At 47.6% G+C, this 71,146-nt stretch overlaps 4 protein-coding genes across 5 annotated transcripts; 3 read left to right on the top strand and 1 right to left on the bottom strand.

Annotated features, from left to right (window-relative positions):
- Positions 1-11,773: 11,773 nt before the first annotated feature.
- rbfox1l (RNA binding fox-1 homolog 1, like) lies at positions 11,774-25,524 on the top strand. The gene is made up of 12 exons (XM_066712772.1): positions 11,774-12,279; positions 17,521-17,748; positions 21,558-21,734; positions 21,862-21,915; positions 22,171-22,263; positions 22,396-22,453; positions 22,550-22,609; positions 23,041-23,182; positions 23,288-23,327; positions 23,471-23,532; positions 23,612-23,693; positions 23,857-25,524. The coding sequence occupies exons 1-12, from the start codon at positions 12,193-12,195 to the stop codon at positions 23,899-23,901; spliced, it is 1,128 nt and encodes a 375-aa protein (XP_066568869.1). The 5' UTR covers positions 11,774-12,192; the 3' UTR covers positions 23,902-25,524.
- Positions 25,525-41,359: 15,835 nt separating this feature from the next.
- Positions 41,360-56,229, bottom strand: leng8 (leukocyte receptor cluster (LRC) member 8). The gene is made up of 16 exons (XM_066712735.1): positions 55,560-56,229; positions 54,178-54,301; positions 53,537-53,695; positions 53,382-53,447; positions 50,592-51,192; positions 50,291-50,414; positions 50,101-50,203; positions 49,771-49,838; positions 49,343-49,618; positions 49,089-49,253; positions 48,613-48,940; positions 48,418-48,519; positions 47,795-47,863; positions 47,278-47,407; positions 46,341-46,548; positions 41,360-46,241 (listed from the first exon to the last, which is right to left on the bottom strand). Exons 1-16 carry the CDS (start codon positions 55,598-55,600, stop codon positions 46,076-46,078), a joined length of 2,730 nt encoding a protein of 909 aa, XP_066568832.1. The 5' UTR covers positions 55,601-56,229; the 3' UTR covers positions 41,360-46,075.
- A 3,705-nt stretch (positions 56,230-59,934) lies between these two features.
- On the top strand, positions 59,935-62,481 carry cdc42ep5 (CDC42 effector protein (Rho GTPase binding) 5). Of its 2 annotated transcripts, none has more exons than XM_066712749.1 (2): positions 59,935-60,129; positions 60,583-62,481. In XM_066712749.1, coding segments are annotated over exons 1-2 (1,005 nt in total). In that variant the 5' UTR covers positions 59,935-60,128; the 3' UTR covers positions 61,587-62,481. The 2 variants fall into 2 exon arrangements, with proteins under 2 accessions (XP_066568846.1, XP_066568855.1); XM_066712758.1 differs by having other exon boundaries at positions 60,129-60,260.
- Positions 62,482-64,079: 1,598 nt separating this feature from the next.
- On the top strand, positions 64,080-67,035 carry ube2s (ubiquitin-conjugating enzyme E2S). Its single transcript, XM_066712721.1, has 4 exons — positions 64,080-64,594; positions 65,149-65,296; positions 65,401-65,591; positions 65,699-67,035. The coding sequence occupies exons 1-4, from the start codon at positions 64,592-64,594 to the stop codon at positions 66,083-66,085; spliced, it is 729 nt and encodes a 242-aa protein (XP_066568818.1). The 5' UTR covers positions 64,080-64,591; the 3' UTR covers positions 66,086-67,035.
- Positions 67,036-71,146: the final 4,111 nt, after the last annotated feature.

Below are 71,146 nucleotides of genomic sequence, written 5' to 3'. Positions count from 1 at the left end.
TGCTGTTGGTGTGGCTCTGGGCACAGAGTCTCAGGGCCAGCTGGCCGAGGGTGTCTGTGTCGGGGGTGCGTTCCTGCTGCCTCAGGGCGCTGTGCTGGTGGGTCTCTGGGCTGCTGTGTTTCAAGTGTAGCCAGTATTTCAGGGCTCTCTTCTGCACTGCACAGCCCAGAGGCAGGCGCTCCAGTTCGACTCGGCAGCCATTGTTGGGGCTGCTCCTGTGGAGCTTCCTGTGCAGGGCTTCTGTGGGGCTCCTCTCCCATTTGTCGAAGTCGGTGCTGATAACCGGGCCCCAGACCTCACTGCCGTACAGCAGGATGGTCAGGATCACGCTGTCAAAGAGCTTCGTCCACAGCGGCACTGAGGGGTTCAGGTAGCTGATCCTCTTCCTGATGGTGTAGTACGCCCTTCGTGCTTTGTCAGCGAGGGTCTTGACAGCGAGGGTGAAGTTGCCTCAGGAGTTTATTAGTAGGCCCAGGTAGGTGTAGCTGGCTGTGTGCTCTATTGTGGTGCTGTTGAGAGTGAAATTGTATTTTCTGCTTTGGATCCTGGCTTTCTTCTGGAAGATCATGATTTTAGTTTTGTCCATGTTGACCTCCAGGGCCCAGGCTCTGCAGTAGCGCTGCAGTGTATCCAGCTGCTGCTGGAGCCCTTGCTCTGTGGGTGACAGTAGCACCAGGTCATCTGCATACAGAAGGCACTTGTCTGGGTGTCGTCCAGCGTCAGGCCGGGGCCGGGGCCTTGCTGCAGCTCTGTGGCCAGCTGGGTGATGTATATGTTGAACAGGGTGGGGCTCAGACTGCAGCCCTGCCTCACCCCTCGGCCCTGGGGGAAGGCTTCAGTCCTCCTGGTGTCCACCTACACCTTTGTCATGTTTGTTGGCGTTCAGATTGTGCCAGAGATCCCAGAAAGTGTTCTTGTCAATGGATTCCTCAATCTGATCGAGTTTATTTGTCTCGTATTTTAGTTTTTTCTGGATCAGCGTGTGTTTGTACTGTCTCAGGGTTTGGCAGTATGTCTGCCGCAGTGCTGTTTTTGGTTTGAAAGAGTTTCTTGCGCATTTTGTTGCAGTCGTTGTCAAACAATTTTTCTGTCATGTTTTGTGTTTTGCTTTTGTGAGAGTGTCTTGGGCCTCAGATTTGATGATTCTGCCAGTTTTGAAGATGTGGTTAAGATCTTTCTCCAGTAAGAGCGAGGGGGGGGTTGCTGATGATGTTTTCTCCAGTAAGAGCTGGGGGGGAATATAATAATGCTGCCAGTTGCTGAACCCTGATGTGCTGTATTGGCACAATTGTATTATAAAGCCATATTATTAATATAATATTGCATTGCAATTCCAGTGGGTAATAATTCCTATAGATGCTTTCAATTTATTACATTTTTTTTTTTTACAAAACCTTTCACCGGACAATTTGTACACTGGTTCTAATTTTAATTATGTTTTTGTTACCTGTGGTGTCAATTTCACCAGTGTACACCAGAGCATTATTAATACATTACATTGTCAATGTCACAAACAAAAACATAACAATTTGATATGCAAAACAAAACGATTAGTGGTTATGAATCGAGTAGTCAAAAGTAACAAAAGTAGTCAATACCTTGTGATCTGGCACATTTTGTTGCCCTTAGTACGGTACTATCCATAGTTAATCCGTAGCAGGAGCAAGACTGAGTTAGTCCTGGACTTAGTCTCCTCTAGAGGCAGCAGCAGTGGTTTTGGGGTTCGTTGCAATGGAGATCTTTTTTAGTCTGCAGCTGGAGAAGAACTTCAGCCACTCTTCGCTGCAATGTGTTTAACTTGCATTAGTTTAGTACCGAACTGCGTACTAACCACAGGATCATCTCCAGTTAGTACGCAGCTTTCATTTAGTTGCAATTGACCCCTTGTGACATATGATATATGTCCTGACTGGTGTTCATTGTGTTTCAGTGCTCAGTGCTGCCAACAGCCCTGGACAGACTGAAGGTAAGAGAGCAGCCACACACACACACACACACAATGATACACACACTGAGATACACATTCTGATGCACACACTGATCCACACACACACACACACACACACACACACACACCGATACACATGCCAAGATACACATACTGACACACACACATGCACATACACACAATGCTACACACTCACAGATACACATACTGACACACACACTGATCCACACACTGAAATACACACACACATGCACATACAGTGAGGGAAAAAAGTATTTGATCCCCTGCTGATTTTGTACGTTTGCCCACTGACAAAGAAATGATCAGTCTATAATTTTAATGGTAGGTGTATTTTAACAGTGAGAGACAGAATAACAACAAAAAAATCCAGAAAAACGCATTTCAAAAAAGTTATAAATTGATTTGCATGTTAATGAGGGAAATAAGTATTTGACCCCTTCGACTTAGTACTTGGTGGCAAAACCCTTGTTGGCAATCACAGAGGTCAGACGTTTCTTGTAGTTGGCCACCAGGTTTGCACACATCTCAGGAGGGATTTTGTCCCACTGCTCTTTGCAGATCCTCTCCAAGTCATTAAGGTTTCGAGGCTGACGTTTGGCAACTCGAATCTTCAGCTCCCTCCACAGATTTTCTATGGGATTAAGGTCTGGAGACTGGCTAGGCCACTCCAGGACCTTAATGTGCTTCTTCTTGAGCCACTCCTTTGTTGCCTTGGCTGTGTGTTTTGGGTCATTGTCATGCTGGAATACCCATCCACGACCCATTTTCAATGCCCTGGCTGAGGGAAGGAGGTTCTCACCCAAGATTTGCCGGTACATGGCCCCGTCCATCGTCCCTTTGATGCGGTGCAGTTGTCCTGTCCCCTTAGCAGAAAAACACCCCCAAAGCATAATGTTTCCACCTCCATGTTTGACGGTGGGGATGGTGTTCTTGGGGTCATTCCTCCTCCTCCAAACACGGTGAGTTGAGTTGATGCCAAAGAGCTCGATTTTGGTCTCATCTGACCACAACACTTTCACCCATTTCTCCTCTAAATCATTCAGATGTTCATTAGCAAACTTCAGACGGGCCTGTACATGTGCTTTCTTGAGCAGGGGGACCTTGCGGGCGCTGCAGGATTTCAGTCCTTCACGGCGTAGTGTGTTACCAATTGTTTTCTTGGTGACTATGGTCCCAGCTGCCTTGAGATCATTAACAAGATCCTCCCGTGTAGTTCTGGGCTGATTCCTCACCGTTCTCATGATCATTGAAACTCCACGAGGTGAGATCTTGCATGGAGCCCCAGACCGAGGGAGACTGACAGTTATTTTGCGTTTCTTCCATTTGTGAATAATCGCACCAACTGTTGTCACCTTCTCACCAAGCTGCTTGGCGATGGTCTTGTAGCTCATTCCAGTCTTGTGTAGGTCTACAATCTACCTCAGGGAAGCACTGGATCTCAGCACCAGGTTGAGTATTTTGTGCAGCACCTCCTGCTGCTCAGGGCAGCTGTGTTTCTGCATCTCAGGGCTGGCGCTGTCGACCCGCTGGCTCTCCTGGTTCTGAGGACTGAAGCTTCTGTCTGAGTTCTAGGGGACTGACTGGGGAGTCCAGTGGGCTCTGATTATCTCTGATTGTTGTCTATAATGCTTTTAAATGCTCCAGTATTGAGATCTGGTTGGAATTTTGTTTGTTATTTTAATGTTTTGGTGAAGTTCTTTAAATTATTGGATTGTCAGATCAGATTGTCTCTTTCTGTCTCTGTGTCTGGTGAGTAGACTGTCTCAGTGTGTGTGTATCTGGTCAGCACACTATGTGTGTGTGTGTGTGTGTGTGTATCTGGTCAGTACACAGTGTGTGTGTGTCTGGTCAGCACACTGTCTCTCTCTCTGTGTCTGGTCAGTAGACTGTCTCAGTGTGTGTGTGTCTGGTCAGTACACTATGTGTGTGTGTGTGTGTGTGTGTATCTAGTCAATACACTGTCTCTCTCTCTGTCCACAGATCTGCCCGGCACTACCCTGACTGTAGAGCCTGCATGGAGTCCACTGTGCACTGGAGAGACAGTGTCTCTGAGGTGTGGGCTCTCAGGGAACTCTACAGGCTGGACATACTGCTGGTACAGAGACGGCTGTCCCACTGCAGTGTCCCAGACTGATAGACACACTATGACTGGGGACACACTCTCCATCACTGCAGTGTCTGTGTCTGACGGGGGACAGTATCAGTGTGAGGGACAGAGAGCAGGCAGCCTCCTGTCCTCACATCGCAGTGACCCAGTCTCTCTCTCTGTGTCAGGTGAGTGGAGGAGCCTGAGGGACAGGACACACACTCACCGACCACCACACACACACACTCACTGACTGACCATCTCACACACTGACTGACCGTGTACACACTAAGACACTGCACACACACTGGAGACAGGAGACAGCACACACACACACTGACTGACTGTACTGTGTCCACTCCCACAGGAAACAGGCCCAAGCCCAACCTCTCTCTGAGCCGGGCCAGTGTGTTCACAGGAGACTCAGTGACTCTGCGCTGCGAGGTGGAGGGAGGCAGTGCTGCAGGCTGGAGGTATTACTGCTACAGAGACAGTCAGAGTAAGACTACACTTGTATCCCCGACTGAGAGCAGCACTGGAGCCCTGAGGAGCAGCTACACCATCGACCCTGTGTCTCTGAGTCACTCTGGACTGTACTGGTGTGTAGCTGGGAGAGGAGACGCACCCTATTACACTCAGTACAGCGTGGCTGTGACTCTGACAGTGTCAGGTGAGTGATGCAGTGTGTTAATAGGACACACTCTGGACAGTGTTAACTTCTGCAATAAGGGGCTGCTGTGAGGGTCTGTGTCAGGTGGGCAGCTGTGAGGGGGACTGTGATTTGTGTTGTTGTTACTGTTCCCAGACACTATGAAATCATCCCTGCTTAAACAGAGCATGCACAGGGTCACAGACACTCAGCCCTTCTGTGACACAGTGTCAGTGACTGTAGGGAGCAGTGTGCAGGACTGACCAAGGAGGTTAATCTCTAACCTCGCCACTGGACTGTTTCTCTCACCCTCTTTCTTTCTCCACTGTTAGTAAAAGTGGTCGTAAATCCAGGCACATGCACAGCTAGACCCCGGGGGGGGGGGGGGGCTACCATTTTTCACTCGGACTCAACAAGTGCCCCCCCCCAACCCCCCCTTATTTTGCTTGAGCCACTGCCCCACAAAATGTGTGTGCACACTCCTGGTAGACTGTGGTAGTGTGTGTGTAGTGGTAAATAGTGTGCAGTAAAAGTTGCACTATTATCTCACTGAGTCTCTCTCTCTCACACACCACAGAGACAGGGAGACCTATTCCGCACCCCACTCCTGACACAGGAAGACCCATCAGAGAGGAGACAGTGTCTGTCCCCCAGCCGGAGACCGCCTGCCCCTGCGCCGGTGAGTAGCACTGTCCCTGTCCTGAGGACAGACCCCTCCCCTCCACACTGCCCTGAGATGCCAGCCTGTCTCTCCTCTTACTCCCCCTCTTTCTCCCTCCCTCTCTCCCCCATAACTCAAACCACTCTCTCTCTGTCAGTTTCTCGCTCTCTTTTTCACTTAAACCTAATCACTGTCTCTGTGTCTCAGTCAGCTATTGGCCTTTCAGGGCCTTGTGGTAGTAGGAATGTGGGTCTCTGTTTGTTAAATGTAGCCAGAATTGAACTGCTCTTTTTGAAATTGTAATTAATAGTGGATATTTGCCTAATTCTGCCCTGCAGGCTTTGTTCAGTATTTTTCTCTGAACCTGATATGATATACTTATGATATACTTAGATTTTCAGAAAGCTTTTGATAAGGTTCCACACCAAAGACTGATGCTCAAATTGGAAGCTGCAGGCATTCAGGGTAATGAAAGTAGATGGATTATGAACTGGTTGATGTCTAGGAAACAGAGGGTGTCGATTAGAGGAGTTGCTTCTAACTGGAGTGAGGTTGTTAGTGGAGTTCCACAGGGATCAGTACTAGGGCCTGTGCTTTTTCTAATCTATATTAATGATCTGGACTCTGGGATAGTTAGCAAACTTGTCACATTTGCAGATGATACTAAAATAGGCGGCTCAGCAGATACAATCTCGGCAGCACAGGCTATTCAGAGGGACTTAGATAATATTCAGTTGTGGGCCGACACCTGGCAAATGAAATTCAATGTGGACAAGTGCAAGGTAATACATGCAGGTAACAAAAATGTCCACTATAATTACACTATGGGAGGAACAGAACTAGATGAAGTAACGCATGAGAAAGACCTAGGAGTCTATGTGGACTCCTCACTTTCTCCATCCAAACAATGTGGGGATGCAATAAAACAGGCAAACAGGATGTTAGGGTATGTTGTCAAAAGTGTAGAATTGAGAACAAGGGCAGTGATGTTCAGACTGTACAATGCACTAGTTAGAGCTCATCTGGATACTGTGGACAGTTCTGGGCTCCACACTTCAAGAAAGATATCGCTGCTCTAGAGGCAGTTCAGAGGAGAGCAACCAGACTTATTCCAGGTCTGAAGGGAATGTCCTACTGAGAGACTGAGGACCTGAACCTTTTCACCTGGAACAGAGGAGACTACGTGGGGACTTGATCCAAGTCTTCAAAATCATGAAGGGCATCGACCACATCAAACCAGAGGAGCTTTTCCAGATCAGCAGGGACACACGCACCCGGGGACACAAATGGAAATTGGGCTTCAAGGCATTCAAGACAGAAAACAGGAGACACTTCTTCACACAGAGAGGCGTCACAATCTGAACAAACTCCCCAGCGATGTGGGGATTTGAGCAGTTTAATCCTCTATTTGAACCATTTCTCACTGCGCTCCACATCTCTGTACACACTGTTTACTCCAGTTCTCTCTCAGAGCTGAGCGTCTCCTTACTTGCTCTCCCGATCTGTGCCGTCTCTCCCTTTTTATCCTCACTCACCTTATTATCATGCCAATTGCACCAATTATCAATTATTAAGATCCAATTACTTTGGACATTACAAGCGTTTCCCACTTATTCCTTCATTACAAGGATGTTAATGAAGGCGATATATGGAATTAAAATGCTAGATTAATTTCTCCTTCATAATCACAGTAAAAAAATATACATAAAACATCTTAAATTTGAACACTATGTATCCTTCCTTTGTACATAGGAAATTGTCCACTTATTTTTTAAACACCGATTAGCTATTTCAGACACTTTTTCTGTATTGAATATGAAATACAAATTAACATACATTCATCCCCGTGCATAGTTTATTATGAATATGCTTTGTATGAGTGGACAATTTTTAATTCATTTTGCGGCTTATTTTTACTTTTATTTGTGTTTAATAGTCGGATATAGAATTGGTGTAATGTAGCATTGGTTATGAATGCAGCTTGTTTCGGGGATATTTGCCGCGCAGTGGTGGGGAAATCAATTACCTGTCCACGATCTGCTTATTGATGGCTGTGATGATGGTCCCAAGTCATCCCTGCTACATTGTTGCATTCCCCCTGTTGCCAGACACGCAACATTGTCACCACCTTTATCTCTGCTGGCATTTCTGACAGTGGTGCAAAACTGTATTTCTGACTAAAACAATATTACATTTCTGTCCAATCTATATCAGGCAATAACTGATACTGCAGAGTGTGTTCCCATTTTATTACTCTCATATTCTGGGACTGAAAATAGTTTAGCATGTATCTGGGCTGCTCACCTGTTTCTCTCCCCCTCTCTCTCTCTCCAGCTCCTGACTCCAGGCTGTGGGTGCTGCAGCTGGTCAGTGTGGTCCTGCTGCTGCTGACGCTGCCAGTGGTGCGTCTCTACACACTCTGTCGCCCCAGAGCCCAGCAGCCCTATGAGGAGGGAGAGACGGCGCTCCCTCTACAGGACATAGGCAGCACTGCACACACCTGACACACACATACACACACACTTTTGTTTTGCTATCCTTGTGGGGACTTTCCATAGACATAATGATTTTTATACTGTACAAACTATAGATTCTATTCCCTAACCTTAACCCTAACCGTCACAAAAAACTTTCTGCATTTTTACATTTTCAATAAAACTTCATTTAGTATGTTTTATAAGCGATTTGACTCATGGGGACTCTAGACAAAGTCCCCACATTTCACAGTTATAGCATAATAACCTAGAAATTACCAGTAATTACCAGTTTGTAACCTAATAAAAAGTCCCCATATATCACGAAAACCTGTACACTGTTCCCCTCACACTCTCTCTCTCTCTCACACACACACACACACACAGACATTCACAGACACTCAAGAGTACAAGAGTATTTTTTATATTTGCTTGTAGTTAATCTATCGTTTTTATTAATCTTGGCTGTAACTGTTCATAAAGTAAAGAAGACAACTTTCTCATCCCATGTGAATCAAGAATGCAGATTTGGTCTTTCATAATCAGACAAAAGTAACTCAATACAGACATTTTTTCCCTATCATTTATGAATTCATGTTTTCCAATTAATGTTTTTAAATTAAAGCTGACTAGTATTTTTATTTTTATTTTGCCCTTGACCAGACCTCTTTCCTGTGGGGCTCAGTGTGCTCAGCCTCTGCTATCACAGCCCTGCACTCACTATCACAGCCCTGCACTCACTATCACAGCCCCCTCACTATCACAGCCCTGCACTCACTATCACAGCCCCCTCACTATCACAGCCCTGCACTCACTATCACAGCCCTGCACTCACTATCACAGCCCTGCACTCACTATCACAGCCCCCTCACTATCACAGCCCTGCACTCACTCTCACAGCCCCCTCACTATCACAGCCCTGCACTCACTATCACAGCCCCCTCACTATCACAGCCCCCTCACTATCACAGCCCTGCACTCACTCTCACAGCCCCCTCACTATCACAGCCCTGCACTCACTATCACAGCCCTGCACTCACTATCACAGCCCCCTCACTATCACAGCCCTGCACTCACTCTCACAGCCCCCTCACTATCACAGCCCTGCACTCACTCTCACAGCCCCCTCACTATCACAGCCCTGCACTCACTCTCACAGCCCCCTCACTATCACAGCCCTGCACTCACTATCACAGCCCCCTCACTATCACAGCCCTGCACTCACTATCACAGCCCTGCACTCACTATCACAGCCCTGCACTCACTCTCACAGCCCCCTCACTATCACAGCCCCCTCACTATCACAGCCCTGCACTCACTATCACAGCCCCCTCACTATCACAGCCCTGCACTCACTATCACAGCCCCCTCACTATCACAGCCCCCTCACTATCACAGCCCTGCACTCACTATCACAGCCCTGCACTCACTATCACAGCCCCCTCACTATCACAGCCCCCTCACTATCACAGCCCTGCACTCACTATCACAGCCCCCTCACTATCACAGCCCCCTCACTATCACAGCCCTGCACTCACTATCACAGCCCCCTCACTATCAAAGCCCTGCACTCACTATCACATCCCCCCCCTCACTATCACAGCCCCCTCACTATCACAGCCCTGCACTCACTCTCACAGCCCCCTCACTATCACAGCCCCCTCACTATCACAGCCCCCTCACTATCACAGCCCTGCACTCACTATCACAGCCATGGTTTAGGGGGGGTGGCGAGGAGCTTGTATTGTCCCCCCAGTACTCTGTGCCTGGTTTCATATGCATAGTGGACATGTCCCCCCCCAATATTGATAGCGTCCCTGGTAGAAATCTTTGGACAGGATCCTGTTTAAGATCCTGTAGGATCTTGTAGGATCATGTGATGGTATCTTGTACAAGATTCTGTGCAGGATCCTGTAAGATCCTATCATGATCCTGCAAGGTCCTACAAGATCGTGTAAGAAGCTGTGCCAAATCCTACGAGATCCTGCGCAGGATCCTGACAGTATAAGGACTTTTAGAATCTTATAGGATTTTAATCTGGATGCAGCTAAGCACTAGTGTTGCGCAGGATCTTGTGCTATTAGTGTGGAAAATACATAAGGAACATGCTACACTAGTTATTCAAAGGAAAAATAATACTAGTACACACAATCATCCATCCATTTTTGAAACTGCTTATTCTGGTGAGGGTCATGGGGAAGCTAGAGCTGATACCAGCAGGCATAGGGCACAAGGCAGGAACACAACACACCCACAGGGCAATTTAGCATGGCCAAATTAACCTACGCTGCATGTCTTTGGACAGTGAGAGGAAACCCACATGGTCACAGGGAGAACATGCAAATTCCACCCTGAGCCAAAACTCTAACCCGGGACCCCTGGAGCTGTGAGGCAGCAGCACTAACCACTTTACCACCATGGTTTTATTTACAAAGTATATATTTCCAGTTTTAAATAAACATTGTGAATTCAATACAGCCGCCCAAATTACTTTTTAGATTACGATTACTCCTTAATACATTAAATATTTTTCTTTGGAGTGGTCATATTCAGAAAGTAAAAATGGCACACTTATAAATCAAAATGCTAACATATTGTATCTTTAGTAAATATCAGTACACACAAGCTTCAGTGTTCTTTTAATTTTTATTATTCATATTAAGTGAGTCAATGAGTGAGTACATCGAGTCTGCGTGTCACTCTGTGGTCTGTAATGCTGCATCTACACCACCAGAGGGAGACAGAGACATGACAGTAACTACCGAAAGAGAATCGATCTGCTCTTTTGTGACACACTGCTTATTTATTGCGCTCTTATCCAGAGTGACTGTCAATTCTTACAGGATATCACATGATTTTTACACACAATGATGCATTGATACAGCTGGGTTTTTACTGGAGTGATCCAGGTACAGCAACTCGCACCCTGACCTCCTCCACACCTGACCCCACCTGACTGAACACTACAGCACTCTAACACTGACTGACTTGCTGGACATTACAGTACATTAACACTGACTGACTGACTGGACACTACAGCACATTAACACTGACTGACTGGACACTACAGCACATTAACACTGACTGACTGACTGGACACTACAGCACATTAACACTGACTGACTGACTGGACACTACAGCACATTAACACTGACTGACTGGACACTACAGTACATTAACACTGACTGACTGACTGGACACTACAGCACATTAACACTGACTGACTGGACACTACAGCACATTAACACTGACTGACTGACTGGACACTACAGCACATTAACACTGACTGACTGACTGGACACTACAGCACATTAACACTGACTGACTGGACACTACAGCACATTAACACTGACTGACTGGACACTACAGCACATTAACACTGACTGACTGACTGGACACTACAGCACATTAACACTGACTGACTGGACACTACAGTACATTAACACTGACTGACTGGACACTACAGCACATTAACACTGACTGACTGGACACTACAGTACATTAACACTGACTGAATGGACACTACAGCACATTAACACTGACTGACTGGACACTACAGTACATTAACACTGACTGACTGACTGGACACTACAGTACATTAACACTGACTGACTGACTGGACACTACAGCACATTAACACTGACTGACTGACTGGACACTACAGCAGATTAACACTGACTGACTGGACACTACAGTACATTAACACTGACTGACTGACTGGACACTACAGCACATTAACACTGACTGACTGGACACTACAGCACAGCAACTCCAGGCAGAGCGGTGGATGGGTGTCAGAGAGGGGGAAGGGAGGACAGTGAACAGAGGGAGGGTGTCTATTAATACGGCGCAGTAACTGGACCCGTGCAGCTGTCTCACTCCGTCACACAGACAGACACACGGACAACCCCCCCCCCCTCCTTAGTCTTAAGATCTGCCCAGTTGATCTCTCAGTCCGTCTCTCTCTCCTGCACTCTACTCGGGTTTTTCTCTCTGTCTTCCTCTCTTATCTGCCCTGTCTTCTCTCACCCTCTCTCTCTCTCTCCTGGGAATCGTCACAGTTTTTCTCTTCCTGGGAAAACGCTGCAGAAGAAGAGAAGGAATTAGACTCTGATGTGATTTCCTGGGAAACTTTTTTCTTTCTGTCCCAAAGCTACAAGAACTTGTGTTCTACTTCAGCTTCTTAGTCTTTCTTTCCCTCTCTGCTCTTTTCCTGTCCTCCCCCCTCCCCACCCCAGTCTCCCTCTCCTTCTCTCTCCTCCTGTCCTCCCTCCTATTCTGACTGTTCCCTTCTTTCTTCCTGTCTCTTCCTATCCCTCTCCCCCTCTCTTTCTCTTTCTCTGGCTATGCACCATGCTCTCTTCTCCTGCAGTGGTTCTCCACCCGTACGGGCTGCCCGTCTATCCCCAGCCTGCATCCTGCTACCCCGGCCTGGTCCAGGTACGAGCGCCTCTCCCAAGTGTCTCTGTGTCTCTGTATGTCTCTGTGTGTCTCTGTGTGTGTCTGTATGTCTGTGTGTCTCCATGTGTCCCTGTGTGGTTGTTTGTGTGTGTCTGTGTGTCTCTGTATGTCTCTGTATGTCTGTGTGTGTCTCTGTGTGTCTCTGTATGTCTGTGTGTCTCCATGTGTCCCTGTCTGTGTGTGTCTGTGTGTCTCTGTATGTCTCTGTATGTTTGTATGTCTCTGTGTGTGTCTGTATGTGTGTGTGTCTCTGTGTGTCTGTGTGTCTCTGTGTGTTTGTGTGTGTTATGTGTCCCTGTGTGGTTGTCTGTGTGTGTCTCACTATGTCTTGCGTATGTCCCACTATGTCTTCTCTACACTATTCTCTCCAGTGCCTTTCTCTCTGGTCTCTACTGGCTGGTGTGTGTTTGTGTCTCTGTGTCTCTCTGTGTGCCTGTGTGTCCATGTGTCCCTGGGTGTCTCTGTGTGGTTGTCTTTGTCTCTCTCAATGTCCTGTTTATGTCCCACTCTCTCTCTCGCTCACTCTCACTCTCACTCTCTCTCTCTCTCTCTCTATCTTGTCGTTGCTACACCTCTCCCTCCTGTGTCTGTCTTCTCTCTGTTCTATACTGGTTGGTGTGTGTGCATGTCTCTCTCCCTGGGTCTGTCTGTGTCACAGAAACTCCCCCGATCTATCTGTCTGTCTGTTTGTCTGTCCGCCCATCTCATTGTCCTGCCTGTATCTCTGTTGCTGCAGTTACCTGATATCATCAGAAAATTCTGTAAACGGTCTCCATCAGCCTCCTGTACTCAACATACAGCCCAGCTCTGAGGCCCATGCAGCCGCTGCTACACTCCTCCTCTGCGAACCCCAGTTACACAGTTTATTATAGGAGTGGTGAGAGAGTGTGTAGGAAAAATACACAATTCGTAAAATAGATCTTTTAATCTGTTTTAAAAGAAATAGGTGTGTGTGTGTGTCAGGGAGGGAGAGAGAGAGAGAGAGAGAGAGAGAGAGCGTGTATGTGTGTGTGTGTGTGTGTACAGTACTGATCAAAGATTTGGGATGTTGTTGTGTGTGGTGTATTTTATAGTACAGTGTAGTGTTGTGTGTATTGTAACACAGTTTAGTGTTGTCTGTATTGTATTGTAGCGCAGTGTTGTGTAGTGTGTACTGTAGTGTAGTACAGTGTTGTGTAGAACTGCAGTGCAGTAATGTTTAGTGTAATGTTGTTTACCAGTCATGAATGTTTAAACACAACCCATCACAGATACAGACTACACTCGAGTATAACACACTACACAAAACTACACTGCAGCTCAACACACTGAACCACTGAACCACAATGCCCTACAGGATGCAGGTGCACTACACTACACAGTAGCCCATCACTACACAACACTGCACAACCCGAGGTGTCATACACTAGCTGCTGAGAGAGAGGGGGGAGAGGCGGGGGACAGCAGATACTGTGCAGGAATTTGACAGCAGGTTAAAATAGACCGACTGCAATCTTTCTCTCTCTCTCGCTCTCTCTGTCTCTCTCTGTCTCTCTCTGTCGTGTAAAATTAGCTCAGGCTAGTATCTTATCTCCTCTCTCTGCCCACCCCCCTCTGGACTGTCTCACTCACACCCCGGGACAGAGACACATGTAGAGAGAGACTTCAAACCTGTGTTACTGTCTTTCAGAATCAAAAGTAAAACTGAAGTGAAATAGAGAGAGGGAGGGACAGTGAGACAGAGAGACAGAGAGAGGGAGAGCGATTGTTTAAATTTACTAATTTGCTTTTATGTATATAAATAGGTGTGTGTATCTGTACTCGTATGTATGTGTGTTTATATGTATATATTTACATATATATTTATACAGTGACTTGCAAAAGTATTCAGACCCCCGACCACTTCTCATATTTCATTTTTTTATGTTTCTTAGAAATATTTCCAAACATAAAACCAATGTCACCTTTTCAGTGTTTTAAAATAAAATGAAATGTCAGTGTACCATTTGTAATTCAGTAATATAAGAGAATTGGTCAGGGGTCTGAATACTATTGCAAGGCACTGTATATAGATATATATATTGTTTGAAATTATTTGGCAATACTTAATACTGGTCATGACAATAAAGCACTGTGAGAGGAGAGAGAGAGAGAGAGAGAGAGAGAGAGAGAAAGGGCTGAGAGGACAGAGAGAGGGAAGTGGAGAATAGTTTGGGAACAGCTGAGGTCACCCATCCCCTCCCCCACACCTGTCCCATCATGCACCTGGCCCTTTGACCTCTGACTCTCATCCTGACAGCTGCTTAGAAGGGGGCAGGAGGAGAGAGAGAGTCTATGTGGATTCAAATAACTCAAATTCAGATCGCCAACTTGTTAACAGACAGGGAGAGAGAGAGATTTAAGAATGTGAGGAGATATGAGAGAAGTGGAGAGGAGATAGAGAGAGAGAATGGGTAGAGAGATAAAGACAGACATAGAAAGAGAGATGTATGTGGAAAGAAGTTCTATTTTCTCTCTCCCTTTTCTTGCCCTTGTATGGAGAGAGTGTGTCAGAGAGAAAGAGAGGGGCAGGAATGCAAAAAGAAAACTGTTATAGCACATTCGCACAGGAGCAGAGAGAGAGCTGTGCTGATGCTTGAAGCATTCGTATCTCTGTACATTTCATGGTTGTAATAATTAATAAAGACTATGAGCAGTCCAACAAATACAAAGACCAGGGCAGGTTAATGTGCTGTAGTGTCCAGTCAGTCAGTGTTAATGTGCTGTAGTGTCCAGTCAGTCAGTCAGTCAGTGTTAATGTGCTGTAGTGTCCAGTCAGTCAGTGTTAATGTGCTGTAGTGTCCAGTCAGTCAGTCAGTGTTAATGTACTGTAGTGTGCAGTCAGTCAGTGTTAATGTGCTGTAGTGTCCAGTCAGTCAGTGTTAATGTGCTGTAGTGTCCAGTCAGTCAGTGTTAATGTGCTGTAGTGTCCAGTCAGTCAGTCAGTCAGTGTTAATGTACTGTAGTGTCCAGTCAGTCAGTGTTAATGTGCTGCAGTGTCCAGTCAGTCAGTCAGTGTTAATGTGCTGTAGTGTCCAGTCAGTTAGTCAGTGTTAATGTGCTGTAGTGTCCAGTCAGTCAGTCAGTCAGTGTTAATGTGCTGTAGTGTCCAGTCAGTCAGTGTTAATGTGCTGCAGTGTCCAGTCAGTCAGTCAGTGTTAATGTGCTGTAGTGTCCAGTCAGTTAGTCAGTGTTAATGTGCTGTAGTGTCCAGTCAGTCAGTCAGTGTTAATGTGCTGTAGTGTCCAGTCAGTCAGTCAGTCAGTGTTAATGTGCTGTAGTGTCCAGTCAGTCAGTCAGTGTTAATGTACTGTGGTGTCCAGTCAGTCAGTGTTAATGTGCTGTAGTGTCCAGTCAGTCAGTCAGTGTTAATGTGCTGTAGTGTCCAGTCAGTCAGTCAGTGTTAATGTACTGTAGTGTGCAGTCAGTCAGTGTTAATGTGCTGTAGTGTCCAGTCAGTCAGTGTTAATGTGCTGTAGTGTCCAGTCAGTCAGTCAGTGTTAATGTGCTGTAGTGTCCAGTCAGTAACTAGTTGATTTTTAAATTCAACTACCCCGTCTCTCGTCTCTCTGTTTATCTCTTCATCTCTTTCAGCTGTCACTTTGTGTTGAACAGTTGTGTCTCAGAAGAGTATAATTAGCCTGACACTGATGGGGGTGGGGAGAGAGAGGCCCAGTTTGTCTGTCTTTGTGAAACGGTCTGGGTGTCTCTGAGCACGTCTCAGCCCTGTCTGACAGCTGGAGACAGGTGTGTGGGTCAGCGGCCCCCTGTCCCTATCGGGTGGGCCTCAGACACTGGCCCCGCCCCCTGCCTGTGCTGTGATTGGTCGGTGTGTGTGTGTGTGTGTGTGTGTGTGTGTGTGTGTAGCTGGGAGGGAGGGGCCAGTGTGTGTATAGTGTTTATGTCAGGGAGAGAGAGAGAGAGAGAGAGAGAGAGAGAGTCACACAAGGAGAGAGAGAGGCAGAGAGGGGTCCTTGGAGAGATACAGGTCAGTAAGAAGTGTGTTGCGGTGCTTTAGTAATGTGTTTGTGTGTGTGCGCTTCTGCCTCCATTTCCCCCCATCTCTCTCCATCTCCTTCTCTGTGAATCACGCCCTCTCTCTCTCTTATGTGATTTTGTTTCTTCATTTTGAATGATCACTTTTTCTTGTATCTCCTTCACTCTCTCTTTCTTTCATGTTGTCCTTATTTGATTCTGATGTTTCTTGTTGAGATCTGCAGTTCCCTTGCTGTGCCTGTAAAGAGATGAGTGCGCTGTAGCACTCAGCCAGACATTCATGTCCAGTCAGTGTTAATGTGCTGTAGTGTCCAGTCATACAGTCAGTGTTAATGTGCTGTAGTGTCCAGTCAGTCAGTGTTAATGTGCTTTAGTGTCCAGTCAGTCAGTCAGTGTTAATGTACTGTAGTGTCCAGTCAGTCAGTCAGTGTTAATGTACTGTAGTGTCCAGTCAGTCAGTGTTAATGTGCTGTAGTGTCCAGTCAGTCAGTGTTAATGTGCTGTAGTGTCCAGTCAGTCAGTGTTAATGTGCTGTAGTGTCCAGTCAGTCAGTGTTAATGTGCTGTAGTGTCCAGTCAGTCAGTCAGTGTTAATGTGCTGTAGTGTCCAGTCAGTCAGTGTTAATGTGCTGTAGTGTCCAGTCAGTCAGTCAGTGTTAATGTACTGTAGTGTCCAGTCAGTCAGTGTTAATGTGCTGTAGTGTCCAGTCAGTCAGTCAGTGTTAATGTGCTGTAGTGTCCAGTCAGTCAGTGTTGATGTGCTCTAGTGTTCAGTCAGTGAAGATCATCTTAGATAATATTCAGTTGTGGGCGACACCTGGCAGATGAAATTCAATGTGGACAAGTGCAAGGTATTACACACAGGTAATAAAAATGTCCACTATAATGACACTATGGGAGGAATAGAACTAGAGGAAGTAACGCATGAGAAAGACCTAGGAGTCAATGTGGACTCCTCACTTTCTCCATCCAAGCAATGTGGGGAAGCAATAAAAAAAGGCAAACACAATGTTAGGGTATATTGTCAAAAGTGTAGGATTGAGAACAAGGAATGTCCTACTGAGAGACTGAGGGACCTGAACCTTTTCACCCTGGAACAGAGGAGACTACGTGGGGCTATGGGTTATGGCTAATGGCCTACTCTCGATTGTAAACTTTATGTTTCTTCTTATGTTTCTTATTGTATAACTCACTCTCTCTCTTATAGGGTGGTCCGGCCCAAGAGGCGGGGCCGGGCTCTGCTGACCCCTCCCTCTCTCAGGTATATGCCCCACCCCCTGCCTACCCTCCCCCGGGACAGGTCCCGCCCCCCCAGGCAGGCCGCCTGCAACCTCTAGAGTTTAACCCCACGCACTCTGGGCAGGATCAGTTTCAGGAGCATCACCAGCTGAGAGTTTATCAGACTGGCCACTCTGACAGCACTGACAACAACACGGTGAGAGAGAGGAAGGGAGGGAGAGCAGAGAGGGAGTGAGAGGGGGAGGGGAGAAGAATGGAGACAAAGAGGGAGAAGCTCAGATAGAGAGGTGTGTGTGTGTGAGTGTCAGTGTGTCATGTATGTGTGTCAGTGTGTGTGAGTGTGAGTGTCCTTATAGGGTCTCAGTGAGGAACTTTTTTCTTTCACTCCTAAAACAGAACAGCTGACTGCAGTCTGTCAGTAACTTGTAGAGAGGGGGAGGGAGGGAGAGAGGGCTGGTGTCAGTCTGTGGAATCTCAGTCAGTCAGTCAGTCAGTCATTGTGTCAGTCAATGTGTCAGTCAGTCAGTGTGTCTGTGTGTCAGTCAGGGTGTCAGTCAGTCAGTCAGTCAATGTGTCAGTCAGTCAGTGTGTCAATGTGTCAGTCAGTCAGTATAACAATCCTTACTCCTGTTTCCAGTCCAGTAAGAGAGTTTTGTTGTACTGGGAGTACTGGGCATGCTGGTGTGTATCCAGTATGTGCAGCCTCTGTACAGTATCCCACTACACTACAGTGTATAGTGCAGTACACTAGAGTTAATACAGTACAGTGTAATACATTATACATTATAGTCTCTTAGCACTCTATATTGTACAACTATAATAATAATATGAATTGTATTATTATACACTAATAAACTATAATACATTACAGACACGCACACACACACACAGACAGACACACACACACACACACAGTACAGACACACACACACACACACACACACAGTACAGACACACAGTACAGACACACACACACACACAGTACAGACACACACACACACACACACACACTACAGACACACACACACACACACACACAGTACAGACACACACACACAGTACAGACACACAGTACAGACACACACACACACACACACAGTACAGACACACACACACACACACACACACAGTACAGACACACACACACAGTACAGACACACAGTACAGACACACACACACACACAGTACAGACACACACACACACACACACACACACACAGTACAGACACACAGTACAGACACACACACACACACACACACAGTACAGACACACACACACACACACACACACACTACAGACACACACACACACACACACACAGTACAGACACACAGTACAGACACACACAGTACAGACACACACACACACACACACAGTACAGACACACACACACACACACACAGTACAGACACACACACACACACACACACACTACAGACACACACACACACACACACACACACACACACACACACGGTACAGTCCAGTCCAGTAACTGTGCCCCCTCCCTCACAGACTCTGTGCTCAGTGTAACTGGTGACGCCTCATCGCCGCAGTGTTGGGGGGTCCCATCAGCTCGCCCCCCTCGCCCCCCCGCGTCTCTGTCTCAGGTTCAGATCTGCTGCATCGTGATCTCACTCCCCACACTCCGCACCCCCACGTGTCTCTGTGTGTCTCCCTCTCTGCATTTCTCTCTCTCTCTCTCTCCCTGTGTCTGTGTCACTCTGTCTCTCTCTCTCTCTCTCTCTCCCTGTGTCTGTGTCACTCTGTCTCTCTCTCTCTCTCTCTCCCCCTGTGTCTGTGTCACTCTGTCTCTCTCTCTCTCTCCCCCTGTGTCTGTGTCACTCTGTCTCTCTCTCTCTCTCCCCCTGTGTCTGTGTCACTCTGTCTCTCTCTCTCTCTCTCTCTCCCCCTGTGTCTGTGTCACTCTGTCTCTCTCTCTCTCTCTCTCTCCCTGTGTCTGTGTCACTCTGTCTCTCTCTCTCTCTCTCTCTCCCCCTGTGTCTGTGTCACTCTGTCTCTCTCTCTCTCTCCCCCTGTGTCTGTGTCACTCTGTCTCTCTCTCTCTCTCCCCCTGTGTCTGTGTCACTCTGTCTCTCTCTCTCTCTCCCCCTGTGTCTGTGTCACTCTGTCTCTCTCTCTCTCTCCCCCTGTGTCTGTGTCACTCTGTCTCTCTCTCTCTCTCCCCCTGTGTCTGTGTCACTCTGTCTCTCTCTCTCTCTCTCTCCCCCTGTGTCTGTGTCACTCTCTCTCTCTCTCTCCCCCTGTGTCTGCGTCACTCTGTCTCTTTCTCCCTGTGTGTCTGCGTCACTCTGGCTCCCTATCTTTCTTTCTCTCTGTATGTCTCTCTTTATTTCTCTGTCTCTGTGTCTCTCTCTCTCTTTCTCTCAACATTAATAATCGTTACCTGAGAATTTTGCGTCATGTTTTTTAACTCGGGCCGAAACAACGCAGCACCGTGACCCCAAACTGACCTCCGAACTTTCACCTCTGACCTCCTCCCTCGCTTTCTTGCGCAACTTCCTGCCTGTGGCGGCTGTTCACCTCCTTCTCTTTTCCATTTTTTTACTTTATTTTCTTTATTGACTTTCTTTGACTTTTTTTTACTTTTTGCAGCACTCTCTCCCTCCATCTCTCTCTATCTCCCACTATCTTTCTGTCACTTCCTCCCCCTCTCTCTTTGCCTCTGTCTCTCCCTCTCTCTCTTCTTCCCCCTTTCTCTCTCTCCCACTCTCTTTCTGTCACTGCCTCCCCCTCTCTCTCCCCTACATTTTTCTCCTTTTTCTCATTTTTTCCCCTCATTTCTTCTTTTTGTGGAATGACCATAGAGCTGTTGTTTTTGCCTAGATCGGCTGACCCACACAAACACACACACTCTCTCTCTGTCACTCACTGGCATCGTGGTGCATCGTGGGATAGTGGATGACTGTTGGTGTTGTCGCACAGATTCATTACTGCATGAGGGCTCCAAATTGAGACTAAAGAATATTTATATAATTATTCATTCATTTATTTTTAATTTCAAAGTATGTATTTATATATTTCTGGCATTGTTTTTATATTTTCATGAATCAAAAAATATTCCACAGTGTATTACAGTGTATGTATAGAGTTGCAGTTCCCCTTCTGTCCTGCGCTGGTTTAGGGGGCGCTGTTTCTCACTCTCATCACCCTGATATTGCTGTCTGTCATTTCCAGTGGGAGAGTCGCAGTGAGCTGCAGTTCCCATGTTAGACTGCACAGTGATAAGAGGGCGCTGTTGCACACTCTACGATTATGACTATTATTATGGTCAGTGAGTAGCAGCTCCCTCGCTGTCCTGTACAGGGTGAGGGGGCGCTGTTTCACTCCAAATTAATGTCATTATTCTTATTACTATTATTCTTATTATCATTATTATTATGACAGTGGCCTGCAGTTCCCTCTATGGCCTGTACACAGTGAGGGGGCGCTGTGACTCTTTTAGCTGCCAAAATCACAAACATAACATGGAAAATGTTGCAAGACACAGAGAAACTGTATTTTTTTACAAATTAATTATCGATTATTTTATTAATTGCTCCTCCTTCACTGTTTCTCCTTAATCTGTTTTTTCTTTACTGTTTCATTTGGCCAAAACTTTATCCTTTACTTTCTCTAACTGGCATGAAGTAGGCTGGCTCACTAAAACGATGTAGAAGTCAATTTATCATGAATTTTAATTGAATAAGTTTCACTGATCTGCCTACAGAGGTCTGGTCACGCCTCCTCACGGCTGCTTGGGCAGGACTCCTGGATGTCGAATGCTGATTGGTTCTTGCCTCTTGTCACTCAGAACTAAGCCAATGGGATGCAGTGAATTGGAAATGAAACGAGAGGCTTCTGCCGATGGTGATTCTCTCTCTCTCTCTCTCTCTCTCTCTCTCTCTCTCCATCTTTCTTCTCTCCATCACCCGTCTGCCTCCCTCGCTCCCTCTTTTTTTTCTGTCTCTCCCTCCATCTCTCTCTTTCTCTCTCTCTCTCAGGAGGACTCCGTCCCGGGCTCAGAGGCCCCACCTAATCTGGGGGTGTCAGCGTCGGGGGCGGTTGCCGGGACAGAGGAGGAGGCGGGGGGCGGGGCGGGTAAGGCCCAGCCAAAGAGACTCCATGTCTCCAACATCCCCTTCCGCTTCAGAGACCCCGACCTCAGACAGATGTTCGGGGTGAGAGAGCGAGAGAGAGAGAGAGAGAGTGGGGTGGAGGGGGGGTATAAAACTACAGTGCATTAACACTGACTGGACACTATAATACAGTAGCACTGACTTCTCCCTCTCTCCCTCTCTCTCTCAGCAATTTGGAAAGATCTTGGATGTGGAGATCATTTTTAATGAACGTGGATCAAAGGTCAGTTAATTAGTTAATTAGTTTGTCCTTTCAGTATTACTCTTTGAGCCGAGTCCCTAATTACAGAGCACCGCACTGCTGTTCCAGCATTAGCATATCCTTTGCATGTCATACACCATACTGCCTCATCCTTTCAGATTATCTCTCCCTCTTTCTGAAATCTCTCCTTCTGTCCCTTTCTTCCCCATCTTTCTTTCCCTCCATCTCACTCTATCTCTATCCCTATCCAATTCCCTCTCTCCTTCTGTGTATCAGGGCTTTGGCTTTGTGACCTTTGACACTGCAATGGACGCAGACCGGGCTAGAGAGAAGCTGAATGGCACCATCGTGGAGGGCAGGAAGATAGAGGTCAGTCCCACTGAAACACTGGAACAGTCACTGTGTCACTGGACTGACTGACCTGGTCATAATAACACTGTGTCACACTTCATGGATACCTTACTATCTCTCTCTCTCTCTCTCTCTCTCTCTCTCTCTCAGGTGAATAACGCCACAGCCAGAGTGGTGACCAAGAAACCACAGACACCACTGGTTAATGGTGAGTCTGTCTCAATGTGTGTGTCTGTGTGTCTCTGTATGATGTCAGTCAGTGTCAGTACTGTACCAACTTGTCTCTCTCTCTTTTCTGTCTCAGCTGCTGCATGGAAGATCAATCCAATGATGGGAGCCATGTACGCACCAGAGCTCTACACAGGTCAGTGTTAATGTACTGTACTGTCCAGTCAGTCAGTCAGTCAGTGTTAATGTGCTGTAGTGTCCAGTAGTCAGTGTTAATGTACTGTAGTGTCCAGTCAGTCAGTGTTAATGTGCTGTAGAGTCCAGTCAGTCAGTGTTAATGTACTGTAGTGTTCAGTCAGTCAGTGTTAATGTGCTGTAGTGTCCAGTCAGTCAGTCAGTGTTAATGTACTGTAGTGTCCAGTCAGTCAGTCAGTGTTAATGTACTGTAGTGTCCAGTCAGTCAGTCAGTGTTAATGTACTGTAGTGTCCAGTCAGTCAGTCAGTGTTAATGTGCTGTAGTGTCCAGTCATTCAGTGTTAATGTACTGTAGTGTCCAGTCAGTCAGTCAGTATTAATATCATCCCATGTACAGCGTATTCACTCTCTCTGTCTCTCTGTCTCTCTCAGTGGCCAGTTTCCCCTATCCAATGGCGTCTCCCACTTTGGCGTATCGGGGTGCTGCCCTGAGGGGGCGTGGCCGAGCTGTCTACAACACAATACGCTCTGCCACTACTGGGGCCACGCCCACTGCCGTCCCCGCCTACCCTGGGTAAAACATTACAGAAGTCATATGTCAGTCAGCGTATCAACTCAGTGTGTCAGTCTGTGTCTCGGTCTGTTGCTCTGTTTCTCAGTGTGTTGCTCTGTGTTACAGGGTAGTGTATCAGGATGGACTCTATGGTACTGAGGTTTATGTGAGTATCTGTGTTTTATTACCATAAATCCAATATTTGAACACAGATAAATATGTGTGTCTGAAATTGTATACATTATATGTATACCTTTAAAAGTTTATATCTCTCTGCTTCCCTCTCTCTCTCTCTCTCTCTCTCTCCAGGGGGGATATCCTGCATATCGAGTTGCTCAATCAGCCACAACAACAACAGCATACAGCGACGGGTGAGAGACTGACTGACACTCTGACTGACTGACACACTGACTGGCTGACTCTGACTGATATACTCTCTCTGTCTCTTAGGTACGGACGAGTGTACACTGCAGCCGCTGACCCCTACCATCACTCTGTCGGCCCCACTGCCACCTACGGAGTGGGAACCATGGTGAGAGAGAGATTTTCAGTGTGTCAGTCAGTCCGTCCGTCCGTGTCGATTTCTGTATTAGTAACCACATAATCGATGTTTTAATCACTGAGCACTTAGACTAAACTAGTCTAATTATCTAATGAGACCAATTACATATCCTTCCTCTCCCTCCCTCCCTCAGGCCAGTCTTTATCGGGGGGGCTACAACCGCTTCACCCCCTACTGACCCCCACGGGACACGCACACGAGCCACTTCCTGTCCCAGGTGACGACATCACTTCCTGCCAGAGAGGCCCTGTTTTTCCCCAGGCTGGCCCCCAGGAAAAGACATTGCCTGAGAATGACATCACTTCCTGTTCCTGCTGTGACACAGGGAGGCACAAGACAAGAATGACTTTAATATTTTTACAGTTGAAGTGTACATAGGAATTATTATTATTATTAATATTATTATTATTATTATTATTATTATTATTATTATTATTATTATTAATTTAATTTAATTTAATTTAAATTTGACGTGAGGAAGCTATTTTAAATGGATGCTTTTCATTGTTAGTTACTTATTTTCTTGAATCAGTGGATCTGTGAGAGACTGAGAGAATTAGCTCAGCCCGCACACAAGGCTTGAACAGACTCCGACTGCATAACTGGTATATTACACTAGAGTCAATTATGTGTCTGATTTACATTAGAGACATGGACAGAGAGAGACAGAGACGCAGAGACTGAGGGCTAGACCAAATCGAACATTCGCCCAAATCGCAAAGTACGAGACTGCGTCCTGTCACTGTTTCATTTGTCAGAAGACTTTCTGCTGCTTATAAATCAGAGTGTGATGGGGAACCACCGCAGGAGGGCTCTAAGACAGACACAGAGAGAGACAGGGAGAGGGACGCAGACCGAGACACAAACACAGAGACAGACACAGAGAGAGACAGGGAGAGGGACAGAAGGACAGTATCTTCTCTCTCTTTCCCTTTCTACCTCTTTCATTCTTTTATCAGTCTTTTCTTTTTTTTCTGCCTGTTGTTTTCCATGTATGCTCCATCTCCCCCTCCTTGAGTAATGTACCTCTTTTCCTCTCCTCTCAATCTCCACTGTTATGAAACAACTCAAACCCCCCTCCACCTCCCAGTCCTCCAACTCCACTCTCTTCAGGCGCTATGGCTCCTTCCATCCCAGCATATCTATTCTTCCTCACTAGGGCTCTATGGTAGCCGCACCCCTTAACAGCCACTTTAACAGGCTTATATCTATGTTCCTTTGTCTCATCCCACCATTCTATACTGCCTTCCAAAGTCTATTGTACTTCCCTCTCTCTTCCCCCCTACCCCCACAGTTCTCCAAGTTCCTTTAGCAACCCCCGCACTCACTTTCCCTTCTTCCAAACCATTTGCATCTCATTTCATTTTCTAAACTCTATGGTGCTCAGTGCTTCTGCATTTTTAACTTTATTTATTTCCAATACATTCTATCGCTGTACTTTATTTCTATTGTATCTTTCTGCTTCCTGTATCTAATTTCCTGCTTTCTGTAGTCAATCTATCTCTACTGTTTTCTATGATTTTCTTGTTTGCTGTTTGCTGTAGTCAATCTACCTCTTTCATTCGTTTTTTTGTTTGTATTTTTGTTATTACTCTGCTCCTGTTTCCTGTATCTTGTTTCATCTTAGCAAGTCTTTCTCTGTATCTGCTTTCTATGATATCTCTACAGTTTCCCTTTTCCACTCTCCTGTTTCCTGTAACTGCTCTGTTTCTGTATTCAGTACTTTTTACTCTATGGTAGTTTGCTTCCTATTTCCTGTATCTGTTGTCCAATCTATATAAAATGTCTGTTTTCTCTGGTGTCTCCTTTCTTCCTCAACTCAATGTGTCCTATTTCCTGTAGTTTCTCTAACGTTACATCTGGACTTTGCAATCTATGGTACTCTTGCTTCCCCTTTCCTGTATTCAATTTCCTGTTTCCTGTACTCATTCTTCCTCTGAATTCTGCTCTCCATGATTATCTTGTTTCTGTTGGCTGTAGCATCTCTATCTCTTTATTTTGCACTTTTTACTCTATGGTACCTTGCTATTTTATCTTCTGTTGCTACTCTATCTCTGCTTTGTGCTTTCTATGGGACCTTTGCAGCTCCATGTTTTCTCAGTTTCTTCTTCATGTGACCATTCTATATCCTCAGTTTGAACATTGCAATCTATGCTACTTTGCTTCCTGTATCGTTTTTCCTTTTATCTTGTTTCCTGTACTTACTCTCTGTATTCGGCTCACTATGATTATCTTGTGTCCTGTAGCATGTCTATCTATTATTCTGGCTTATTTTATCTGTGGTACTTTGCTTCCTGTATCTCATTTCCTGTTCCTTGAAGTTTCTTTTGTCCTGTAGCCACTCTTTCTTTATTCTACACTTTGCTTCCTGTAGTCAATCTATCATTATTCTGCTCTCTATGGTATCTGTACATTTTCTCTTTTCTTCAATATCCTATTTCCTGTTTGCAACAGTCCATTTCCACAACTGTTCTATTTTCTGGTTACTGTAGCTACTCTGTCTCGCTCTCTGTGGTACCTTGCTTCCCGTGCCTGTACATTTCCTGTTTCCTTTAAGCTATTCTATCTCTATTCTATATTCTGAATTCCATGCTATCTCTACAGTTCCCCCCATATCTTGATTTCTCATTACTGGAACCGCTCTGTCTCTTTATTCTGTACGTAAAGATCTATAGTACTTTCTGTATTCTATATCTCATTCCCTGTTTCACTTAAGCCAATCTACCTCTGCATTCTGCTCTCTAAGGTATCTCACTGCTCCTCAATATCCTGTTTTGTGTAGAAATTTCAGCTCCTTTATCTTTGCAATCTGTGGTACTTTGCTTCCTGTACCTTGTATCTCATTTCCTCTTTCCTGTAGCCACTCTATCTCTGTATTCTGCTCTCTGTGGCACTGATAGGCCCCTGCATGCTTTCTCTCTCTCTCTCTCTCTCTCTCTCTCTCTCTCTCTCTCTGTTCACTCTGCAGTACTGAGGCCTAGTGCTGTAAATAAATGTCCTGCCCCCTCTCCACTCCTCTCTCTCTCTCTCTCTCTCTCTGTTCCTGTCTTAGTTGGTCTGTTTTCTCAATTTATTCTTCCTTTCTTGCCCCTCCTCTTTCTTCATTCTGTTTTCATTTTCTTCTATCCCTCTATTTTATTCTTTCTCTCCCCCCTTTCCCTATGTTATATAACCTCTACCTAGTTCTCTCTTTCTCTCCTACATGGTATAAAACCTCTCAAACTTCTCAAACTCTCTCCTTCTCTTCCCTCTATGGCATATTAACTTATCTTTCTTTCTCTCTCTCTATTCTCTCTTGTTCTCCTTCTCGTTCTCTCAATGGCATCTTAACCTCTTTCCCTCTATGGCAGGGGCACTTTCTCAGGGTTCCTGAACCGCTTGGTGTGTGAGATAAGCTGTGTCCCTGTAAGAGCACATTTGTTTATTTACTGGACGACAGTGAAATTACTGTGGATCGCTACAAGTGGGGCGGGCAGGCAATGTCAATGGCATATTAACTTCTCTTTTTCTCCCCCCCTCTCTCTCTGTCTCCTTCTCTTTCCCTCAATTACATATTACCCTCGCCCCCCCCTCGCAATTGGAAAATATATTTTGTTTCATATTCTCTTCTGTCACTTTCTCCTCCTCCTCCCTGTCTATCACTCTCCCTATTTCCCTCTCTACTCCTCTGTCGCTCTATATATATCTTTCTGTCTTCAGTGTCACCTTCTCTTTATATTGTCTGTTCTCTTTCTTCCCTTTGGGTCTGTATAACAACTCTCGGTCTTTCTGCTTTCTCTCTCTCTACTTTTTCTTGTTTTCTTTTCATGTTTTTTTCACCCATCCTTCAGTTTTCCTTCATACCTTTCTCTACCTTCCTCACTTCATTCTGTCTTCTGTTGTCTCTTGTCTTTCTCCCCATTTCCTCTGTTCTTCCTGACTTTCATTTCATCCTCTCCTTCTCATCTTTCATCCTCTCCTTCTTTATCCTTTCATCATTTTCTTCTCCTACTCTCCCCCTCCCCATCTCTCTCTAATGTCTGTCTCCTCTTTCTCTCTGTACCTCTCCCTCTCACATTCTATCTCTCTATAGCATCTGTGTCTCCTGCCCCTCTCCCCCTCTCTTGTGTTCTGTCTGTTTTCCTCTTCCTTTCTCTCTCTCTCTCTCTCTCGCTCTCTCTCATTTCCTCTCTCTGGACCACATCTCATCTTCAAAACTCTATGGCACTTTTGCTTTCTTGTTCTCTCCCTCTATCTATTAAATGGTTTATTTCTCCTCTTTTCATGTTTTAATTAATTCTCCTTTTCTTCCTGTTCCCATCATTTCAATCTTTGTCTTTCCTCCATTGTTTTTTGTCCTCTCTGTCCCTCTCTCCCTGCGTCCAAAACCGCATACTATCATACTAAATAGTGTCAAAACAGTACGGCACAATTAGTGGTACGTCCCAATACACCGTGTGAATACAGCAGTGTGTGAAAAGCACCCGGCACTTCCTGTTACCCGCTCTGTCCTCTGCTCTCTGTGGTGTCTTCCCATTCTCTCATCTCCGCTGCTCAGGCTTTTAACTTTCTTTTCTCACTTCTGCTTTAATTCATGTTATTCCTCTCTCCATGTTCCTCCTTTCTCACTTTTTCATTTTCTTCGTCTCCCTCTCTTATATATGTTGCTCTCACCCTCTCTCTGGCTTAAACTCTCTCCCACCCTATTTGCCCCCCTCCTCTTCTCTCTCTCTCTCCTTTTTTAATTCATTCTTCTTTATTTCTCTCTCTCTGTAGCAGTCCTCCAAACCCTTGCCACTTATTGTCTCTACTACTTGAAACTCTGTGGCACTTTCTAATGTATACATTGTCCTCTGCTGTCTATGGTGTCCTACCCTTCGCTTGTCTCAGCTGCTCAGACTTTTTCCTGTGTTCATTCATTTTCTTCCTATGCTATTAATCTTTTCCCTGTCCTCCATTCTCTCTAACCTTTATATACTTTTCCTCTCCCTTTTACATCTGTTTCTCTCTGTGTCTTATTTATAATCTCTCTCTCTTTCTGACCCCCATTTACTCTCTTTCCTGCCTTCCTTCTCTCTCTCTCATTTCCTCTGTCTCTGGCCTACGTCTCCTCTTCTTCTAAACTCTATGCCACTTTTGTGTTCTTGCTCTCTCTATTACATTTTATATTTCTCCTCTTTGCATGTTTTAATTTGTTCTCATTTTCTTTTCCTGTTCTTGTCTTTCCCTCCCTCTATTTCAGTTTCAATCTTTTTCTTTCCTCCTTTGTTTTTTGTCCTCCCTGTCCCTCTCTCTCTCTCTCTCTCTCTCTCATCACTCATTTTCTCTACCTCTCAAGCTCAATCCTCCATTGCAGGGGTTTTCAAACCGGTCCTGGAGTGCGCCCTGCCCTGCTGGTTTTTGTTCCAACTGAGGTCTTAATTGCTTAATTTAACTGTATATTGCTTTGTTAGTTCAATTAAGGATTCAATTAAGCAATTAAGACCTCGGTTGGAACAAAACCCAGCAGGGCAGGGGGTCCTCCAGGATCGGTTTGAAAACCACTGCTCCATCCCAAACCACTCTCTCTCTCTCATCTTATTTTGAAGTCTATGGCACTTCCTACCGCTCTGTCCTCTGCTCTCTGTGGTGTCTTCCCATTCCCTCGTCTCAGCTGCTCAGGCTTTTGTCTTTCTTTTCTAACTTCTCCTGTTTTAATTCATATTCTTCCTCTGTTATTCCTCTTTCTTGTCCTTCATTCTCATGTTTTCATTTTCTTCCTCTTCCTCTCTTATACCTGTTTCTCTCCCCTACCCTACTCCCTTCCCCCCTCTCTCTTCTTTCTCTCTCCCTTTTCCATTCTTTCTTCTTGACTTTTCTCTCTCTGTAGCGCAGTCTTCCAAACCCTTGCCACTTGTCGTTTCTACTACTTGAAACTCTGTGGCACTTTCTGTTACTATACACTGTCCTCTGCTGTCTATGGTGTCCTACCCTACAGCAAAGCCACATGCAGATCATCTTGGAGAGGAGGACAGACCTGTGCTTAATCTGTGCTAAAACTGGCAGCCTTACCATTCTCAGGGGCCATAGTTAGGCCCCCTTGTGGCACATATGAAATGTAGGGGATATGCTTTGAAATGATTGGAGTCTGTAGATCCATATATTGGTTTGATAGGATGAACATATAGGGCCAGGTTCACGTCTGCCATTTATTTTCCCTGTCAAATCGATACACGAATGTACAGACCGAAATATACTGAACACACAGGGTGGAACAGGGTGAGTCACTGGGACCAGAAGTGAGGATCTGCCCATCTACTGGGCCACCTGTCATGTACATCGGCTTCATGTCTCCTCTCTCCTCCTCTCTCTCTCTCTCTCTCTCTCTCTCTCTCTCTCTCTCTCTCTCTCTCTCTCTCTCTCTCTCTCTCAAATTCAAATTCAAAACAAGCTTTATTGGCATGATATGTTTTCACACAAGTATTGCCAAAGCAATTGGGTACATTGAGATAATATACAATAACATTAAGAACTTTACAAATATAAAATAAAATATTGTGTTATTTACATGTATTTTACATGGTTAATGTGCTGTGTTGTTGGTTTGGAGACATGGTTGCGGTTCTCTGGCTGTGTGGCAGGCTGTGATGTACTCTGCCGCGATCAGGGCGCAGTCTCTGTGCTCCCCCAGCACTACTCTGAGCCGCGCCTCTGTGCTGAGCTGGGGGAAGTCAGGACTCTGCTGGCGAATCTGGGGAAGAAGGCGTCTCTGACCTGTGTGTATCTGGAGCAGGTCAGGGCGAAGTGCGCCTCTGTCTCTACTTCCCCAGACCCACACTGTCTGCACAGGCGTCTGTCTCTGGGGGTCCAGGTCTGCCTGTGCCGTCCGGTCTCCACCTCAAGGCTGTGATCACTCAGTCTGTATCTGGTCAGAGTCCGTCTCTGCTGGGGGTCTGTGACCAGTGTCAGGTATTCTGCCGGGCTGTATCCTCTCTCTCTCTCTCTTTCAAATTTAAATTCAAATAAGCTTCATTGGCATGACGCTCTGGTGTTGTCAAAGCTTTAAGGAAAAAATTATAAAACACACAAAAAAAATATATATATATATTGTAGTGATCTCGAGCCTCACTAGGAGGCCTGGAACTTTTAGTGATGGGGTACGATCGCGGCATTGAGGCGCAGGAGACCGGGGTTTGATTCCCCATCTTGCTGTGACCCGAAAACCCCCAAATTGTTACAATATATATATCTTAATAGTTATAATATATGCGGAACTATCTTTCTCTCACTATCACTCTCTCTACCCCATCAGTCTCTCCTCCTCTTTTTCCTCTCTCTATCACTTTCTCTACTACTCCATCATTCTCCTTCTCCTCTCCCCTATCACAAATCCCTCCCATACACGCTGCAATCAGTAATTTTTCCATCTTTTATTCCTCACTTAATCTCCCTGCTCTTCTCTCATCTCCTATCCCTCTCTCCTTCCCCCTCTCTCTCTCCTTCCCCCTTACTCTCTTCTTCAACCCTCTCCTTACCCTTTTGTCCATCTCTCTCTGTCTCTCCATTGTGTTTTGATTTTCATTTCCCTCCTATTTTCTTTATTTTTCTTCTTAGTGTGTCTCTCTCCCGTCCTCCACCTTTTTTTAAATTTTCTTTAATAGCTTTTCTGTTTTGATGCTGTCCTGTATTCCCTCTCTTATTGTTACTGCTCCCCCCTTCCCCTCTCAACTCAGATTAAATTTGCTTTATTGACATGACAAGCGTGATCACTCCCCCTTCTCTTCTCTCCCTCGCTTTGATTTGTGTTCAATATGTACAGTGATTCTAAAACCTCTCCCTCTTTAGACTTACAGAGAGGGAGGGAGAGAAGTGTAGTTATCTTCCTGCATCCCTCCCCCCATCACACTCTCTCTACTCGTCTCCTTCCCTTTCTTCCCACCTGTCATTTCCTCCTCATCCACTCGGACACTCTTACTTTTTTCTCTTCCCTTTTTCTCTCCCATGCAACCTGCCTTCCCCATATTGGTGTGACATGTCTCTCTAATTAATTAATTAATTAAATCAAACAATTGCGCATTTGGGACAGTGCTGTATACAGGTGTCATGTTACTGGCGTGGTGCTGTATACTGGTGTCATGTGTTACTGGTGTGGTGCTGTATACTGGTGTCATGTGTTACTGGTGCGGTGCTGTATACATGTGTCATGTTACTGGAACGGTGCTGTATACTGGTGTCACGTGTTACTGGTGCGGTTCTGTATACAGGTGTCACGTGTTAGCAGCGCCCTTTGCAAATACACTTGAAATATACATTCTCTCAGATATATATTCTCTGCAAGCAGTTGTCTCCTCTCTCTCTCTCTCTCTCTCTCTCTCTCTCTCTCTCTCTCTTCTATAAACAAAATCAGTCCCCCTGTCCACCCTCCCCCTCCAGATCTATCCTGTCAATCTGTTCACAATAAAATGGTGTTTGAGCTTCAGAATGCGCCTGTCGTTACTGTAGCATTTATCAGTGTCTCTCTGTGTGTCGTTGTGTCTTACCGTCACTGTGTCTCTCTGTGTGTTCATGTCTTTCTCTGTGCGTCACTGTGTCTGTATGTGTCTTTTTGTATATCTCTGGGCATCTCTACATCTCTCTCTGTGTCACAAGAGTTTTTGACCTGGACTCGCTGGACTGAAGGAGCAATGACCTGGCCATGAGGATGAGGCCAGTGAACAGGGAGTGTGTACCTGTGTATGAGACCAGTGCCTGAGACATGCTGCTGGTACACATGTCAGTACAGCACCTCTTCTGAAAGAGATGACTGATCTGTGGGAACGTTGAGCTCTATTTGGAATAGAAGAGAGTCTGCAAACCAGGTGATTGAAATGCAGGGAACCCCGGCTCACTCTGGAAGCTCTTCCCACGCCCCACTTCCACAATGACAGCACTGGTCTGGTGTTCATTCCACCGCTGAGCGAAGAATCACCCCCATCGAATTCAGTGCCCGTGCCACCATCGGCACTGACGACATGCGGGCTGGACCTTCTCTCCACTTCAGAGAACCATTGAAAAGTGTTCACCATGAAATGTAGTTTGTTTTCTACGTGTACTAACCGACTGGAAATGTGGACTATGCCGGCTGCAGCAGTGTATAGCCTGCTTTTCACATGTCTAAACTACCGGACACAACTAGAAGTGTTGCTAAGGCTGCCAGCTCTGGTACATTTCCTTGTAATAAATGGCCCCTCATTCACCCTCTTCTCTTTCCTACACCCCGAATTCGATGCTTATCAACGGCTCAACCGCAAAGACAGTTCCCCAAGACAGTTCTGTAAAGCGCCCAGAAGTCATTGCTGTTGTTCAGCGCATCACCGGATGTTTCCGGCTCGTTTGTTGGATGTGTGCGGCCCTTTTGCGGCCCTTTGTGCGCATGCTCACTTCTTCAGCACACTAGCCCCATGCCTTTGCCTTATTGGGCTCCTAGCTGTATTATAAAGGGCTTATGATGTAGAAACAGCTGACTCACTCTTGGGACCATTTCCACTGTATGATCAATAATAATAATTTGCCAATCCCTGCCGCTCGTTCTCATTCTGTCCCCATTGCTGCGATCTCTCATTACCGCTCATTAGTATCTATTTATTGGCAGACGCCATTATCCAGGGAAGCTTATAGGAAACAAGAGCAATGTAAAAGTGCAAATCCAAATACAATGGCAGGTACACATTAGGTCAAAGATACAGTTAATATAAAATACAAGTCATACCTCCTAGACCTAATAGCTAACAAGTGCAGACGAGATGCGCTGAAGTCACAGGTAAGGACTAAGCAATGGAGCAGAGGGGAATCACAGTAAACAACAGTATTAGTGATGTAAATGCATTTCTGCTGCTACTACTAATAATAATAAACACTCCTATAAAGTATTATTATTAGTAATAGTGTATTTATTACCGTTTATTAAATTCAGAAACAAGAGGCTGAGACACAAACAACGGGCTGACTGACCTGCACTGAGACCCAGCGGAGCACAGGGGCTGGAGCAGAATTGTGAAGACTTGACTCTAGTCCCTGCAAGAAAACACACAGAAGGAGACGGAACAGAGAGAAACCGACAACCACCGAGAGCAAGGCAGGCACTGGAGGAGAGAGCAGGGGCACTAGGCCGTGAAGATGCAGACCGAGGGGACATTTTGGAGAACAGAGCCGTGAAAGATTGCTGAACGAGGATCTGTGGAACAAAGACGTGGGGTCTCATGTATCAACGCTGCGTACGCACAAAAACTTTGCGTACGCCATCTTTCATGCTCACGGTTGGATGTACTAACAGTGAAATGAACGCAAGAATGTGCGTTCCTCCACGTCAACTTCATGTCTGGCGTACGTACATTTCTCATGGTTTTTGTCCGTTGGCGACTCTTACAGGCAATGAAGTGAAGTTGTAAACATTACACTACGAATTGTTGTACAAGTCTATCGCACTACCACCTGTGAGAAGCATTGCTATTAATTTGCAATTTATAAACTAATTAAAATACTATTGTCACACGAGCCTTATGGGAATATTCTATCAATTATACAATTAAATAAGAACATATAAAAGCATGTGCAGATTGATACAACCCTTAGTCTATGGCAATGGCAGCGTTGGCCTTATTAGAGGACTTTGCTAATGGCAGAATCCGAGGAGAACGAGTTTTTAGGGACCACAATGATTTTCTGGCAAACGATGCTGACTGGCTTATCAGCCGTTTCAGATTTCCAAGGGTTATCCTCTTGGAGCTCTGTGCTGAGTTGGGTCCGGATTTGGAGAGAGAGACAGCGAGGAGCTGCGCAGTACCCGCTCCCCTACAGGGGCTGACAGCACTTGGTTTCCTGGCAACTGGTTCTTTCCAAAGGGAAATGGCCGCTCAGGAATAAGCCAGTCGTCTTTGAGCCGCGCAATGCCAGCTGTATGGGACGGGATCATCCGCATGTCTACCAGGTATATAAGGTTCCCATACGATGCAGTTGACCAGCCAAACATTAAAGCACAATTTGCAACGATAGCCGGTTTTCCTAATGTAATCAGAGCGATCGACGGCACACACATTGCTATAAAGGCGCCATCTGAAGAAGAATTTGCATATGTGAATCGGAAACATTTCCATTCAATAAATGTGCAGATAATATGTGATGCACAAATGCACCTAACAAATATTGTAGCAAGGTTGCCTGGGTCAACCCATGATTCATACATCCTTACAAACAGCATGGTTGGGATGAGGCTCCAAGCTGGCAGGGTGCGCGATGGGTGGCTTATTGGTGAGTGATGCATTTAAAGTTATGGTTCTATTTAATTTTATTTTTATTATTGTTTTTGCCATTTAATTAATCAACTGCCCATCAGGAGACCGCGGTTATCCACTAAAGACGTGGCTGTTAACCCCCCTCACCAACCCACAAACTGACCAAGAGCGCAGCTACAATGATGCCCATTCTCGGTCAGTTGTAGAGCAGGCAATTGGGCAGCTGAAATGTCGGTGGCGCTGCTTTGACAGGACCGGGGGGATGCTGTTATACCACCCTGACAAGGTGTGCCGGATCGTGCTGACCTGTGGTGTGCTGCACAATGTCGCGCACAGGCACGGCATACCACTTGGTGAGGTGGCGGCACCGCCAGATGACCCCAACCCAGGACCAATGTATGTGCAGCCCAACCAACAAGCCATTCAGGCCCATCAGCATGTGATTGCGACAATATAAATGGTAATCAGAGACAAAGTTCATTTTTTGACCAATTCCTTTAATGAGTGGCTTATGTCTGTGAGTGCGTCAGTGATATTTTTCAGGTGACTGTTAATTTTGCCGATGGCCATAACGATTTGCTGTTGTGACTCCAGAACAGCATGCATCAAGACTTGGCCAGACGGACGGGTCTCAGCACTGGGGGGAGCACTGGAAACGCCGGACACAATGGGCCCTGGCTGCTCAGGGGGGGCGGACTCCGAGTGCGTGCCAGTGGACATTCCTGCTGTTGCACCATATAAATCAAAATAAACACAGGCACATGTTAATTGAGATTTGAGTCTGTTCCTTATTAATGGGTACACGCATTTGCCATAAATGCAATGGATATGTAACATCTCTGGTGTACTTTTGGTCAGCTACATTGCATGCATTTGAAAATTAAATGCAGGCTGGTAAGCTATGTGTACCACAGTTAAGCAAACAAATTGGAAATGAGTTACCTTAGTGGCAGTCCTGTAGTAAATCCGAGTCTCCCATAGCATCAGATACTATTCCAGAGAGTACAGTGACACCCATGATAGAGGTACTCCCTGCTCAAAGGGTGTAAGTTCATCAACCCCTGTACCACTGCCTGTTCTGCCCACACTTTGTCGGTGCGCAGCAGTTCTCCGCTTAACTTCCACCTTTATATCAGACCATTTCTTTTGAAGGTCATTTACAGTGTGATTTTCAGATCCCACCGCATTGACAACGTCAGCCAAACTCTCCCACTAATTTTTTTTCCTTTTGTTATTAATTCCGGAGGACAAAGTTCCAAATAAAATATTTTTTCTTGTTTCTACCTCCGATAGTAGCACCTCCAATTCACTTTCCGTAAAGTTTCGTTTCTTGCTGCTTGCTTTTGCCACAGTGGACTCATTACCATATTGAAATTTATTTAATTAAGGGAGGAGACAGGGTGGGGTGTTGTACTCGTGCATGTGCGCTCAATTTCACGTGAATTGGGATGTACAAAGAGAATATGCGTGGGATCCTGCGTACGCAGAGATTCATACATCTGTTTTTTTTTGTGCGTACGCACATTTACAGCTTTGTCCATACGTAATGTTTTAGTATGAATTCAACGCAAGTCTTTGTACATGAGGCCCCTGGCGTTTGGAGACTGTGGAATAAGGCAGAGACTCCCTGCATGGATGAGTACTTTGTTTACCTCCTGTTGAAAAAGCGATTGTTGAGTATTGAAATTAGGAAATCAGACACGGCAATTGGAACACTTTATTACATACACCACGGACAGTGGTTGTGGCAGTTCGTGGTTTTTCCTAGAGGAAGATCTTTTTGACTGTTTGCTGTCTTCCCTCGCTCCCCTCTGGTGGCCGCTCTTGGATCCGCAACCCGAAAAAGAAGAGGCATTAGCATTGCTATTTGCACAGAACTCGCGTCTGTCAATGGACACTTGTTTACCTTGACTTCGTGTAGAAACCTGGTCGGTCGGCATGGAGCCAGTGCGATTCTTGTCTGGCCTAAAGCGGCTACCGGCCTTGGAGGCGCCGAAGATTAATTGCGTCCTGTACCCCTGTAGCCGGCGTCTCGCTTCCTTGCAGGTGGTCGTGGTGTTGCTGCTTCCTGGCGAGACAGAAGCCCAATGATACCATTAAGTGCTGCTGTACTGTTGCCTCCGAACTTCAGTGTTATTTATTGGAGGGGTAGGTTCTTGAGTCTGGTTGCTGCTATAGTGTATTTGTCTACAGAAGGAAAAGGTAGTTTTATATTTTATAGCTTTTATTAGATAATTTAGTTATTTGTTCTTTTGGTTAGGGGATTTGAACATTTCATTCGCCCTAAATATTAAAGGTGGGTTTTAGACTAGGTTTTTATTATAATGTATTTACTACTATGGTGTATAGTCCCTTATGGGGTCTTTGATAACTGCCCTGTGAGTGTGAAACCCACCCTGTATGAATGTATGAATAAAGATCGATGTTATTACTTACCGTCCTGCTGTTGTGTCTTTGGGTCCCATCGAGACTGCCGGGGGAGAGAATCAGTTCCTCTCTCGCTCACCGATTGAGATGGCGTAGTTAGTTACATGTTTCAACTGAACAACCCTCAACTGTGACACACATAGAAAAATAACACACGTGCACACACATTATCTACATACTTACCTGTACACGTGATTCCTGATGCATATTCTAACATATTCTACTACTTCAATGACAGGCTATCATTAATATTAGCCTGCATAGAAATATAACACATTCTTCTACTGAAATCTCATTGTGTTTACCTGCAAGATCTACCTGCTATTGTACAGCTACTAACTAACCTCCTGACCTTTACACACCATTACCAAAGCACTCGACTCCTAAACCGAATGAACCTGCAGCTACTTCCTGGATTCCTGTCAATTAGATTAGCCGTTCAGGGCTCCAGGCTGTGACCATTTTGTGACCTTTTGACTTGGCATTGCAAGTTCATTTTTTCACTGGTCGCATCAGTGTGAATACTGTTTATTAAATGAAAGTATTTTACATTTTACAAATAAAAACATTCAAAATTGTAATACTTGTGATTAAAAAAAATTTTAAATCAATTACTAAAATCACTTAAAAAAAAAATTAAAATCTCAAAGTGATTAAATTCAAAATAACTGAACATGTTCATAAAAGAAAAACAAATGTGCTAAAAGCAAACCTGCTAACCAACAAAAAATGTCAAATACATTGAAAATAACTGAAAATGAATCGGACAAATCAAAAAAATAAAATAAAACAAGAAAAATAAAAAACAAACCAAAACAGTCCAATTCATTTAAAATTAAAACCAAACGGCCAATGCATTTGACAAAGAAATATAACAAAAACAACCAAAAAAACCAATCAAACTAGTGTTTTTAAAAACAACTAAATCTTTAAAAACAATTAAAATTCATTTTTAAAATTCATTTTAAAATATAATCATTCATAAAATAGTTAAAAGATCTTGGACTCGGGCTCCAGCAGGGGGAGATGGTCGTCCCCGGAGGTGGGTCCCATCAAGGGATCCTAAGCTCCCCCATATCTTTTATGTGCCAGATCTTGTAGGCTTCCTCCTTGCCCCTCTGATGGACCTCCAGATTGACATACTCACGAATGAGTACCATGCCCCTCCGCGCGGTGACAATCGGGTCCAGCTCCTGCTTATTAAAAAGGCAGATGTTCCGTCCCTCCCACAGGGCCTGCTTCACTGCGCAGACGACACGCCACCAGCACCTCAGGGAGGGAGATGTTATTCCTTTGGCAGGGCCATAAAGGATCTGCTGGGCGGTCGTCCGCACAGGAACGGCAAACCTGCGGAGGAACGGGAAAAACAGGAGCCAGACCCTGCAGGCGGAGGGGCAAGATATGAGCCTCCGTCTCCTTCCCCAGGCAACCCTTATAGGGGCAGGTGTCATAAGGAGCTATGCCCCTTCTGTGCATGAACTCTCGGGTGGGGAGACACCGACTCACAGCCATCCAGGACACATCTTTCTGTGTATTCGTGAGGCAAACGTGCGTAGCGTTAGCCCAGATAAACCGGCAGGTTTCGAGAGGGAAATCTTCTATCCGGCTGGTCTCCTGGGTAGATATCATCTGGCTACAGATGGTTTTATAATCCCAGGAGGCCAGCACGACTTTATGGAGGCCTACTTCGAGCGCAAAGGCTCGGAGCTCCCTGTAGAACGGCGGGGGATCCCACGAGTACGGCCTGGTGTTATCCATGGCGCAGAGGCCGAATGGTCTCAGGCTGCTGGCAAAATAAAAGCGGTTCATAAAACTCACTTTCTTGCCAGCAGCCTGGATGTTCTTGACCACATAGGCCAGCCCCTGCGCCTTTATCAGCCGTACAACGTCCGGGACCCCCCTGCCTCCATCCAGGGTACCCTTCACCATCTGCACTCTTTTCAGCCTCTCCATTTTGCTCCCCCAGACAAACCGAAATATAATTCGGGTCACTAGTTTTGCGATGACCTTGTCTGGGGGGAAGATCATTCCTACGTAAAGGAGTATCGGGAAGAGGATGGCCTTTACGACCAGCACCTTACCAGCCATCGTCAAGGTCCTTGTGCTCCAGCCGTGGATCTTCTTTTGGACCTTAGATATGGCCTCCTCCCAGCTCCGGGTGCCCGTGTTGGTCCCGTCTATCGTGATCCCCAGAACCTTGATAAACGGCTTCACAGGGAACACGGTCGGCGAGCCCCGGCTGACAGGCCATGCCCTGGAGAGGTAGACCTCGCTCTTGGCCTTGTTGACAGCGGCCCCCGTCGCCCTGCAGAAGCCGTCCAGCAGTTCCTCGACCCCACGGCCACGTCGTCCATGTAGGCCAGGGCCTTCAGTTGCTCTCCACCGGAACCCGGGAGATGGAAACCTGTCACCCGGACGTCCCGGCGGATCGCCTGCATGAACGGCTCCAGACAGAGGACGTACAGCAGGGCCGACAGGGGACAACCCTGCCGGACCCCCAACCTGACCGGAAATGGTTCGGTCAGGTGGCGGTTCACAAGGACCCTGCTGCTTAGACCGCTGTAAATTATCTTAACCCATTTCCTCAGGCCAAGAGCGATACCCATCCTCTCCATGACGAGCTGCAGGTATTCGTGGCCCACTCTGTCGAAGGCTTTCTCCTGGTCCAAGCTGATTAGGACCAGGGGAAGCCCTCTCTCGTTCGAGTAGGCCACAACATCCCTGAGCAGCATGGCGTTGTCGGCCGCCGATCTCCCCCGGGCACCACAGACCTGGTCGGGACTGTGTGAGCTAGAAAAACAAATACACGTTCCATGTGTTTTGCTGACTCTCATGATGTGGTAAAAGGGACGTCCCTGCTGCATCAATGGGGGAGTTTCCACCAGGGCGGCGCTCCTCAGAGGAGGAAGGGGAGGACCTCCTCCTCACTGAAATTCATAAAAATAATTATTATAAGAACTTTTTCAAAGACATTCACGTCACAAAATACCCAATTCCAGTGAATCATCTACAGTGAAGGTTTACGGTCCTCAACATATCCATCCTCCTATGAGCTGTATTTCCATAATATGACTATGGAGGCTCATGGGTACAACTCCCTTCCATCCAATCACACAGTGAAAATGTGCCTGACGGAGGATGTCCTCAGAGGCTTCAACCAATCAGAGCTGTTACAGAATTAACTGACACATTTCCCATCCAATCGAAGCATCCAGAATGTACAGGGAGGCACAGGCACACTAGGAGTGTAGTGAGCCGGTGACATTGGATAGAGAGAGATTGAGAGAGTGATAGAGTTGATCATTTACATTCTAATTAGCTATTAATATTATTCAAATTAAGGGAGAAAGAGGAGGTAGATTCTATCATTCGTCTTGGTTATAAAGGCCTTTAATAAATGTTTTAATTTAAAATAATTGTCTGACAGTTGATCAAACAAGCTCTGCCGTCTGTGTGTCCGTGCCTGAACCGCCAGTCCCTCCTACTCCTCGGTTGTTCACGTCACAGCTGCCACTGGTGGTGAAATGCTGGTGCACGCCCCCAGCACACGGGAGACTCGGGGCCCGTTCGCGTACAACTATATTAGACTAGTCTTAACTATTAGACTGGTCTTAATTTGACAGCTAGACTAGTCTAATGTTAGTCAGTGGCATACAAATTAAGCTAAGCCACATATTAACTAGCTCCTTTCCCAGTAATTTGAATAACGTTGGGTTAACAGCTACTCGTCCTGCATGACAACAGCCAACTGTTCACACAGCAAATATAAGCAGACTGAGCTGCCCAGTTTGAGCTGGAGGTCGATGTCAAAGAGCACATTGACTGTTCTTTCAAGATAAATACGGGTTTCTAGATATTTATGATCATTCTGTAGTAGTCCCAGCAGCAACGGATTTTGGTTGCAGATTCCAGTCACAAAGAACGTCAGACACCGATACACGAACCGTGACCATCACACTAAAAAACTCCCAGAGGCTTCAGAAAGTTTCATATTCCTGTAAAGTTTATTGAATCTTGTTTATCAAAAGAAAGAAAAAAAAAAGTCATATTTACAAACCTTCTTATATACAAAACAGGAGTATCAACAGTGGATTCCATGGCAGTACATTGTTACTGTACAAATACAACCATCAGTATAGTCAGAGCACGAGAGCGAGAGAGAGGGTAGCGAGTATCACAGCTGCAAGAGAAACACATTATTAATTCAGAGACAGTTCATTAAAACCCCTAAATCCATTGAGACAGAGGGAGGGGGGGATAAAGCAGCACAGGAGACTGAACACTGAGCAACACGTCTGGACCCTGGACTGAGAGAGAGGAGGAGGAGGAGGAGAGGGGGGTCCAGTACTGTGAGGAAACTGAAAACCCAGAGAAAACAGCATAACAATAACAGGAAGAAAACAAATGAGACAACTCAAAAAGCACCTTGTCAACTGCACAAAAGGGGGGGGGGGGGGGGTATTCAAACCTTTACAAATTTAAACATTTGTACTGTAGAAAGGAGCAGGGGGGATTTGTGACAAAGTTAACTATACAGTGTATTAACTGCACCCCACATACCAATCTGCACCTCACAACCAACACAGCTGGGCTGAACTGGGCTGCACAGCCTTGTACTGGGCTGGGCTACACTGAACAGACGCACTATTAAATTGGACTGCATTATGCATTACACTGCACTATTATAGCACAGTGTGCTGTAGAGACCGACACGAATACTACACTTATACTGCACTGTAGTGTACTGTATTACACTGTGCTGTGTTATGGTGTAACGGTCCACTAATGGCTCTGTCACTTTAAGAATAGTAGTGCCCAGTCCTGTACACACGACCACTACTGAACACTGACCAGTCAAGGGTCCGGTCAGTGTCCACTCCTGCGCACACTGGCCTGTAACCCTGGAGAGCCTCAGCACGGCAGAGCCCAGCCCAGAACAATATAGACAGATACAGAGCAGATCAGTTACAATATAGACCAGTACAAAACTTCAATTCACACTGAGAAATCAAGACTGGGACTGTGTGCAATAATAATAACAAGAACAACCTTTCCAAAATAACAAATTGCATAAAAAAATTAAAAATAAATAGCAAACATTTAGCTAGAACACCACTGGGAACAGGAGTCAGCTGACCCCAAATCCTGCGCCGTGATTGGCCAATTTCTGGGTGCACATTTCCAGACGGGTTTGCTGGGCCTGTTTGGTCCGAGCGCTTGCTGTAGATCTGAGGAAAGTGCAGATTGGGGTCACGGGTGGAGTTAACCAGCAAAGAGATTCAAAATTATCAGCATCTTCATCATCATCATCCCATAAAGGGCTAGGCATTGCACACAGAGCCACAGCAGGGGGGGGGGGGAAAGGGCTCTTCTCTCACTTAAAAAAAAATAACTGAGGAAAATCTTCACTTGTCTCACAACACAGCAAACCATCTCAACACAGAGGAGAGGGAGAGAGTGAGGGAGGGAGGGAGGGAGAGGGTGATGGGATTCTTTAGTAAAGAGTGAAAAAAACAACTATTTCTTAGTAAAGATAGATAGAAATGTAAAACAAAAATAAAAAAGGATAGAGGAGGAGGAGGAGGGGAGGAGAAAGAAAGACCAGCAGGAAAGTACAGACATGCGTCACTCAGACTGTGCTGCAGTTGGTCAACACCCTGGTCTCTCTCAACAGCACAGAAACAGTAGATCTGTCAGGAAGTATTGGAGTGACATCACTGATAAACCAGCAGCAATCACATCACACTCAAACATCATGGCATCATCATTGCATCATCACAAACATCATGATGTCATCACATGCTGGCCATCGCTGCATGCGCGGCTCGGTATCTCTGGGTCTGCCCTCCCGTCGGCCGATGGCTCGCTGAACCAAGACAGGCGGCGTCTCGCTTCCCTCTCTCTCCTCCCCACCTCGCCCTCTCTCTTGTGCATCCCTCTACCCTGAGATGCTTTTAATGCTCCCAGCACGACCCCCTCTCCTCTCCTCTCCTCTCTCCATATCAGTTTCCTTGAGAACTGCTCTCTGAAAGAACAGTGAGTTTTGTAAGAGTGAGAAGGAGAGAGAAGGGGGTGGAGGATAGAGAGAGCAAGAGAGAAATCCATTTGTGTTGTACTGCTTCTCTAGAGACAGGAAAAGAAAGAAAAGGAAGTAGATGAACACCGTCCAGTTCAGCATATTAGACCAGTACAACTGCGGTCACAGTTATAGACCAGTGGAGTGCAGTCCAATACAAACCAGTACAGTCAGTCCAATACAGACCAATGCAGTCTCAGTCACATACAACAGTCCACACCAGTCCAGTCCTGACCCCAGAGCCTGCTCTCCCTGCGTCACATTCCTCTCATTACTGTAATTATAGTAATCCCAATTATAATTACTGACCAATTCATTAATTGCCATTTTGTCCAAATGGTCAGAAGGTGAAGAAAGATAATTAACACTAAAGTTTTAACAAGTTTAAATGCACACGAGAGAGAAAGTGAAAAAAAAGGAGACAGTGGCAGAGAGAAACCAAGGAAAAGAAATACAAAGAAAGAGGGGAGAGTGTGTGCACGCTTACACAGGGGGGGCTGAGCACAGCTGTCACCCAGGGAGGACAAGCTCTAGGGTGAGGACGCCTCAATGGAGACCCTTGACCTCTGACCCCTCTGCCCTCCCCTCCACACACACACACACACAGGACAACCACGCCACAGCAGCAGCCACACCGGAGAGACCACAGCCTAGTTACTAGCCTCTCTCCATTCATCTGCCTCATCTCCCCATCGATTCCTCTCTGCATTCATCCTCCATCTCTCAATCTTCATTCACTTCCCCCCCCACACACACACTCACTCACACACACACACTCTCTCACTCACTCTCTCACAATGACGGTGAATGGGCTGTCAACACCCAGCTGTTTTTCTTGCAACACGAATAAAAACAATTATTTCCAGGAGGCAGGAGGGCTGTGACTGACTGGCTGTGTTACTGTGATAACCAGAGAGGGGGGGGGGGGGATTTATTAGGTAAATCTTCACTTCTTTCCAGCCAGCACCCCCATCACCATCCAACCCATCCCCAAAAGTGTCCATTTTCCTTACCAGCCTTCCAGTTGGTACGGCGAGGCGCCATCATGGTTGGGTGTGGCGAGGTATTGAGAGCATGATACAAACCACTCTGGTTGAGAATGGAGGTTGGCCGCCATCTTGGGTGTGGTGACTTAATTCATTTACTTTTTTTTACCTGCTGGACACTCGTGGACTTGGTATGGAGAAGCTTGGCAGGCATGTTGGGTGAGGCAAACAGGACACCTCCCACCTCTCTGCCTGTGGTGGAGTGGTTGCTTGGTACTTCTGGCCGTGGAGGAAGCTGGGCTGGGCAGCCATTTTGGGTGTGGCATTAAGCTGGGCCACAGCAATCTCCACGAACCCACAGTCAAGGCCTGGTAGCTATTTTGACCATAGCAAAGCTACGATCTTCCCCTCTTCCTGCCACCTGACGAAGACGAGTGGCGATGCTGGGGGTGGCGCAGGCTCTCCTCGGGTGTTGGTCAGTGGCCGTCTTGGGTGCGGAACAAACTGCCAGCCACAAAACAAAAAAATCTTCTGCAAAAAAGGTGGTGGCCATCTTGGGTGTGTCAAAGCTGTCGACACAAAGACCAGCAACCCATCTTGCTCCTACACTCGCTCCCTCCCCCCTCCCTCCCTCCCCACAGTCAAATCCAGTCTGCAATCTTGGTTGTGGCAAAGCTGTAAGAGAAGACTCTCCCGCTCTCCCCCCCGGTGAAGCGTGGCTGCCGTCTTGGGCTTGGCGAAGCTGCGGCAGATACAAACCAGACCAGAGGCCATCTTGAGTGTGGCAAAAGCAAAACCTGAGTCTTTTGCAGGGGAAGCCTTGGCAGCGATGGCAATCTTGGGTGAGGCAAGGACCGGAGAGCCGTTCATTTGCAGTGTGGCGGATTTTCATTTTGTTTCGTTTTTCCCTTTTTTTTTTTTTTATATAAATTTGTACTTTTCCGATTCCCCCTTTTGAGGCAGCTGCAAGTTTAGAGAAAATATACAATTAATAGACAGACACAGGAAACCCATCGAGAGCGAGAGAGAGAGAGAGAGAGAGAGAGAGAGAGAGAGAGAGAGAGAGAGAGAGAGAGACGGCACAGCGACACTCCAGCAGCTGGACCCTGACCTCTGCCTCAAGTTACACACCACCTTCCCTGTCCGGCTGAGTTATTACTATCTGATACATGTCTGCATGGAGAGACAGAGGCCCTACAGAGAGTGTGGGTGTGGGTGTGTGGGTGTGTAGAGGGAAAGTATTACACTGGTGTGTGTAAAGGGACATTATTACACTGGTGTGCGAGTGTGTTTTGTGACAGGCAGTGCTACAGTGTACTATAGTGTGTGTACACACAGGGAGACAGTACTGTAGTGTACTCTAGTGTGTGTGTTTGTAGAGGGACAGACACACTGTACTGACTGACATCCAGTTACAGGGGTGGGAGTGTGAGGGTCAGTCTCTGTGATAAATCCTCCTAATCTGTCTGACTCTCTCTCCCCATCCCCCAACTCTAAAAATCTCTTTAAAACACTGACTGACAACAGCTCCCTCCCTCTCCCTGTCTGTGCAAACACTCTCACTCTCCCTCTTTCATCCCTTCTTCATCCCTCTCCCCAAAACAAGTTTCTCTTTTGGCAGCATCGGACCCCCCCTCAGGAGGCCATGCTCATGGTGACGGCGCTGGTCTTGCAGTCGATGCGGCTTGTGTCGCCAGGCAGCAGAGAGATGGACAGTGAGGACAGGTAGGATACACAGTCCAGGGCGGAGGGGAACGCCAGGAGGGACTGGACATACGACACCGGGACAGAGGGACGATACCTGAGAGAGGGGGAGAGAGTGTTAATGCACAGTCGGTCAGCGCGTCAGTGTTCACGCACTGCAGTGTTCAGTGGGTGTGTCAGTCGGTCCCTCTCTCACGATTTGATGATGGCCCGGAGGGCGAGGCGTCTCTCTCTGTCCAGGAACTTGTCCAGCAGCCGGGCGGCCATGCGCGGGGAACGCTCGTACAGCGCAAACAGGCGCCGGTAGTTACCGAGCGCCCAGGCCGCCCGCACACTCAGGGCGTGGCTCACACACTCATCACCACGGAGACCGGGCGGCAGAAAGGCCAGCTCTGTGGTCAGATCTGAGAGAGGAGAGATGCGCTGTCAATATACTCACTAAAGAGGCGCACACACACACACAGAGGCACGTGCACACACACAGAGGCGCGCACACAGACACAGCTCCCTCACACAGAGGCGCACACACACGCGCACACACACAGAGGTGCACACACACACACAGAGGCGCGCGCACACACACACACACAGGCACACAGAGGCGCGCACACACACACACAGAGGCGCGCACACACACACACAGAGGCGCGCGCGCACAGACAGGCGCGCACACACACACACACACGAGGCGCGCGCGCACGCACACACGAGGCGCGCGCGCACGCACACACACGAGGCGCGCGCGCACGCACACACACGAGGCGCGCGCGCACGCACACACACACACACACAGAGGCGCGCACACAGACAGGCACACACACACACACACACACACACACACACACACACACAGAGGCGCGCGCGCGCACGCACACACACACACACACACACACAGAGAGGCGCGCGCGCGCACACACACACACACACACACACACACACACACACACACACACACACACAGAGGCGCGCGCGCGCGCACACACACACACACACAGAGGCGCGCGCGCGCGCACGCACACACACACACAGAGGCGCGCGCGCGCACACACACACACAGAGGCGCGCGCACACACACACACAGAGGCGCGCGCACACACACACACACACACACACACAGAAGCGCGCACACATACCTCCCGAGTTCTTGGTGAAGATGTAGTAGAGCAGTCTGTACGCGGTGAACTCCCCCACGTTGCCGGAGGGGCAGTCTCTGTACAGAGCCTTGAGCTGGGTCTGGCACTGGTTGAACTCCTCATGGTCACCCTGATCAATCACAGCCACTCATCAATCAGTAATCAATCAATAACCAGTCAATTCAGTCCTAATACACAGACACTGGTTACATTTGGCACCTGTTGAACCGATAAACAATCGGTAACCAAATCAAAAACATCAATAACTAAGCAGAAACCCATACACAATCTGAAATCAATAATGAATGAATAAGTCATTACCAAAAATTAACCTAAATTATAATCAATCACTAAATCAACTGTGCTGATACACAACAGATCAATACTTAATAGAAACTAGTAAGCAAAAACCAATCAGTATTCAATAGCATATCAATAGCCATTCCATTCATCAATACAGTCCTTAGACAGATGAAAACTCCTGATCTTTAACCCATCAATCACTGCGGAGGGATACCTTCTCCAGGGCGATGCGAGCGTGGGTCTCATACACCTCCACCGTGAAGTCAGTGCGTACGCCCTGGACCTGAGGGACAGAGGAGAGAGTCAGGCACGCACACACACACACACAAACACACAACCTGGGGGACAGAGGACAGAGTCATACACACACACACACACACTTCCTCCTCCACTGCAGTAAATATAGCCATATTGGGGAAATATTCTTTAATACATTAATAAATATTATAACATCTTTTTCAGAATTGATAAGTGAAAAATAGGTATCCTCCTGGGGGAGGGACACATAGCTCCCCGGCCACCCAATATGTAGCCGCTGTCACAGCCTGAGGGGCTCACTGTGAAAACATACACGAGCACAGGCTGTAAACTTGTTAGTTATAAATATATTAAATGTACATGTATATTAAGATTTTATTTATAAATGATATTGTACTACTTTTTTTCTTTACTGTAATATATTTTATTAAAAACACTGACATTTTTTCAATGCATGTATGTAATATGAACTGCTTTGGCAACACTGCAGACCTGTTTGTCATGCCAATAAAGCACCCTTGAATTGAATTGAGAGAGAGAGAGCCATACACAAACACACAGAACGACAGAGACACCCACAGTGAGGTCCTGTCTGATGGACTTGAGCTGCTCGCAGGCGTAGGGGTAATCCTCATTGGTCTTCCAGTGTGCCTTCACTGCCTGCAGAGACCTGCGCAACACCTGAGAGAGACAAGACGTCACCGACTGGCCCACACTGCGACACCCCAACACTGGGCCACACTGCGACACCCCAACACTGGGCCACACACACACCTGTACTGGCCGGACCGTAGCCGGGTCGGGAGCACAGGTGAGCCTCAGGTAGCTCTTGGACACTTCCTGGCAGGTGCCCACGATGGTGCTGTCCTCCCAGCTGCCACCTGCCCCCTCAGTACCCCCGGTGCCGCCCCCCACCAGGCTGAGGACGAGGGGCTCCGTGCGCAACCGCCTGGCAGCGCCGCCCGCCCCCGCCGCGCCCGTGTTGAAGCGTGCAGCGCGGCTCAGCCGCTTGGCCTCCCGGTGCGGGTCATCGAAGTCCAGCACCGCCGCCCCGCCCTTCCTGCGCTTCTGGGGTGCCGAGGAGGAGTCGTCCACCCCGCCCCTGGAGGGAGAGAGGGAGAAATGCATATGTAAAATGTGAGAATGAGATTCCCATAGTGACTGTTCTTGTCTGAGAGAGAAAAGCACAGGCCGGCTAGGGGGACAGACAGGCGCACAGGACGGCTGGGAGCCGGCGGGACGGCCCTTACCTGCGCCCTCTGTTGGCTCTTCCTCCCCTGCCCCGGCCTCTCTCTCCTCCTCCTCCTCCTCTCCCTCGCTCTCCTCCTCTTCCTCTGCCTCCCTTCTGGTTCCTACGAGACAGCTGGGGTCGAAGGTCACTGGACACACTGCTGTCCGACAGAGAGCCGGAGTCACTGAGGCGATAGAAACAGGGAGTTAAACACGGACACGGCTGCAGCGGACAAGCCCCACCCCTACCCCCCCCGCACGCTGTGCTGCTCACCTGCGCCTGTGTCGGCCCCCCCGGTCTCGGTGGCGCTGGCTGTTGCCATGGTGATGGGGGGAGCGGGAGGGCGAGCGCGAGGAGGAGGAGGAGGAGGAAGAGGAGGGGCTGCGGTGGCTGGAGAAGACGTTCCTATAGTGACCCAGTCTGGCAGCTGCCCCTCCGCCACGGCCACGCCCAACTCCGGCGGTCACGCCCCCTGCACTGCCGCCTCGGCCAATGGGATCAGAGCCCCTCTGAGACACCGCCTCCCACCTGGAGGGCTTTGCCTTCAGACTGAGAGAGAGAGAGAGAGAGAGAGAGAGAGAGAGAGAGAGAGAGAGAGAGAGAGAGAGAGAGAGGGAGGGAGGGAGGGAGGGAGGGAGAGGGATTAATATAGACGCGCTGGGCACTACAGCACAGGAAGAGGAAAGCGTGCCGGGACTCACTCGGGCAGGGGCTCTCTGCTCCAGTCTATGGTGTAGGCTGTGCCATCCTGTAGTCTACCCTGCAGCACCTGAAACACAGTCCACATCAATTTACCATCCAGGATGTAGGACCTCACTTACTGTACTTGCCTGTGTAAATTGTAAATTGGAACTTGTAAAATGTATTATATTTTGAATTGCTATGTTTTATGTAAATTGAATTTGTAATGATTGATGCCTTTACTTAACTGTATTTTTGCACTTTGTTTTGGATAAGGGCGTCTGCCAAGAAATAATAATAATAATAATACAGTCCATGCCATAGAGCGCGGCACAGCAGGCAGCACTGACCTCCTTGAGCACTTTCTCGGTGCGGTCCTTGTCCTCCTCCGACTCGCAGGCAGTGAAGCAGCGCTGCACATACTCCTTCATGGCCTGGGGCCAGTCCTGAGAGCTGGGCAGAGGGGAAGGAAGAGCTTGATTAGAGTGGGCACTACAGTCCGAGACCGAGGACACAACCGGCGAGTCCCCCAATTCTCACCGGGTCTGAGACGTCACCGAGGCGTTAGCCAATCCACCACCCTGCTCAGTCGAGAAGTTCTGATTGGTCACAACGTAGGGGCGCTTCTGAATGTTGAACTTCACTGCACCGCCACCCGGGGCCTCTGAGAGTGGCCAGGAAAAACAGTCAGAGACACAGACACACTCCAACACGGCACCTACACACACACGCACAGACTGACATGGCACATACATAGACACAGACGCACACTCCAATACGGCGCCTATACGCACACAGACCGACATAACACCTACACGCACACGCACACACTCCTACTTACGTTTCATGCGGTGCCATAACTGCTGCCCTCCCTTGTTGCCCCCCAGCTTCTTACTGCCCCCCTCGGCTGCCCCTCCAGGATCAGCCCCTGCGTACTGTCCACCGGAGTTCACCTGTGGGCCCTGGTACCCACCCTGATACCCCCCCCCCGGGCTGTAAGCAGGGCGACCGGACTGCTGGTGCAGGTGGTGCTGGTGGTTGGGCGAAGGGGGTGGGGGGGGCTGGGGCTGAGGAGGGGGAGGGCCATGGCAGTTCTGGGGATGGTACCCCCGGGCCTGGGCCAAGTGGGGGGGCATGATGTTATTTACCCCCTCATTGCCCTGGTAGCCCATGCTGAGGTAGGAGGAAGGGGACTGGGAGGGAGGGGGGGGGTACTGGGGCAGGTGGGGGTGGGGGTGAGGCGGGGGGGGCAGGGGGGGCGGGTCGTTAGAGGAGGGGCTCTGTGAGGGGGGCTGGGGGCAGGAGGAGGAGGAGGGAGAGGGTGGTGGTGGTGCCGGGACAGAGGAGGATGAGGGAGAGGGGGGGGGAGCGGGGGCCGAGGAGGAGGAGGAGGGAGCGGAGGAGGAGGAAGAGGGATCGTCCAGAGAAGGGAGAGAGGAAGGCTGCGGGGGGGGGGGGGGAGGGAAAGAGAGAGAGGGGGGGTTAATACAGTGCCACTGACATTGTCCACTGTGGAAACACGACAGAGACAGAGACAGAGACAGATTTATTTTGAAGAGGAGGCATTCCACAACCTCCAGACTGAAACGAGTCACTACCAGACCCTGGGCTCGGTGTCTACATTGTCAACAACAGGACCAGGGGGGACTCTGGGGAACAGTGTAGTTGACTGTGCCAAAACAGACATGGACCCTGACAATATAAATGCCTTCATAGTAAAGCAACAAACGCCCCTTTCTGACCACAATCAAATAGTCCTCCATTTAAAACAATCAACACACAAACAAGAACCACAACCCCCAACAAAGAATGTAACTCAAACCCTCATACATGTGAACAGAGGCTAGCACAGAGGAATTCAAGAAACAGGTGAGCAGCCCAGAGACTGAAGACATGCTCAACTATTTTCAGTCCACAGAATGAGCAATAAAATGGGAATACACCTGGCAGGAAAACAAATTATGCCATTTTCGAAATATTAACCAATAGAAATAAGCCTAAGCCTCAAATAAACAAAAATAGAGATGCCAACAAACGAGAAACTGTGGTTTGATGATAAGCAGATCGCCGTCAGAAAAGAGCTCAGACAGCCGCCAGCCAGGAGCTGCGGCGCGGCTACTGCCAGGCTGCACCACACTGCACAACAAACAGCACGACTAAATGTCCCAGAAATGACCAGACATCAGAAACGATAGATCAGAACTCAAATAACACATTTGGCAATCCACAACAACACAATCTGGAAAAAATACTTCTGGAATCTGGAAATGTAAACCATCCAGCTGATGAAACTCTAAATTCTGATCAGGCCAGAATCACCCAAAATGTTATCGATTTAGAAAAAAGTTTTTAAAAATATCAAAACCCACCGGATGCCCCAATTACCCGGCAGGAACCGATCAATCGGATCCGCAAACTACAGCCCAGGAGAGCCAGCGGGTCGACAGCGCCAGCCCTGAGATGCTGAAAAACAGCAGCCCTGAGCAGCAGGAGGCGCTGTGCAAAATACTGAACCTGCTGCTGAGAGCCGGTGCTACTCTGAGGTCTGGAGTCAAGCACTGATCTCCACGGTTCATAAGAGTGGAGACAAATACGACCCCAACATCTGTGAGAGCAGCAGCCTGGGGAAGGAGTTCTGCAGCATCATCAACGCCCGGACACTGGCCTTCCTCTCCACAGTGTCAGAGTCAGAGTCATACGGGCTTCCTCACAAAACACCACACCACTGACCATATCTACACCCCACACAGCCTCATAAATAAATACACCCAAAACACCACACCACTGACCATATCTACACCCCACACAGCCTCATAAATAAATACACCCAAAACACCACACCACTGACCATATCTACATCCCACAGCCTCATAAATAAATACAACCAAAACACCACACCACTGACCATATCTACACCCCACACAGCCTCATAAATAAATACACCCAAAACACCACACCACTGACCATATCTACACCCTACACACCCTTATAAAGGTTTATTCCTTAGAACCCTTCATAGTGGCGTCAGGGATGAAGTCTATGACCTCATCCAGTCGATGTACACAGAATCAGTGCGCAGTGAAGACTGGAGACCAGAGATCAGAGTCCTTCACAGCGGAGTGAGGCAGGGCTGTAGTCTGAGCACAACACTGCTCCACATCTACATCAGTGAGCTGCCATAGTGTCGAGGGGTCTGACGGCACGGCCTCACTCTGCTCTATAGAGGACCTGGTGCCTGCTGGAGCAGCACAGTCAGACCTGTATCCTGGCAGGCAATCTGGACCAGAGTCCTGGTTTTCCAGTAAAAAGCCAGATCTCAGGGACACAGGTACTGCATCCCCCTGGACAACAGTCCCCTGGAGCTCCAGCTCCAGCTACCTGGTCCTGAGCCTCAGCGCGTCAGGGAGCTGCACCTTTTTTTGTGTTTTATAATTTTTTCCTAAAAGCTTTGGCAACACCAGAGCGTCATGCCAATAAAGCTTATTTGAATTTGAAAGAGAGAGAGAGAGAGCAAGAGAGAAACACAGAGGAAGACACAGGAGAGAGAGAGAGAGAGAGAGAGAGAGACAGATGGGCTGAGAGGACACAGAGAGAAGTGGAGGATACAGCATTAACTAAGAGAGAGAGTTACCTGCCCAGTGGGGGTCTGGTAAGCTCCTGGAACAGCGTACTGCCCCTGGGGATAGCCCCCCCCATACTACAAAGAGAAAGAGAGAACATAAGATACGAGTTTCACAGACGGTGCCTCGGCTGCGAGGGAGGTGGGCGAGGCGGCGGTATACACACCGGGCCCATGCTGTAGTAGTAGTTGTTATAGGGGTAGCTGTATCCACTGTACTGCTGCTGGCTCTGCTGGTACCACTGGTAGTACTGCTGCTGCTGCTGCTGCTGCTGCTGCTGCTGCAGAGCTGCGGCATCGCTGAGCTGTGCCTGGTACTGCGCTGCCTGAAACAAAACCACGATGCACAGCACCACGTCAACACTCAGTGTCTGTCCCTCCCTGCCCGTGTCCGTCTCTCTGCGCATCTTTCTCTCGCTCTCCCCCACTCCCTGCCCACGTCCGTCTCTCTGCGCGTCCGTCTCTCTCTCACTCCCTGCCCGTCTCTCTGCGCGTCCGTCTCTCTCTCACTCCCTGCCCATGTCTCTCTGCGCGTCCGTCTCTCTCTCACTCCCTGCCCGTGTCTCTCTGTGCGTCCGTCTCACTCCCACTCCCTGCCCGTGTCCGTCTGTGCATCTGTCAGTGCGTTTCCCTCTGTACGAGTGTGTGTGTGAGAGAGCGGCAGAGTGAATGTGTTTCATATGTAATAAAATGTCTGTGGGCTTTAGTTCATACTATGCCGCTTGGTGATTCATTAATCCTCAGCCGGGCCGCAGTGGCAATAGTTCAGCTGTTCCACTGGTTGGCACCCCTGTGCCGGGCCACTGACCTGTGCTGCGCCGTGATTGGCCTGCGTGCCCTTGGTCCCGCCCAGGCTCTTGTTGATCGACGCCAGGGCCTGTCTGGCCTTTTCCCACTCTGGGTTCTCATGGACTGGAGCATCAGAGAACTGCCTGAGAGACGGAGGGGAGAGGGGTTACTGGACTGGACACTACAGCACGCTGACCCACTGGACACTACAGCACATTAACACTGACTGACTGACTGGACACTACAGTACATGAACACTGACTGGACACTACAGCACGCTGACCCACTGGACACTACAGTATATTAACACTGACTGACTGACTGGACACTACAGCACATTAACACTGACTGACTGACTGGACACTACAGCACATTAACATTGACTGACTGACTGGACACTACAGCACATTAACACTGACTGACTGGACACTACAGCACATTAACACTAACTGACTGACTGGACACTACAGCACATTGACACTAACTGACTGACTGGACACTACAGCACATTGACACTGACTGACTGACTGGACACTACAGCACATTGACACTGACTGACTGACTGGACACTACAGCACATTAACACTGACTGGACACTACAGCACATTAACACTGACTGACTGACTGGACACTACAGCACATTAACACTGACTGACTGACTGGACACTACAGCACATTAACACTAACTGACTGACTGGACACTACAGCACATTGACACTGACTGACTGGACACTACAGCACATTAACACTGACTGACTGGACACTACAGCACATTAACACTGACTGACTGACTGGACACTACAGCACATTAACACTGACTGACTGACTGGACACTACAGTACATTAACACTGACTGACTGGACACTACAGCACATTAACACTGACTGACTGGACACTACAGCACATTAACACTGACTGACTGGACACTACAGTACATTAACACTGACTGACTGGACACTACAGCACATTAACACTGACTGACTGGACACTACAGCACATTAACACTGACTGGACACTACAGTACATTAACACTGACTGACTGACTGGACACTACAGTACATTAACACTGACTGACTGGACACTACAGCACATTAACACTGACTGACTGGACACTACAGCACATTAACACTGACTGACTGGACACTACAGTACATTAACACTGACTGACTGGACACTACAGTACATTAACACTGACTGACTGGACACTACAGTACATTAACACTGACTGACTGGACACTACAGTACATTAACACTGACTGACTGGACACTACAGTACATTAACACTGACTGACTGGACACTACAGTACATTAACACTGACTGACTGACTGGACACTACAGTACATTAACACTGACTGACTGGACACTACGGACACTCTCTAGGTTGATGTTTGCATTCTTACCAGTTGGCCGTTTGGTTTGGTTGAGTCGAGTTTGCCGCCATTTTAACTCCAGACGCGACCGACTCTCTCTCCTCTCCTCTGCTTTCTCTCTCCTCTCTGTGTCTCTCGGCGTCTGAAGCTGCGGGTCAACACAGTAACAGCAGAGTAGCTGCGGACCGGGCCGTCTGTCCCAGATCGACACCTCCGGGCAGTTTTCTCGCACACATTCGCCGGCCTCCCTCCCTATCTCTCTCTGCGTAATACAATCATAAATCAGTAGCAATGGCAATACGTGTGTTGAAACGGCGAAAGGCGCGTCTTACTGTTTATATTGACGAACTCCGGAAGGAACCCAATAAACCTACAAACGAGGAAGATTATGATCGAACAGAAATTAATTTAATTAAACCTCACGACTCGTAACAACTCGCCAGGCAGAAACTTGGAATCAAAATGGCCGCCTGTTCTGGAATCGACGGCCTCCATCCGATAGATTCTTATTGGACGAAACGGACAGACATACAGACAGGAAGACACCGCCTCCATGATCGAAATCACAGGATCTGATTGGCTTAGAGCTCTGACAATCGCGGAGAAAACCGGACGCGGAGAGGCGAGAGTTCCCATTAGAGCACAGAGCTGTCAATCACGAGGAGCCGTGGACAGCGGAAGCGGTGGGTTATGGGAGTTGCTGTTCTCTTCTGTCTCTGGTCGCTGATTGGTGTAACTGGATTGGGTCTGTCGCGAGAGGAAGATACGTCAGCATCATAACGTGGGCTTGTTTCTCCACGCTGTGACGTGAACACGCACTCTACCTCCAACCTTCTGTCGTAATAGAAAAGCAAGGCAAGCTGGAGCGCTTCAGCCACCTGCAGAGGGCTAACATTGAAGGACCCCAGACAGAGACCGGTCCTGAGACAGTAGAGACTGAGCTGCCGCGGCCTGGGGACAGAGACACACCGGCACCGGCAGACAGGGAGCCCAGAGCAGAGAGAGTGTGGGCAGGGAGTGCAGGGGAGGGGGAGGGGGAGGTCACTTCCTGCTGCGCTGCCCCTGCTCACACTGCCCTCAGGGACGCCCACTGCCTCTGCCTCACAGACCTGACCCCTGACCTCAGCCCACCCAGCAGGGACACAGACTGGCACCCTGTTGGGGGGACACAGACTGGCACCCTGCTGGGGGGGACACAGAGTGTGAGCAGGAGTGTCACAAGGGGGTAGGCATCCCAGGCAATTGCCTGGGCCCCCAAGCTGGGGGGGGGGGCCCAAAGGGGATGGCTCCCCCCCCCGCTCTCACCGGCAAAGGCTCCGTCCGCCCTACCCGCTCTCACGGGAATATGTTACTGTCAGTGAGTGTGAGAGATTGGCGATAAACATCTCTGCCCCTCCACACTGAGAGGCACACAGCCCTGACCTGACTGGACACTACAGCACATTAACACTGACTTACTGGACACTACAACACATTAACACTGACTGGACACTACAGCACATTAACACTGACTGACTGACTGGACACTACAGCACATGAACACTGACTGACTGGACACTACAGCACATTAACATTGACTGACTGGACACTACAGCATATTAACACTAACTAACTGGACACTACAGTTAACTTTATTAGTTACGTATGCCGTCCTCTGCAGTCCATTCCAGTGTCGGTAATTTGGATGACTAATGCTGTAACAAAGTCTCACCACGTGATGGCGATAGAGTCATAGGCACACAACAATATCACTCTTTAAAACTCGGTTCTTCTCTCTCCCCTCTTTCCTGTGTCTATCAAGTTCGGGCTTGAATGGGGTTTGAGCTGTGAGACAGAGCACGTCAATGCTTTGGCAACACTGGTGTAACTTATTGCTAATGCTAATTAAGCATTTGTAATTTAATTGAAAGTTAATGTACTGTGCAGTCTAGCGAGTTAGTGGCAGTATTGTGCGGTACTGACTGCACACTAGACTGTGCGGTGTTGACTGCAGTACTGACTGCACACTAGACTGTGCAGTGTTGACTGTGCGGTGTTGACTGTGCGGTACTGACTGCACATTAGACTGTGCGGTGTCGAGTGTGCGGTGTTGACTGCACACTAGATTGTGTGGTGTTGACTGTGCGGTGTCGAGTGTGCGGTGTTGACTGCACACTAGATTGTGCGTTGTTGACTGTGCGGTGTTGACTGTGCAGTGTTCACTGCACACTAGACTGTGCGGTGTTGACTGTGCGGTGTTGACTGTGTGGTGTTCACTGTGCGGTACTGACTGCACATTAGACTGTGCAGTGTTGACTGTGCGGTGTTGAGTGTGTGGTGTTGACTGTGCGGTACTGACTGTGTGGTGTTGACTGTGCAGTGTTGACTGCACACTAGACTGTGCGGTGTTGACTGTGTGGTGTTTACTGTGCGGTGTTGAGTGTGTGGTGTTGACTGTTCGGTGTTGACTGCACACTAGACTGTGCAGTGTTGACTGCACACTAGACTGTGCGGTGTTGACTGTGTGGTGTTGACTGCACACTAGACTGTGCGGTGTTGACTGGACACTAGACTGTGCGGTGTTGAGTGTGCGGTGTTGACTGCACACTCAGGCGCTTCACTTGCATGGCACAGTTACAGCAGTGTTACCAAAGCAACCCTGTCTCTGTGGTTGGATTTCTAGTCTCTGTCTCTGTGTGTCACTGTGTGTCACTGTGTGTCTGTGTCTCTGTGTCTGTGTCGCTCTGTGTCTCTGTGTGTCTCTTTCTCTGTGTGTCTGTGTGTCTCTGTCTCTGTGTGTCTGTGTCTCTGTGTGTCTCTGTGTGTCTGTGTGTCTGTGTCGCTCTGTGTCTCTGTGTGTCTCTTTCTCTGTGTCTCTGTGTGTCTCTGTGTGTCTCTGTCTCTGTCTCTGTGTGTCTGTGTCTCTGTGCGTCTCTGTGTGTCTGTGTCTCTGTGTGTCTCTGTGTGTCTCTGTGTGTCTGTGTCTGTCTCTGTGTGTCTCTCTCTGTGTCTCTGTGTGTCACTGTGTGTCTGTGTCTCTGTGTGTCACTGTGTGTCTGTGTGTCTGTGTCGCTCTGTGTCTCTGTGTGTCTCTTTCTCTGTGTCTCTGTGTGTCTCTGTGTATCTGTGTGTCTCTGTCTCTGTGTGTCTGTGTCTCTGTGTGTCTCTGTGTGTCTGTGTCTCTGTGTGTCTCTGTGTGTCTGTGTCTGTCTCTGTGTGTCTCTCTCTGTGTCTCTGTGTGTCTCTCTCTGTGTGTCTGCGTCTGTCTCTGTGTGTCTCTCTGTGTCTCTGTGTCTCTGTGTGTCTCTGTGTCTGTGTGTCACTATGTGTCTGTGTCTCTGTGTGTCTGTGTGTCTGTGTGTGTCTGTGTCTCTGTGTGTCTATGTCTGTGTGTGTCTGTGTCTCTGTGTGTCTGTGTGTCTCTGTGTGTCTCTGTGTCAGTGTCTCTGTGTGTCACTGTGTGTCTGTGTCTCTGTGTGTCTGTGTCTCTATGTCTCCGTGTCTCTGTGTGTCTGTGTCTCTGTGTGTCTGTGTGTCACTGTGTCTCTGTGTCTCTGTGTGTCTCTGTGTGTCTGTGTGTCAGTGTCTCTGTGTGTCTGTGTGTCAGTGTCTCTGTGTGTCACTGTCTGTCTGTGTCTCTGTGTGTCTGTGTGTCAGTGTCTCTGTGTGTCTCTGTGTCTGTGTGTCTCTGTGTGTCTGTGTGTCAGTGTCTCTGTGTGTCTGTGTCTCTGTGTGTCTCTGTGTCTGTGTGTCTCTGTGTGTCTCTGTGTCAGTGTCTCTGTGTGTCACTGTGTGTCTGTGTCTCTGTGTCTCTGTGTGTCTATGTCTCTGTGTCTCTGTGTGTCTGTGTCTCTGTGTGTCTGTGTGTCACTGTGTCTCTGTGTGTCTGTGTGTCAGTGTCTCTGTGTGTCTCTGTGTCTGTGTCTCTGTGTGTCTGTGTGTCTCTGTGTGTCACTGTGTGTCTGTGTGTCTTTCTGAGGTCACTATATCCTTTCTCTCTGTCTCACATTCACATACATAAGAACATAAGAAAGTTTACATGTATGAGCAGACATTAAAAATTACATACAATTATTATCACAGTCCGTGTTAATGTGCTCTAGTGTCCAGTCGCAATGTAACTCTCTCTCTCAGTGCAACATCAAAAACTGTTTTGTGTTTTTAGCGCAGTTTGAAGGGGGTAGTGTTTTTTGTGTGATCTATAGCTCTTTTTGTGTCTTTTTAAATTGGTTATAAGGTGTTACAAGTGCAATTCTCAGTGCAACATTATTTTAGCTGCTGAGACTCCAAAGTGAAACGTGTGCGTCTGTATTCTCTTTCCTTTCCCTCTCTCTATCTCTCCCTCCCTCCCTCCCTCTCTCTCTCTCTCTGTCGGGAGTTGTAAACACTCCCTTTGGCCGCGTCATTTCCTCGCCCATCCCTGAGGAAAATAAGTGAGAGACGAGAAAAGGAAAAGAAAACGCGAAAAGAGAAGAGGGGAGCGAAAAAGACCGACACAACTGCGGGAAAAAGAGAAGAAAGAAGACCAGAGAGAGAGGAAGACTGAGCGGAGGAGTGGGGCAGCCGTATGCAAGAGCGCAGCCAGAGAGAGAGAGGGATAAGCGCACGGAGGAGAAGAAAAGTACGATTCTTTCTAAATCTTTCGTTTTTCTTTCACGGCGACTCTTCCCATCTGCTCTGTATGGTTTCCCTGCTGGACTGGTGGCGGTGTGTGTTGTGCTGTGCTGTAGTGTGTGTACAGTGTGCGCAGAGGTAACACTTTTCTTAAGTTGCGTAAGAACAGAGGGACGCGTGTTTATACTTGTGTTACTACATCCACTGTTGCTACTACTGCTATTATTAACCCTGCCTTGTTAGAAAACTGCTGCGCTGCGATTTAAACTACTAGTAATCATACTTTACATTGTAATGTTTTATTATTATTATTATTAATAATAATAATAATAATAATAATAATAATAATAATAATAATAACTTTACTGCTGCAAAGTGCAGTTTTACTGAATTATATCGTACTGTTGTGCCCTGGACCAATTCGCTGTAACTCTGTACCCACTGATTCATTCTCTCTCAGTGCCCCTGCACAAGTCCTCCCGCCCCCCTCGCCTGGACCCCACGATGATCTCGGCACCGCTGGGAGACTTCCGCCACACCATGCACGTGGGCCGTGGGGGGGACGCCTTCGGGGACACGTCCTTCCTGTCCAGCCACGGCCCTGCCTCTTCCTGCTCCTCCTCCTCTTCCTGCTCCTCCTCTTCCACCAGCTCATCCCCAGCTGCCCCGCCCGAGCCGCCCCCGCCCAGCACGGCGGACAGGACCCCCTCCTCCCCCTCCGGCCTGGACCCTGGGACCCCCGCCGGCACAGGCGCTCTGAGCCCCGCGCTGAGGCACTCCGAGAGCTCCACCTCCTCCCTCTCGCTCTGCCTCGACCTGGATCTGGACCTGGGGCTGGACTCCATCTTGGGGGAGGTGCTGGGAGTGATGGACGGGCTGGGGCTGGATTCTGACTGGGGCCTGGCCAAACAGGGGGAGGCAGAGCAGGCCAGTAAGGTGGAGGAGGGAGGGAGGGAGGGGTTCGGCGCTGGACAGCACGGAGCGGAGGGGCCACAGGGGGAAGCGGAGGGGCCCAAGGGCAAGAGTGCCGGGCCTCGGCCCAAAGTCAGGTTCAGCGACAAGAGGGAGGAGATCATTGGTGTAGGGGAGGGACCAGGACAGGTAGGGGAGGAGTCGGAGAGGGAGGGAGCTGCCAGTAACATTCGCAGCCCCGAGGGTGAGAGGGAGCGAGAGGGGGAGGAAGACACTGAGGGAGAGGAGGAGGAGGAGGAGGGAGGAGGGCTGAAGGGGAGAGAGCTGTGTCCTGACGCCCGTCCCCTCGCCGCCCCCAGGAACCCGAGCCCCGCCTCCTCAGTCAGCTCGGAGTACGAGGGGGTCTCTGTATTGGACAGGAGGGCCGGGAGGGGGCGGGACCAAGAGGGAAGAGCAGACCAATCCGAGTCGGATTCTGAGGAGGAGGACGGGGTCGGGCCTGGGCAGGGCTACACCTTCGAGGAAGAGTTTGACGACGAGATCGGCCTGTAGGACGCAGAGGAGCAGCCTGGAGACTGACTGACTGACTGACACAGTGACTGCCAGACTGACCGACCGATTGACACTAATTATAACTGGAGTCGTTAACCTTCACAGATCGGTGGATGGGGGGGGACATCAGCAGCTTCTTCAGTTGCTATGGTGACTAATTGACCCATTCCATATAAACCTGTGTATCTGTCTCTCTCCTCTCTCTCTCCTCCCATTCTCTCCCTCCCACCTCCCTCTCTCTGACTTTCTATTCTGTTTTCAGTGGTTATGCCCTATGAACTGTACCAATCTTCGAGCAATTAATGCTAATTATGTTTAATTGCTTAATTGATTCTGGCCAATTAAGGGAACTTTGGTTCTCAGAGCGGGGAGGTCAGAGGAACACGAGAGAGTGAGTTGGGTTTGTTTCTTAAAGGGAAATGTATTCTATTCTCGTCAGGGAGAGGAGAGGACGGGAGCGGGAGAGAGCATCGATGTGTTTACTATACTGCCTGATCAGTACAAGGAGAGAGGGAGGAGGAGAGGAGGAGAGGAGGAGGGACAGAAGAAGGGATAATGAGAAATGGAAAGAGAGGGAGAATGAGAGATAGTCAGTAGGTGAGAGAGAGACTTCTGTACTATGACTCCCTCTCACTGTGTCTTTTATTTCACACTCTGTACCTCTGTGTGTTTGTGTCTATACACACACACACTCACATATACATTGAAATATTCACACATTGTCTCTTTATATATAAAATGAATTGTATTTATATGTTTTAAGTCCCTAGTTTTATGTATACATGTATATGTGCATTTCCTGGTCTGACTGTCAAATTGTTATTGTTGTTTTTATTATTCTGATAATTATTAATATTTTTATATTCTTTCTGAATAAACTGAGCTTTCTTCTGTTTGTTGTCTGCTGCTGGTCATTTTTGTCTTGTCATTAATGTTGTCTTGTGTCATTCCTATGGCCTGGGTCACAGTGTCTCTGTCTCTCTCTGTATCTATCGTCTCTCTCTCTTTCATACCTGTCTCTGTCTCTGCCTTATTCTTTCTCTGGATCTATGCATCTGTCTCAGTATCCTTCTGCCTCTCTGTCTGTTTGTGTCCATGTCCCTGTTTCAGTGTGTATTTATCTCTATCTGCTGCAACCTGCATTCACAGAGCTCTGTGAATGGAGCCCTGCACTACACCCCCCTCTACTGGGAACAATGTGCGCTGACAGCTGTGTCTCATACACTATGGGTCCCACGTCCCCCGGTGGCCACAGGTGACACTGCACCTCACAGTGGTCATGGATTTAAGATCCAAACCTCAGAAAATAAGATTCCAGTCAGTCAATGTTAATGTACTGTAGTGTCCAGTCAGTCAGTGTTAATGTGCTGTAGTGTTCAGTCAGTCAGTCAGTGTTAATGTACTGTAGTGTCCAGTCAGTCAGTCAGTGTTAATGTGCTGTAGTGTCCAGTCAGTCAGTGTTAATGTGCTGTAGTGTCCAGTCAGTCAGTCAGTGTTAATGTACTGTAGTGTCCAGTCAGTCAGTCAGTGTTAATGTGCTGTAGTGTCCAGTCAGTCAGTGTTAATGTGCTGTAGTGTCCAGTCAGTCAGTCAGTGTTAATGTACTGTAGTGTCCAGTCAGTCAGTCAGTGTTAATGTACTGTAGTGTCCAGTCAGTCACTGATTGTTAATGTGCTGTAGTGTCCAGTCAGACAGTCAGTGTTAATGTGCTGTAGTGTCCAGTCAGTGTTAATGTACTGTAGTGTCCAGTCAGTCAGTGTTAATGTGCTGTAGTGTCCAGTCAGTGTTAATGTACTGTAGTGTCCAGTCAGTCAGTGTTAATGTGCTGTAGTGTCCAGTCAGTCAGTCAGTTGCTAATCTCGGGATCTGCATGAATGTGCACAGAGAGAGCGTGAAATAATAATAATTGTAAGAACAAGACGACACTCAATGTAAGCACCTGCGTCACAACACTGGAATCAGTATGAAGAAAAAGCACATTGTTGGGTGTGATGTAATAGCACATCATGATTGAGATCTCCATAAACAATCTATTACACGTCAAACTGCGCTCTACGTGTATCAGTGACATCACATCCCTCTACGTCATGGGGTCAGGGCAGGCCCGCCTCCTCAGTCCTTCGTTTAAAACGAGCAAAGTAGCCAATCAAAATGCTGTTATTACATCTACATTGGTCCAAAGAAACGTCACTCCCGACTTTCTGCATTCTTATTGGTTGCTCTCCACGTCCGTCTGATTGTTGCCGACCCAGGGAGGCGGGTACAGGCCGGAGAGAAAGGGGGCGGGCAGGTTTTTTTCAAACGCACCAATGGCAGGCCAGCATTTCGCTCGACCGCTGACTCCATTGGGGGCGGCCGTTGCTGGGCTGCGTGACGCCAGGGAGCCCTCGCCAGGTGATTGGTCAAGGCGGTTGCTGGGTGGCGTGACGCACCGCGGTTCCTCATTTGTGATTGGCTCCCGAGGCAGGAATTTCATACCCCTGCTGTCGGTTGTGTGAATGTGTTTCAGTTCCCGAGTGACGGTGGCGAAGGTGTCGGGAAACAGAGACACTATTTTGGACGATTCGTTTCCGTTTTCCGATGTACCGCCATTATTTAATTAAACAAGTGAATATAACGCGTTTGTACGAGCTCAGCAATCGACAGCAACTGGCCATTTGAACGGGCGAGACGGAATTAACGCTCTGCACGATTGAAGCGGCGCGGACGGAGCAGGAGAGCAGGGCAGGGTGAGACGCAGGAGCCGCCACGGTCGTTCTCTGTGGCTCGGGATTGTTGGTTGCATTTTGATGTAACATATTCACGCGTTTGCGTTACAACTTCTACACCGTTGTTTCTCTCTCACTCTCTGGGTAGCGACGCGATTCAAGGCGTCCAGTTTGTCCCCTCCGTGTCGCCGTCGACTTTTTTTTTTAATTATTATTCTTATCAAACAACAACATCGCTTAATATCGCAAGGCTGATTCTGGGAGCAGGACAGCACTGGGAGATTCGCTGCCACGACCATGGTGAGTACAGTTGTAAAACCTGCTGTTGTGTGTGAAACTTCTGTTCGCCAGAGCCGCACATGCATGAAGCATCCGAGCCGATCACGTCGAAGCCGCGCCGGGAACTTGTGTCTCCTGTGCGCGTCGGGGCGCCTGCAGTGCCAGTTCCCCGCTGGACCGTGTGTTGTCGTTTCATTAGTTGTTCGGACATCCAGGCATTAATTCTCAGTAAATAGTTATTTGTAGATGTTATAGATGCATTTCGTTAGTAATTATTAAGGAATTCACATTGAATACATTTTTTTTTTTAAATAGCTACTCTCCAGTATTTTTCCGACAACATATTACGCTATCGTATGTTTACTACAATATGGGCCCCTATTGTAACAGCACTATTCTACTGCACTGTTACTACAGACCCCTATTGTAACCGCACTACTCTACTGCACTGTTACTACAGACCCCTATTGTAACAGCTGTATTCTGCGGTTCTCTGTTGTATTGAATAGTACTTTGATATACTGCAGTGTCCAGTGAGGCAATGCACTGTATTAACACCCCCCCTCCCCCCTCAGAGCTCCAACATGGAGAACCTGCCCCCCCAGGTGCTGAGGCTGCTGTACAGAGAGGTGAGTGCGCTGGCAGCCGACCCCCCTGAGGGCATCAAGATTTATCCCAGCGAGGAGGACATCACAGAGCTGCACACTGCTATCGAGGGGCCAGGTAACCACTCCACACATGCTGCACTAGAGGGGCAGGGGTCTACTCTGCACACACTGCTGTAGAGGGGCAGGGGTCCACTGCTCATTTGACTTTCTCGTCCTCAGAGGGAACCCCGTTTGCAGGGGGAGTCTTCCGGATGCGCTTGGTCCTGGGGAAGGATTTCCCAGCCGCGCCACCCAAGGCCTACTTCCTGACTAAGATCTTCCACCCCAACGTTGGCCACAAAGGGGAGATCTGTGTCAACGTGCTGAAGAGGGACTGGAGACCAGAGCTGGGCCTGCGACATGTGCTGCTGGTGAGTTTGCCGTAGTGTGCAGCGTTCAGTCAGTGTTAACGTGCCATAGTGTCCAGTCAGTTGGTCAGTGTTAATGTGCCATATTAACTTGCTCTCTCGCTCTCCAGACCATTAAGTGTCTACTCATCCATCCCAACCCCGAGTCCGCGCTGAATGAGGAGGCTGGCCGGCTGCTGCTGGAGGACTACAGTGAATACGCCTCCAGGGCTCGGCTGCTCACGGAGATCCATGCGCAGGGGGGCGGGGCCGGGGGCGCGGCCGCGGACCAGGGGGAGGGACCTCAGCCCAAGAAGCACGCGGGCGAGTCGGGCGGGGGGCCGGGGGCCGGGCTGAGGAGGCTGGGGGGCAGCCAGAACGGCGGCCTGGTGAACTCGGGCGTGCTTAACGGCAGCAATGCGGGCTGCGGGGGGGCAGGCAGCGGGGCGACGGGGGCCGGGGCTGCGCTTGGGGGGAAGAAGAAGAACGAAAAGAAACGGGCGCTCAGGAGACTTTAGTGTCACAGGGAGAGGACGGAGGGCAGAGGGCCGCCCTCCTGTAGTCTTTCTCGCACACTCTCTCTCTCTCTCTCTCTCTCTCTCTCTCTCTCTCTCTCTCTCTCTCTCTCTCTACATTAATCTTTTACTGGGAAACTGAAGAGATCAGAAGGCTGACCTCACAACTCCCCCAGCCTTTCTCTTTCCTCCCTGTCACTCACTATCTTTCAGTTTTATACTTTCCTTTTGCTCCATCGCTCTCCTTTCCCCCTCACTGTTTTTCTAGCATCTCTCTCTCTCTCTCTCTCCTCCCTCCTTCCCTCAATCATTCTGTAATATATATATATCTATCAATCAATATAAAGTGTAAAGTTTTGTTTCAAGCTCTGCATTTTTCTTTCTCCTGCCATCTCTCTCTCCCCCTCAGTTACCCATCGAATCAGAGAGCTGTGTGAACTTTAGACATTGAATGTGTGAACTTTACAGGAAGTGTGTGGTCAAATCTAGGTGTACAGTTTAGTGTGTAATACAGGGTGATGGGGTGGGGGGGGGGGACACCGGTTGTGTTTGAATCCAGGAGAGAGAGGGGTGGACTTTATGGAAAACATTGTGTAAAAACAGGTTAAACTTTTTAGAGTACAGTTGTCCTACTGTACAGAGAGAGAGAGAGAGAGAGAGAGAGAGGAGTCAGTGCCGAGGGGGACTAAGGAAGGAGAAGGACGGGGGAGCTGTCGTTTGTTGTGGGGGTTAAAGAAAACGACCACGATCTTGAATTTTGGAATGTCTGTTTTTCACTTTTCTAAGCTATTCTCTTCTCCTTGTCTTTGTCTTCAGTTTGTTTTACTGTTCACTCCGCCCCCAAACTGTACAAAACCCGCAGGTGGATTTTTTTTTTTTGGTCACATATGATAACTTATTTAATTTAATAAAAACAACAAAAAAAAAAAAAACAATAAAAGGTTTGAAAAATATCTGAAACTATTGCAGTGAGTTCATTTTCAAATCTGACCCGTGTGAAAGACCGTGAGCAATGTGGCGCAGGCGTGCGTCTACAGTCCTATTACAAACAGTCATGAAAACATAAGAAAGTGTCCAATTGATAGGAGCCCATTGTGCTCGTTTGGTGTCCATTAATAACTGAGTGATCAAGGATCCTATCCAGTCTGTTTCTGAATGTTCCCAAATTGTCTCTTCAGCCACATCGCTGGGGAGTTTGTTCAGATTGTGACGCCTCTCTGAGTGAAGAAGTGTCTCCTGTTTCCTGTCTTGAATGCCTTGAAGCCCAATTTCCATTTGTGTCCCTGGGTGCGTGTGTCCCTGCTGATCTGGAAAAGCTCCTCTGGTTTGATGTGGTCGATGCCCTTCATGATTTTGAAGACTTGGATCAAGTCCCCACGTAGTCTCCTCTGTTCCAGGGTGAAAAGGTTCAGTTCCTCAGTCTCTCAGTAGGACATTCCCTTCAGACCTGGAATAAGTCTGGTTGCTCTCCTCTGAACTGCCTCTAGAGCAGCGATATCTTTCTTGAAGTGTGGAGCCCAGAACTGTCCACAGTATCCAGATGAGCTCTAACTAGTGCATTGTACAGTCTGAACATCACTGCCCTTGTTCTCAATTCTACACTTTTGACAACATACCCTAACATCCTGTTTGCCTTTTTTATTGCTTCCCCACATTGTTTGGATGGAGAAAGTGAGGAGTCCACATAGACTCCTAGGTCTTTCTCATGCGTTACTTCATCTAGTTCTGTTCCTCCCATAGTGTAATTATAGTGGACATTTTTGTTACCTGCATGTACAGCTGCAGTTGCATGTTCAGAAAATTCTAATAAATTAGTAAGACATGATCTGCCTCGTCTAAACCCATGTTGACTATCACCAAGAATATGGTTTTCATTGAGATGCTCATCTATTTTCTGTCTAATAATTTTTATGAATGTTTTACAGGTGATGCAGGTGAGACTGACTGGTCTGTAATTTCCTGGCTCAGTTTTGTCCTCTTTCTTGTGGATTGGTATGACATTTGCTGTCTTCCAGTCAGTTGGCACATCCCCTGTTCTAAGTGTCATTTGGAATATTTGAGTTAGCGGCCTATAAATAATTTTCCTAATTCCTCCTCCTCATTTATCCTGATCTCTCGTAGGGTTTGACTGGACTGTTTGTCAACCTGTTGCACATTAACAAAATGTGTTGCACTCATCAAATGAGACACTGACAGCTTTCAGAGTGCCATATTTATTTTGTCTGAAATCAAGAAGTTCTGTTCAGTTCCACACACACAAACCAAAAAAAAGGTATATCCAAGGTTTTATTGTGAAAAGATTAACAAAAGCTATAAATGCTCTGTTTTAGGCATTTGGGCACTTGCGATGTTGTGATTTGCATTTGCCAGCTGACTGGAAGACTGCAAATGTCATACCAATCCACAAGAAAGGGGACAAAACTGAGCCAGGAAATTACAAACCAATCAGTCTCACCTGCATCACCTGTAAAATGTTTGAAAAAATGATTAGACAGAAAATAGAGGAGCATCTTAATGAAAACCATATTCTTGGAGATAGTCAACATGGGTTTAGACGAGGCAGATCATGTCTTACTAATCTATTAGAATTTTTTGAACATGCAACTGCAGCTGTGGATCATGTGAAAGCATATGATATGATATACTTAGATTTTCAAAAAGCTTTTGATAAGGTTCCACACCAAAGACTGATCCTCAAATTGGAAGCTGTAGGCAATCAGGGTAATGTAAGTAGATGGACTATGAACTGGTTGATGTATAGGAAAAAGTAATACATGAGAACAACCTATGAGTTAATTTGACAGGGGATCCTGGGAGACAGACTGACTCCCCCAACCCATCACTAATCTAAAGACCACCATGACTAATCCACCCTTATTAATGTGAGAGGGAAGGGAGACCTCAAACCAGCACTATCCCCACAGCAGCTTGGATGGATCTCAGGATGCCCAACTTGGACAAGGTTTAAAAAAGTAAATGCATTTATTCACAGTTCTGAACTTTTCAACAAAACTCAACCTTTACATTAATCAGTTACATTTAAATCACATCTTGCACTAGACATCCAATGCAATTACAATCAAGCAAAGATTCAGTAAAAAGGAAAAATCAAAGACAAAGTGCAGGGAGAATTGCATAGTCCCTCCCCCAGTCTCAATGTCTTGCCTGTTCTCAGACCACAAGTCCACACATCTTACAGGGAGCTTCAGAACTATTTAAAGCACTCTAGTCCATTTTTAAACTCCAGCACATCATCAGGTTCAGCTGCACAATTAACATCAATAACTGGACACCACCCCCAGCTGCAGGTACATCGAGGCTCATTCACTAAACAAGCAAAATAAATCAAACCCATAATTATCCCAAACCAATATAAAGAACCATACATCAAATAGAAATCCATATTTACAAATATACACTCACCTAAAGGATTATTAGGAACACCATACTAATACTGTGTTTGACCCCCTTTCGCCTTCAGAACTGCCTTAATTCTACGTGGCATTGATTCAACAAGGTGCTGAAAGCATTCTTTAGAAATGTTGGCCCATATTGATAGGATAGCATCTTGCAGTTGATGGAGATTTGTGGGATGCACATCCAGGGCACGAAGCTCCCGTTCCACCACATCCCAAAGATGCTCTATTGGGTTGAGATCTGGTGACTGTGGGGGCCAGTTTAGTACAGTGAACTCATTGTCATGTTCAAGAAACCAATTTGAAATGATTCGACCTTTGTGACATGGTGCATTATCCTGCTGGAAGTAGCCATCAGAGGATGGGTACATGGTGGTCATAAAGGGATGGACATGGTCAGAAACAATGCTCAGGTAGGCCGTGGCATTTAAACGATGCCCAATTGGCACTAAGGGGCCTAAAGTGTGCCAAGAACACATCCCCCACACCATTAGACCACCACCACCAGCCTGCACAGTGGTAACAAGGCATGATGGATCCATGTTCTCATTCTGTTTACGCCAAATTCTGACTCTACCATCTGAATGTCTCAACAGAAATCGAGACTCATCAGACCAGGCAACATTTTTCCAGTCTTCAACTGTCCAATTTTGGTGAGCTTGTGCAAATTGTAGCCTCTTTTTCCTATTTGTAGTGGAGATGAGTGGTACCCGGTGGGGTCTTCTGCTGTTGTAGCCCATCCGCCTCAAGGTTGTACGTGTTGTGGCTTCACAAATGCTTTGCTGCATACCTCGGTTGTAACGAGTGGTTATTTCAGTCAAAGTTGCTCTTCTATCAGCTTGAATCAGTCGGCCCATTCTCCTCTGACCTCTAGCATCAACAAGGCATTTTCGCCCACAGGACTGCCGCATACTGGATGTTTTTCCCTTTTGACACCATTCTTTGTAAACCCTAGAAATGGTTGTGCGTGAAAATCCCAGTAACTGAGCAGATTGTGAAATACTCAGACCGGCCCGTCTGGCACCAACAACCATGCCACGCTCAAAATTGCTTAAATCACCTTTCTTTCCCATTCAGACATTCAGTTTGGAGTTCAGGAGATTGTCTTGACCAGGACCACACCCCTAAATGCATTGAAGCAACTGCCATGTGATTGGTTGGTTAGATAATTGCATTAATGAGAAATTGAACAGGTGTTCCTAATAATCCTTTAGGTGAGTGTATAATAGAGCCCCCTGGTCACCATCCATGAAATGTATGTGGCCTCCTCACTTTCCCCATCCAAACAATGTGGGGAAGCAATAAAAAAGGCAAACACAATGTTAAGGTATATTGTCAAAAGTGTAGAATTGAGAACAAGGTCAGTGATGTTCAGACTGTACAATGCACTAGTTAGAGCTCATCTGGATACTGTGGACAGTTCTTGGCTCCACACTTCAAGAAAGATATCGCTGCTCTAGAGGCAGTTCAGAGGAGAGCAACCAGACTTATTCCAGGTCTGAAGGGAATGTCTTACTGAGAGACTGAGGACCTGAACCTTATCACCCTGGAACAGAGTAGACTATGTGGGGACTTGATCCAAGTGTTCAACATCATGAAAGGCATCGACCACATCAAACCAGAGGAGCTTTTCCAGATCAGCAGGGAC

Source organism: Amia ocellicauda, chromosome 1 (genome assembly GCF_036373705.1).
Source record: "Amia ocellicauda isolate fAmiCal2 chromosome 1, fAmiCal2.hap1, whole genome shotgun sequence".
Lineage (NCBI taxonomy): Eukaryota > Metazoa > Chordata > Actinopteri > Amiiformes > Amiidae > Amia > Amia ocellicauda.
The sequence above is the reverse complement of the archived record's forward strand: the minus strand, read 5'-3'. Positions and strand labels throughout refer to the sequence as shown.

Coding starts and splice junctions, on each gene's coding strand:
- rbfox1l (XM_066712772.1), top strand. CDS start 12,193: ATGCTCTCTTCTCCTGCAGTGGTTCTCCACCCGTACGGGCTGCCCGTC. Junction 23,183..23,287: donor GCCGTCCCCGCCTACCCTGG/GTAAAACATTAC, acceptor TCTGTGTTACAG/GGTAGTGTATCAGGATGGAC. Junction 23,328..23,470: donor TCTATGGTACTGAGGTTTAT/GTGAGTATCTGT, acceptor CTCTCTCTCCAG/GGGGGATATCCTGCATATCG.
- leng8 (XM_066712735.1), bottom strand. CDS start 55,600: ATGGCGGCAAACTCGACTCAACCAAACCAAACGGCCAACTG. Junction 49,254..49,342: donor GGGGGCCGACACAGGCGCAG/GTGAGCAGCACA, acceptor CTATCGCCTCAG/TGACTCCGGCTCTCTGTCGG. Junction 47,864..48,417: donor CCATCAGACAGGACCTCACT/GTGGGTGTCTCT, acceptor TCTGTCCCTCAG/GTCCAGGGCGTACGCACTGA.
- ube2s (XM_066712721.1), top strand. Junction 65,297..65,400: donor CACTGCTATCGAGGGGCCAG/GTAACCACTCCA, acceptor TCTCGTCCTCAG/AGGGAACCCCGTTTGCAGGG. Junction 65,592..65,698: donor GCCTGCGACATGTGCTGCTG/GTGAGTTTGCCG, acceptor CTCGCTCTCCAG/ACCATTAAGTGTCTACTCAT.